Source organism: Benincasa hispida, chromosome 12 (assembly GCF_009727055.1).
Source record: "Benincasa hispida cultivar B227 chromosome 12, ASM972705v1, whole genome shotgun sequence".
Taxonomy (NCBI): domain Eukaryota; kingdom Viridiplantae; phylum Streptophyta; class Magnoliopsida; order Cucurbitales; family Cucurbitaceae; genus Benincasa; species Benincasa hispida.
The window spans coordinates 21,108,315-21,179,375 of NC_052360.1; the positions used below are offsets into that span (position 1 = coordinate 21,108,315).

At 35.2% G+C, this 71,061-nt stretch overlaps 5 protein-coding genes across 14 annotated transcripts in view; 4 read left to right on the plus strand and 1 right to left on the minus strand.

The window, feature by feature from the left end:
- The window catches only part of LOC120068124 (SNARE-interacting protein KEULE-like), a 19,305-nt gene extending 3,589 nt beyond the window's left edge, over nt 1-15,716 (plus strand). For 2 of the 4 annotated variants that reach the window (XM_039019821.1, XM_039019820.1), the window contains 18 exons: nt 1,224-1,302; nt 1,885-1,935; nt 2,040-2,136; nt 2,298-2,330; nt 2,741-2,866; nt 7,071-7,262; nt 7,372-7,455; nt 7,726-7,824; nt 7,896-7,972; nt 11,203-11,299; nt 11,671-11,796; nt 11,879-11,974; nt 12,137-12,256; nt 12,325-12,402; nt 14,528-14,718; nt 14,975-15,065; nt 15,158-15,247; nt 15,347-15,716. In XM_039019821.1, the coding sequence (XP_038875749.1) occupies nt 1,224-1,302; nt 1,885-1,935; nt 2,040-2,136; nt 2,298-2,330; nt 2,741-2,866; nt 7,071-7,262; nt 7,372-7,455; nt 7,726-7,824; nt 7,896-7,972; nt 11,203-11,299; nt 11,671-11,796; nt 11,879-11,974; nt 12,137-12,256; nt 12,325-12,402; nt 14,528-14,718; nt 14,975-15,065; nt 15,158-15,247; nt 15,347-15,400 (1,781 nt within the window). In that variant the 3' untranslated portion in view covers nt 15,401-15,716. The remainder of the gene's footprint in view (nt 1-1,223; nt 1,303-1,884; nt 1,936-2,039; nt 2,137-2,297; nt 2,331-2,740; nt 2,867-7,070; nt 7,263-7,371; nt 7,456-7,725; nt 7,825-7,895; nt 7,973-11,202; nt 11,300-11,670; nt 11,797-11,878; nt 11,975-12,136; nt 12,257-12,324; nt 12,403-14,527; nt 14,719-14,974; nt 15,066-15,157; nt 15,248-15,346) is intronic. The other 2 variants (XM_039019822.1, XM_039019823.1) reach the window with 2 other exon arrangements.
- Nucleotides 15,717-18,249: 2,533 nt separating this feature from the next.
- LOC120067061 lies at nt 18,250-28,130 on the plus strand. The gene is made up of 8 exons (XM_039018441.1): nt 18,250-18,887; nt 24,601-24,740; nt 24,876-24,975; nt 25,106-25,204; nt 25,933-26,280; nt 26,718-26,810; nt 26,899-27,105; nt 27,649-28,130. The coding sequence occupies exons 1-8, from the start codon at nt 18,483-18,485 to the stop codon at nt 27,910-27,912; spliced, it is 1,656 nt and encodes a 551-aa protein (XP_038874369.1). The 5' UTR covers nt 18,250-18,482; the 3' UTR covers nt 27,913-28,130.
- A 3,488-nt stretch (nt 28,131-31,618) lies between these two features.
- LOC120093033 (60S ribosomal protein L13-3-like) lies at nt 31,619-33,612 on the plus strand. Of its 2 annotated transcripts, XM_039051339.1 has the most exons (5): nt 31,619-31,766; nt 32,219-32,331; nt 32,431-32,564; nt 32,947-33,105; nt 33,219-33,612. In XM_039051339.1, exons 2-5 carry the CDS (start codon nt 32,226-32,228, stop codon nt 33,438-33,440), a joined length of 621 nt encoding a protein of 206 aa, XP_038907267.1. In that variant the 5' UTR covers nt 31,619-31,766; nt 32,219-32,225; the 3' UTR covers nt 33,441-33,612. The 2 variants fall into 2 exon arrangements, with proteins under 2 accessions (XP_038907267.1, XP_038907268.1); XM_039051340.1 differs by lacking the exon at nt 31,619-31,766 and having other exon boundaries at nt 32,197-32,331.
- Nucleotides 33,613-33,927: 315 nt separating this feature from the next.
- On the minus strand, nt 33,928-40,522 carry LOC120093031 (SWR1 complex subunit 2). 6 transcript variants are annotated; one of them, XM_039051336.1, is made up of 12 exons: nt 40,175-40,522; nt 39,964-40,033; nt 39,552-39,623; nt 39,424-39,467; nt 39,089-39,344; nt 37,948-38,023; nt 37,722-37,841; nt 37,561-37,629; nt 36,538-36,580; nt 36,129-36,194; nt 34,976-35,171; nt 33,928-34,306 (listed from the first exon to the last, which is right to left on the minus strand). In XM_039051336.1, the coding sequence occupies exons 1-11, from the start codon at nt 40,243-40,245 to the stop codon at nt 34,985-34,987; spliced, it is 1,074 nt and encodes a 357-aa protein (XP_038907264.1). In that variant the 5' UTR covers nt 40,246-40,522; the 3' UTR covers nt 33,928-34,306; nt 34,976-34,984. The 6 variants fall into 6 exon arrangements, with proteins under 6 accessions (XP_038907264.1, XP_038907265.1, XP_038907263.1 ...); XM_039051337.1 differs by having other exon boundaries at nt 33,928-34,372; XM_039051335.1 differs by lacking the exon at nt 33,928-34,306 and adding an exon at nt 34,429-34,879.
- A 15,496-nt stretch (nt 40,523-56,018) lies between these two features.
- Nucleotides 56,019-71,061, plus strand: part of LOC120067037 — a 15,173-nt gene continuing 130 nt past the window's right edge. Inside the window, exons 1-4 of the mRNA XM_039018411.1 lie at nt 56,019-56,510; nt 56,878-56,931; nt 67,810-67,935; nt 70,562-71,061. The exon at nt 70,562-71,061 is cut by the window's right edge and continues 130 nt beyond it. Of these exons, the coding sequence (XP_038874339.1) occupies nt 56,133-56,510; nt 56,878-56,931; nt 67,810-67,935; nt 70,562-70,741 (738 nt within the window). The 5' untranslated portion in view covers nt 56,019-56,132 and the 3' untranslated portion in view covers nt 70,742-71,061. The remainder of the gene's footprint in view (nt 56,511-56,877; nt 56,932-67,809; nt 67,936-70,561) is intronic.

A 71,061-nucleotide genomic window follows, 5' to 3' on the forward strand; every position in this document is an offset into this window, starting at 1 on the left:
ACTGCATTTTGTTTATTTTAAAGGACTCCACACAGAGGTGGTCTGCAACTCTGAAAGTGGAAATTACATATTAATCCCTCATGCACCAATCTCCACTGCATCTATCTCTCTCTCTCTCTCTCTCTCTCTCTCTCTTTTTTTTTTTTTTTTTAATTTCATTGGTTGACTTTGTTTCAATGGGAAATCGAGCTTTCATGGAGAAAATTAAAGAATTTATGAGGGTGTACAAAAGACAACTCCACAAAAGGAGTCTCAAAACTAGTGGAGACAAAAGAATAAGAACTATTGATGATTAAAACAAAGTGAGAACTATTTGATAATTTTAAAAAAGTGGAGTGGCCGACGCCCTGAAGGAGGACATTAAAGCTGAAAAAAATATCTCAGACCTCATTCGGGGACCTTTCTACACTTCTAAATATCCTACTATATCTCTCACTATAACAAAACACACTTACAAACAAACCCCTTCTCACTATAATACAGTGTTTGACGTTGAATCACTATGATTTGAATCCCTAAGGGGACGTTTGGGACAAGGAGTTGGTTATTATAATCCTAGGTTATTATAGTTGGATTATAGTAGTTTGTGTTTGGGATGTAGATTATTTTAGTTTGGGTTATAATAGTATATGTTTGAGGTGTAAATTATTTTAGTTTAAGAAGGAAATAGTAAACACTGTAGCATAAAATAAAAAAATGATGAATGTAAAATAGTAAAAACTGTAGCAAATAATAAATTCTATAGCAAATAGGGGTTTTGAAATAGTGTTAACTGGAGCTAATTAGGGAATACAAAATGGTATTAACTGTAGCAAGAGGTGGTTATTATAGTCTTAGGATAGTTCTTGCCCCAAATACACCCTTAGTAATTATTAAGGTAGTACAATATATTTGTGGTAATGATTTCTATTATTTAGTCGATCCATTCATAACTCAAAGCCATAATTATGTGTTCTTTATTTGAAGCAATGATTTGATCCCTATATAATTATGAGTAAGCAGTACATACATATATATGGGGTAATGATTTCTATCATTTAATTTATCTATCCATAACTTAAAGCTGTATTTATGTGTTCTTTATCTAAAGCAAACACGAAGAAGAATTTAAAACTTTTTCTGAGTGGTTATGATTGTGGTAAATTACTATAGGAATGGTTTTAGAACCTAGATCCATTCTCCATTTGGAATTTGAATGTATTTGGATTGTTTTGGCGTTGCAGTGGTAGAAGACATATACAGACGAAGGCAGCCACTGCCATCTATGGATGCTATCTATTTCATTCAGCCTTCTCGAGAGAAGTAATATATGTATACTTTTATATGATTTATACAATTATACATTTCCATGTGACAGTTTCATTTAGTTGTAAACTTTAAGACCATATTTTGGTTTTACCTTTTACTTTGCCAAGTTGGAACGTAATGTATATTTAAGTTTGATTAGGTTTTTTATTTGGTTTTCTGCATTTAGAGTTTTTCGTCTCTTTTTTTTTTTTTGTTATGACTTGAATGTTTGTCTCATTCTATTTTTGTCTTAATTTGTGCTTATTGCTCTTATATTGCGTAAATTGAAGTAGAAAAGAGAGAGCTTCTATTTCATTTATATATAAATATAATGAAACAAGACATTTTCTTTATTTCCTACTTATAGATCATGAAATAGAACCCCATCAAGCAAAGGAGATTTTTCTAATCTCGTTAGAAGAGCCCCTCTTCCGTTGCTTTTTGTTATGATAATATCTTATATCTCTTATAAAAAAGAAATTATCTTTTGTATAAATAAACACATGAATGGATTAAACTTAGGATTGCTTATTATTTTAGATTGATTGCATAAATTGGAGTTGAATTCTTCATTATCTCCCTCTTTTAAACTTGCAGTGTTATCATGTTCCTTTCAGACATGTCAGGGAGGTCTCCTTTATACCGGAAGTATGTAGGCCCAGTTCCCAATTATGTAATGCTTTTAGTTGAGTTTTTTTTTTTTGGGGGGGGGGTAATAGTTGTTGAATCTATTTTCTCGTGTATCCTTGAAGGGCATTTGTTTTCTTCAGTTCACCTATATCAAAAGAATTAGTCAGTCACATCAAGAGGGATTCAACTGTTTTGCCTCGCATAGCTGCCCTAAAAGAGGTTAGTGATCTCATGCCAATGCTAAAGTTTCTGCTTGATTTTTTTTACATTGCAGTCTGTTGGATTATAATTCAGCGGGTTACTTAAATTTCGTTTTCTTTAATTGTTGGATGCAAATGAATATTTACTTTTTCATCTTTCTTTTAATGTCAAATATACAGATGAATTTGGAGTACTTTGCTATAGACAGCCAGGTACCTGTTAGCCTACTTGTTGATCAATACAGGAGTATGATCAATGGTTATTTATTATCTCTCATATCTTTATTCTTTTTCAGAAGTTTTGTTTTGCAAACTGTGATGATATTTTTATTTGATTTGTTTTGCTGTAAAAAAATATTTTAACTTCTACTCACTAGTCCTTTCTGGAGATTACTTCCTTTTCCAATAGTTGTCCGTACTTAAATATGTATTTTTTTTTTTTAAAAGTCCGGACTGAAATAATAAATTTGTTTTTAGTTGAGAAGGTAATATTTTGAGTTTGTGAACATTTATACCCTGAACTGCATATCATGATTAGTTTCATCCATGCATTAATGTTATCATAAATTTGTGTTCTATAAAATAATTAACTCATATATTAGACAACATTCTTACATTTTCAGGGTTTTACAACCAACAACGAGAAAGCTTTGGAGGAACTTTTTTGTGATGACGAGAGTTCTCAAAAAGGTGTAGCGTGCTTGAATGAGATGGCTATCCGTGTTGGCACAGTTTTTGCATCATTAAGGGTATTGCTTGAGCTTAAAGGAAACAGGCATCCTTGACTATGTCATTGTTTGCATTAGTAGTGGTCGTGGTTTTAGTGCTGGTTTTGGGGCAGGGATGAAACGATAAATGAAATTTACAAAGGCTACCAGATGGTCATGGGTAACCAAAGGAAAAAAAAAAAAAAAAATCAAATAGCCTACAAAAATGACAAAGTCCCAAAGTTCTCCAGGACAGTCTAATTTCTCCATCATACCTTCGCAAAATGGTAAAGATGCCATTAACCCACGGTCCCACAGAGCACCCTTTTTCTTTGGGAAACAAAAAACACTTTTCATTGATGAAATGAAAAGAGACTAATGATCAACTTTCAATGAGACAAAATAATCACAGGAAGATAGGAATCGGAAGGATCAGAAGGCGCACTCGAATATTTCAACTAGGTTGACACACTCATAGCACACTCATCACATCCCAATACAAAATACATCCTTAAAGAAGAGTACAAAACGATATATCAATTTAATTACCGAAATACATAGTTAACTTGGAATAATGAAAGCGTTCCAATTTAAACATATATCCTGAATGGAATAATCGACGAAGTCCTTGGAATGGGAGCACCAAGATCTGCTAAGAGATGAGCTGAACCAAAACGATCCAACCAATCCGTAGGCTTATCATGGAACATCCTCCGATTATGCTTCAACCAAATTTCTGAAACCAAGGCTTTTACTGCATTTGTCCATATTAATTGAGCTTTATAGGACAAATAGGACCAACCATAACTTGAACAATCTTCTCCCGAGCTGTGTTGCCAAACATCCATCGAAGATTAAAGAGAGCAAAGAGTTTCCTCCAACAGTTCTTGAAGAATGAACAATCAAAAAGCAAATGTTGCAAATCCTCACCATTTGCCAAACATAGGGGACAGACTGTTGGGGAGATATAGTGCGATTGGAGCATGTGCTGTAAAGTGGCCGAGCAATTAAGGGGCCCATACATCAAAATCCAAACAAGAATGTTGATTCTTTTAGGACTTCTTGATTTCCATAATGCCTCAAAAAAATCTCCTTCCCTAGATGTGATGAAGCATTCAAATGCTTTGATAAAGACTTAACTGAAAAGTTTCCAGAAGAGTCTAACGACCAGCTTCTAGAATCAGGCAAATGGGATAAATCTTTCTCTATTAAACTGCTCATCAGTTGCTGTAATTCAGAGATTTCCTCTTCTTTTAATTGTCTTCGAAATAAGAAGTTCCACGAACATGTAACAGAGTCCCAATGGTCATGAATAGAGCCATTTGGTAATGAGGCAATACGATAGAGATGAGGAAAACAACCTTGAATGAAGAATTGAGGCACCAAACGTCAAGCCAAAAGTATATACTCCTCCCATCTCCGAGCTTAAAACCTGCAAGAGATTCAAGGTTGCTTCAAAATTTTGAAATATTCATCCAAGGGCTTCACAAACTCGAGCCATATTTTCCGGATGTGTGCCACTGATGGGGAGATAAACCATGTATGCTTTTTACTATTTTGCTCGACAAAGCTTCAGGTTCTTTTCAAAAACTCCAATTCCATTTACACAAGAGGGCTAAATTCCTGTTCTTCAAGTTGCCAACTCCCAGTCCCCCATCTTGTAAAGCCATTGAAGCTAACTCCCATTTCACAAGATGGTTTAATTTGCTTCCCTTTTGTCCTTCCCAAAGGAAGGAACACATAACCCTCTCCAATTTTGAGATCACCGAGCTTGGCATTTGAAACTAAGACATGTAATAGGTTGGCAAATTTGCCAAAACGGAGGTGCAAAGAGTTCATCGGCCCTCTCAGGAAAGATTAGCATTTCCATCTATCGAGCTTCATATGAATTTTATCAAGTATTGGTTGCCAAAAAGAAATTTGTTTTGGGTACCCACCAAGAGGCAAACCCAAACGCATGAGAGGCAAATTTTCAGCTTTGCAATTCAACCTAGAAGCTGTAGAAATCAGAACCTCTTCCTCAATATTAACTCCACAAAGAGCGGATTTTTCCCAATTCACTTTTTGCCTTGATCACCATTCAAAAAACCCAATGGTTTGAATAAGGCTATCTAACATTTTATCATCATGTTTGCAAAATTGAAAGGTGAACTTTATCTTTACCCACCAAAAAAGCTTGAAATATTCCGTTCTCATAGATATGATTGACAAAAGCACTATGACAAAAGCACTAAGGACTTCACTTATAATGTGAAAAGAAAAGGTGATAATGGATCACCTTGATGAATTCCCCTCGAGGCAAGAACACAACCTCTCGGCCTCCCGTTTATGAAAACTGAATATTTTGGATTGCGGATGTAGCCGTTGATCCATTCAATCCACTTCGGATGAAATCCCAAAAAAATGAGCATTCTTTGAAGAAAATTCCAATCTACGCGGTTGAAGACTTTTTCAAGATGTAATTTAAGAATCCACCCCTTCACCTCTCTTTCTTCAACCCTCAGGCCCACTTATAAGTTTGAAAATGAAATCCTTCAATTGATTGGCTCATATAAGCTGAACTGGCGAGGTCAAAGAGCTTCCACCAAAGCCGTTTAGGGAACTGACTCTTAAAAAAATATGGAGGGTCAGTTCTACTTTTCTTCTACATGGGACAAAATAAGTGGGTGAGAGGTGCAAGTAACAACTCTTCCTTTTGACAATGTTAATAGCAAGCATTGAAACCTTAGAAAAGAGCTGACTGCCGGTAACTTTATGCTGCTCTAGGAGCTTAGGCTTCCAAATCATCCAACGTAACTCCTTTGAGATAAAGGTCCCTCCTAGGGAAAATCAAACGAGAAAGAGAATCAATAGAGAAAATTCCTGACTGAGGGAGGCTTCAATGTCTAATCTTTGTCAAGGGAAACATGAATGACATCCAAACTGCTACTAAGGATCACTCACTCCCCTCTTTCCTCATCCAGTATTCCTGTTTCACCCACGCCTTAACTTCTAGCAAAGTTGTTCCATGTCTCAACCTTTTTTTATGTTTTATTATTATTATTATTATATCAAAGCACCCATAGAATCACCCAAACTGTTATGAGTTTAGCAGAAGGTTGTATTATTCCATCATGGATCTTCATTAAACATGACCAGAGCACCATCATTAAGTACAAAAGGGCAAACCCATCAGTTTGCCCCTGGGTCTAGACCTTGGTAGTCTCCAATTTTTCTTGTTGACTATCTTAATAATAGATGGTTATTCACGAGACTATTTGTGGTGCATATTAGCTAGTCCAAGCACCTTCTGTCCTTTAAAAAAAAAAAAAAAAAAAAAGAAAAACAATGGGGACGGGTGTTGTTAAAATGCTTTGTAATGGGCCTAGTATTTGTTATGAGGGTTCCGTTGCATGGTTAAATGTGTTGGTAACTTATCAGTTAATACTCTTTTTAATCCTACTTGAGTTCCGAGACCTTTTTTGGTTGAATGTGTTGGCTCCATTTACTATTCATTGATCTCCCTTTTAAAGCCATTAAAGAACATTTATGGATTTGCATTATATCTGTGGTTTTGTGGAAGACTTGAGATTAAAAAAATGCAAGAATCTTCTAGGAAAAAAGCAAGACTTCAAAGGACATTATTGACTTTGTCGTCTTTAATGCTTTTTTTGGTGTAAAGATATATTGGCTACAAAAATTAATATTAATGAAGAGGCCTGTATCCATTTAAAAAAAAAAAAAGATATATTGGCTACAAAAGTCATAGTTTTTCTTTCCTTATTGCAAATTGAAAACATCACATTTAATGGGTCGTTTTGTATCTATGGATATCTTTGGATATTTTATTCATCAATGAAATTATTTCTTATAAAAAAAGATGAAACAAATTGGATTGGATCAGTCATGGCTCTGTTGGAAGGTATGTCAAGACGGCAATAGGAGAATTTTTGAAGATGAACTTGAGATGATATGAAAATTTCAGATTTGATGCCTTCCAATGAATCTAGTTGGCTTCCTCAGGGATGACCACTTCACATTTTTTTTGGTCTTTGTCTTGGGTTTCCTTTTCCCTTTTTGTTTTTTGATAACTTATGTTTCTTAAAAATGCTAGGGGCATGACACATAAACCTTGAGGCAAAATCTACTACTTTTCATTGAGACTCCTCAAGGCTTAAGCTTGATGTACCTTCTGAGGCCGTAGAATTATTTTATGTTGGGATTACATTGTATTGTTCAAATCTTCCCCAACTTTTTCCTTCTTCAGGAATTTCCTTCTGTTCGGTACCGAGCTGCCAAGTCCTTAGATACAACTACAATGACGACTTTCCGTGACCTCATTCCTACAAAAGTTGCTGCTGGTGTTTATGACTGTATTACGAAATATAAGAAAACGATTCCTGATTTTCCTCAGTCAGAAACATGTGAGCTGTTGATTCTTGATCGATCTATAGATCAGGTATATAATATAAATAGTTTGACTATTTGTAAATTATAAAAAACTTGTAATTTAACCCTTTTTTGTTTGTCTCAAGTGTTGATGTTTTATTTATTTATTTTCTCCCTAGATCGCTCCTGTTATACATGAATGGACATATGATGCAATGTGCCGTGATTTGCTTAGTATGGAGGGGAACAAGTACGTACATGAGGTAAGTCTAGTATGGCATTCTGCAAGGTCTTTATTTGATTTGGAACCATATCACATCCCGGATCGATGAAATAGGATGAATTGAGACGGTATTTTGTAAATACGTAATTATCTTGAATATATTAATTATTCTTTATTTTCCGATCGCTTGGAAGGGACAAAAGAAACATCTTGTTCTTTCTTCAACAATTTTTGATCTCTAGTGGACCTCTCAATAGGATTCAAACCCATACGTGATTATCTTGAACATATTAACATATTTACTTTTCAGGTTCCAAGCAAAGTTGGAGGTCCACCGGAGAAGAAAGAGGTTCTTTTGGAGGATCATGATCCAGTTTGGCACGAACTTCGCCATGCGCACATTGCAGATGTATGCCTTGTCCTGATTGCATTATTTTTAACATTAATCCTCTATTTCTTTCTCATCAGTGGGGTTTTCAGGCAAGTGAGCGATTGCATGAGAAGATGACCAACTTCGTTTCTAAGAATAAGGCTGCACAAATCCATCAAGGTTCAAGGTTAGCTCTGTTGTGTTTGCTTGCTTCTGGGGACACACTTGGTGGTGTTGGTATGAATATGAACTTAGGAACCAGGCTTCTATGTGTCACTCTAATGGATAGTACCAGAAGTGTTTTTTTGTTAAGAAACCTTTTTCATATTTCTACCTAAGGTTTCAAATGGCTCTCAGCCTCATCCATTATAGATTCCTGGGTCAATGTTTTTCTGGAATCTGGTTGTGGCAGGGGGCAAAGTATTTGCAAGGTTGTTTTCTCTTGGTGATGTGGGATGATTTGCTTGAATCATATACTTTCGCAATTGTTTTATTGGAAATTTTATCTTTCCATTCATCATGCTACCATTGATTGGATGCTTAAAATCGTTTCAATTAAATTTGTATATGCACATAATTTGTTGGGATTTCTGGATGCAATTTTTCCTCTTCTATTTGTTGTTTTGAAATAGACTTCCTCATCTTTTAAGTTGATGGTTAGAAAGACATTTTGGGGATGAAGAGGCACACATTGTTGCATGGGAAATTCATTTATCCTGATGGGTCTGTATCTATTTTCTTTAGATCTAACTGAATTTTTTGTGGGAGTGGATGTTCGGAAGGTGCGAGATGTTTTCTTAAAAACAAATCTTGCATGCATTACATTTATGGAAATTACATAATTTTTATTCTCGGGTAAGAATGGTGGGAAAAGATGGGAATTTTCCCCAGACTAGAGTGATGAAGAAAGCTTTTCCCCTTGTTGGCGATAACTTGCACTCTTGTGCCTTTCTATCTGGAATCAACTTCAATTAATCAAGACTTCCTTTCAATGGTGACTGATCGCTTCTTTAAGAGGTGGGTGGTTGGTCGTTTCGGTTTTCAAGTGTGTGACAGGGTTGGGTGGGGTGTCGAGGTAGAAAGTTAGTAGCATTTGGGAGCAAAGAGGTGTTGTTCATGGTTTATGGCGAGGGTTGGTTAGGGAGATGGGGTGGGAGAGAAGGAGCATCATGTAGTGTCTCTTTCCCCCTGAATTATTTTCCTCCAACTTATCAACATTTTCATTAAGATAAGAGTCTTTTAACTTACCTTGTCTGCCCTCTTTAATGTCCTAGCTCTGTGGAAGAGAGAACCTGCTGAATAGACCATTTAGATTGAAAAAATTACCAACAAAAGGTACTATAGCAGAGATGGCCCTTCTTCATCGCAATGGTGGTCTTAAAAAATCATGTGGGTGAACAGAGAAAAGGATGGGATGCGTTTAATTAGGTCATTAGCAGGCAGTCCCATAACCAACCTTGCTCCTAAAGTATGCTACCAACCAAAACTCTCTCACCCAGCCTTTAAAGGATTGACCCACTAATTTTATTCAAATCGATTTGCCTCAACAGTCGACACCAACTCACCTACTACAGACCTCTCGGTGATTGATCCTTCCTAGTGGCCTGCAGGCTGCATCTATTATTGTCACGAGGAAACATTTTCACGACGATTAGTATAATATCACTAGATGCCTCCATTCGCTTCTAAATGACTTTTGCCAGCTAAACCCCATTCGAGTTTGATAATACCCTTGTGCAATCTGGAAGAGAAGTTTTTTACTTATCTCTCTGCTCCACCTCGGATTGACTGGTAGTTGGGCCTTTCTGTCTCAAATTCAAGTGCTAGAGTTCTGAAGCTCAATTGAAGAACAATGTAATTCCATCTTATGGTGGGTGGATCAAAATTAGAAACTTTCCTTTTGACCATTGGGACCATTAGTGGATAGTGTGAAGAAGAGAGAGATGCTCTCCCTTCTCTCCTCTCTCATCTTTTCTCTCTCCTCTTTCCATTGGGACCATTCGGCCAATTAATAGGATGTTGGGGAGATGACACAGCACCTTCATCCTACCCACCCCACCCTCCTTTACCATTGATAGGAAAACCTTTTCAATAGAAGTTGTGCATGGAATTAGGATCACCTAACCTTCTAGGGATAAGTCCTTTACTCTATCTATTAAGAAAGTCCCTCGCATGGTTACACTACTTTTTCTTCCTTGATTGAATCACCTTTGAACCAAAAGTTCTTCAACAAGTCTCGACTGGTTGAAAATGAGATCTATGGGTGGAACCAGAAAGGACATTTTGCAGATATCACCAAGCTTGGAGTAAATAGAGGGTTAAACAAACTTATCTTACTCTGTGGAATCAACAAAAGCGGTTGGAAAGGCTTCTTCTCTCTTCTTAATGTTCCACGCACACGACTCTTCCTCAAACGACAGACCAACTCTTTTTCTGCTTCTTTATCTTACAAGGATGTCCTCCACAAATACAAGGTTTCATATGAACAGAATGTAGCCCCCCCTTGTCCGACAGATAGCACTCTACCCTCATCATCTCCTCCCATTCTAGTGAGCTTGCAGCCTTCTACCCTGATACAGCTATCATCATCATCCGATAGGGGGTGAGCATTGGTCAGGCGGGGTTGGTGCACCGACCGGTCTTTTTCTTCCCCCCCTCCTGGGCCTGGGTTTCAATCTGCAGGGCTTATCTGTGCATTTCAGTCTTTCAGCAGCACTACTCAATTGTAATTCTCCTTATATAATGAAAGATTAGTTTTTTCAATGCAACGATATCCCTCCTCCTCCCTTAAAACCAAAATCCTCGTATAATTAGAGATTAGTTTTTTTCAAAATGGACTCTAATTTTTCAATGCAATTGCTTAATGTTTTGAAAATAACAAAATAAAAAACAATTCTTTCTAAAATAATACAATTAAAGCCACTTGTTGTTTTAATTTCTTCTTTTCCCCCTGTTTCAATAGTTCAAACAAATAATTCATACAAAGTTCCAAATAAATAATCCATCAGTAGTTCTCTCAAATATTAAAAGATCCAAAATCCAATATTCCAACATTTTGACTAATCTATTTTGTAATTTTATTTTGTTTCTGATACAAACTAATTGGAAATATATGGTCCAATTATTGATAATGGGATCACTGCCACATTTGCCTCTTTTGTTATTTATTTTATTTTTTGGGGAAAAAAAACAGTTTTGCTTTGCCCTTTTAGCAATTTCATTTCTCATAGAATGAAAAGGATAATAGGGAATTCGTTTTCCTTATTGAACTCTGGCCTCTGGTTTCTTCTATACTATTGATCGAGCACCGGGTACCCATATCAGCTAATTTTCTTGTGGTTTGTTAGCAGTACTGAAACAAGCGTACTTTACTTTGTTCTCACTTTGCTGACCTAAATATTTTCTGGTGTTCTGTAGAAATAGTAGTGAACTTTCCACACGGGATTTGCAAAAGATGGTTCAAGCATTGCCACAATACAGCGAACAAATTGACAAGCTCTCCCTCCATGTGGAGGTTAGTTTATTGTAAAAGTTCGGTTTTGTATTTACTTTTTGACCTAAATGTTGTATGGTACTTTTCCCCTCCCTAGAGCGAACAATTTAAGCTTATAGATGGAGGATAGAAGAGGATTTTTCTTTCTTTCTTTCTTTTTTTCATTCTTTTCATTCTTTTCTTTCTTTTTTTAAAATTAAATTTAATCAGGTTTGGTTTTGTACTTTTTTCTTTTTAATTAAATTTAAGCAGCCTTAGAAACTGGAAATTGTTCCAGAAAGGAGCAAAAGGAATCTTCATTCCCTCTTGCTCAGCAATATGTTCAATATATGAAAAGTTGGAAACAACTTCTAAAGATTTTTTAGGAACTGACTTTGACTTTATTAATTCAGATTGCAGTAAAACTAAACAAGTTTATCAAGGAACAGGGGCTTAGAGAACTAGGACAAATTGAGCAGGATCTTGTTTTTGGAGATGCAGGAACAAAAGATGTAATAAAATTTTTGACGACTAATGAGGTGATTACTGAAAATATATTAATGTTCTCAAGTACGTGTCATTGGAGAGACAAATATGAACCTACCTTGAACATCTTTGCAGGATGCAAGTCGTGAAAATAAGTTACGGTTGTTGATGATTCTTGCTGCCATTTATCCTGAGAAATTTGAAGGCGAGAAAGGTCAAAATTTAATGAAGGTTAGTAGTTTGCCCCACTCCCGAGAAGGAAAGGACAAACTTTCCAACCAACCATCTATTTAATTAATTAAGTTATTTATCACTTGCAAGATTGCTTAACAAAGAAATTGCTGTTATTTCTTCTTCACATTTCACATCTTGATGACGTTTAATGCTGAACAGTTAGCAAAACTACCACCAGAGGATATGAATGCGGTTACCAACATGAGATTACTTGGTGCTGCACCTGATAGCAAAAAAAGCTCATTAGGGTCATTTTCTTTGAAGTTTGATATTAATAAGGTAAAACTATCCACCTCTTAGCTTCTTTAATCTATTTATTTGATGTCTGACAATACTGTTGTGATCAGAAGAAGCGTGCAGTTAGGAAACAACAAAATGGTGGAGAAGAAACATGGCAGTTATCGCGGTTTTATCCCATGATAGAGGTGAGACCACGGTCAAACTTATTTATTCAATCTAATGCAATTATTAAATGGGGGGTTTTATTGGGTAAGATGTGACTGGATCACCTTGATATTGAAGTAGGCGTGATGTTTTATATTGTTCAGTATGTATTGAATTTTTTTCCCCCGCTCTAATCTATCGGCTTGATGTGGGTGGGTAGGCATTAGTAGTTTTTTATTTTAAATTCGAATTTCGAAAATGTTATTTCATTTTCAGTTGATATTAATCATTGATTGATGCGCTGATCCTTTGTTTTGTTCTATTTTGGTTATTGGTTTGACTCTTTGTAATTTTAGATTTATCTCTTTTAGTATATCAATGAAAAGTTCAAAAGTTCAGTTCTCGTTTAAATAAAATAATCATTGATTGATGGGTGGTCCTTATGCCAGAATCCAATTAGAACATCTTTGTATTATTCTTTTTCTTGATGGACGTGTGTTTTCTATTTTTTTTAAAAAAAATAAAAAATAAACCATAGAAGTTAAAATGTAATTATTAAAGATTCTTCTCTCTCCTCTCCCCTCTCTCTTCCTCATCATCCTTGCTGCTGTACCTCCATTTATAAGTCTTCTCCAATCAGCATACAAGTGCGGGATGAGGTTGTTTTGTTTCCCTCTTGGCAGATATCCCAAAAAGCTTTCTTTTGGCAGCCAATAATCGACAAAATTCAGAGAAAATTGACATATGTAAGAGATTTAATCTTTGAAGAGGAGGTTGTTTGACACTTTGTAACTGGGTTCTCTCTTGCATACCATTATACTATGTCGTTGTTTCCTATGCCTTCCTTGGCGAGTGTTTGCAATTGGAACATTTATTAAGAAATCTTTTCTGGAAAGCAAAATTAGCCACTTGCTTCTTTGGAATTTAGCTTCTCAAGCTTAGAATAACGGAGGTCTGGATATTGGAGCTTTGAAAGATAGGAATTTGACTCTTATCTCTAAATGGGGATGATGGTTCATTCAAGAACCAAATTCCTTTTGGAGACAAGTCATTGTAAGTATTCATGGGGATCAAAAGTTTAATTGGCACACACATGGAAGAGATAGTTTGCGCTTTAGAAGTCCTTGGGTGAGTATTTCTAAAACTTGGGGGAGACCGAACCCTGGGTCAATCATTCTTCTCTCAAGGTGTGCTTCCCTCGTTTATTTGCTCTTTCACCAAAGCAAGAAGGTTTGGTTCTCTTTATAGGAATTTTCTACTTCATCATTGAGTTTTTCGTTTTGACAGTTATTAAAAGATGAAGAAATAGAGGGCTTCCAAAATTTATTAATGACCACCTTTGCGCACAAAGTTTCTTCCAGTGATGATTCTTGTTAATGGTCTCTTGAACCTTCGGGTTTGTTTTTAGTCAAGTCTATGGATAGCTCCCTATTTGCAGCTACGTGGAAGTTAAAAATGTCCTAAGAGGACTATCTGATTTGGATGATGTTTGATTGTAATCTATATTCAGCGGAAATTTTACAACAAAAGTGTCCTAAGCTGGGATGCTTTTATTTTCCCTTTTTAACAAGTCTTATTTGTCTTGGGTTTCTTTCACCTTACTAGTTTTGTTTGGTATTATTTTTCTTGAGGTTTTGATTTTATTTTGCCTTTATTGTGATACAGCATTGGTCTCTTTTCATTTATTGAATAAAAAGTTTCCTATCATTTTCTTTAAAAGAAAAGAAAAAACAAACCCAAGCCCACTTATGAAGGAGGAAAAGTATTCTCCACTTATTTTTTTCCCCAAGACTGTTCGGTTAACTTTTAGGTGTAGTGGCAAGTGTAACACATGCATTTTTAATGTATGACAGAGATCTATCCAGTCAGTTTTCTTTTAAAGCTATTGAGCAGGTGGTGTTTACCATAAACTGGATCTTTTATGCCTTTTCAGTCTGCCATGCTATATTGATGTTGCTACACAATTAAAGGAACATTGCATTTCTTGTTTGTTGGACCGAATATCTTAAATTCAATTTAATCAGGGTGACACTTAGCGTACCCTTAGTGTGGTCATTTTGAACTGGAGATGCTATGTCCTCGAAAGCTAATGGTTTTTAAGGTATTTACCTTTCTTGAAATCTATCCAAAATCACAATGTCATTGTTGATCCAAACTAATTTCCAGGAACTAGTTGAAAAACTTAGCAAAGGGGAATTATCCAAGAATGATTATCCCTGCCTAAATGACCCCAATCCAACTTCCCGTGGACCATCTCATACAGCAGCAGTTCAGCCACCTCCAGCTGCTCATTCAATGAGGTCTAGACGGACTCCAACATGGGCCCGTCCTCGTAATTCCGATGATGGATACTCAAGGTGCTTTATTTATTTATTTTATTTGAAGTTTTTGTTTGTTTGTATGTTCTTTTTTTTTTTTAATTCAAATTTCTGTGGTTCATTCCATACACATATGATGCCATTCTAATTTTCTTATTGATTTGTTGATCCTTCTGGTTTACTTGGAGACTATTAAGATATTAATATCTGAACCTGTAACAATCTAAGAGAGTTTCTACTGGCATATTTCTTTTACGATGCATTGTTGTAGGTTTAACAATTTCTTTTCGGACAGTGATTCAATACTGAGGCATGCATCTAGTGATTTCAAGAAGATGGGCCAGCGTATCTTTGTATTTATTGTAGGTGGAGCAACTAGGTCCGAGGTAAATATTTTCTTACATAATTTGAAACAGGTTGTCATTTATGCTTCCTTTTACTTATCTAGATTCATAAACTATATCTTTTTAACCTACAGCTTAGAGTTTGTCACAAGCTTACAGCGAAGTTGAAGAGAGAAGTAGTTTTAGGTTCAACAAGTATTGATGATCCTCCACAATTTATTACGGTATTTAGCTTCAACCTTCTATACTCTAATTTGGAGTTGTTTTCTGCCATTTATGTGACACCCATCATTTCTCATATATATTGTATTTAACTGATACAGAAGCTTAAGATGTTGACTGCTCAAGAGCTCTCATTGGATGATCTCAATATATGATGATTAGAAGCAACCTCTACTCTGCTCTTCAACACTTTGTAACTAGTCTGTTGGGTCATTTTTTTTTCCCCTTTTTTTTTTTTAACCTCTTTCAGATTAGTCTTATTGTTAGTTTGTCATGATCTTGTGATGAACTTTTAGCGGTAAAAGTTGTGCATATTGCATATTGTAACATGTTTTACATCCATATATTGTAACATTTATTAATAGATAAGATACGATTGAAATTGTACCCGTCATTCATAAGATGGAGGAAAGAACTATAGTTGTATATTTTGGGGAGCAAAGAGAGAATCGACTCGTGTCGTTTAATTGAGTACACATTGCAATTGGATGGTTGTCATTGGCTTGGCACATAAATTGATCTCTCCATCAGCAAAAGGGAAGGTTAAATAAAATCACACAAAGTAGTTTATCAAAGATGAAAACTTTCCAGTCATGTAGATACGGGTTCATGAATTTAGTTTTTGGAGGATTCAAACACAATTGTGGTGACAAATTACAAATTTCAATCTTAGTTATGGAGCTCGAGAGTTCATAGAATTTTAGTCTTCATGCAACTATCGCTACTGAAAAGGCTTCTCATCGCTCTGAACTTCAATAGCGAATTTAGAGGCAACTGACCATTGACTAACAATGGATTTCATTTTTTGACAGTCAACAAAAAATAGTAGGTACTGTTCCAAGTACCATACCCAAAGAAATGGATGTAACCAATTTTCTATCAATGAACAGGATTTTTCTTGAGAATGCAACTGAATGTAACCTAAAAAATAGTTTGAGAGATAATTACAATTATGTTTGAATAAAAGATAACAAAAATAAAGGAGCTTAAATATGTGCATATCCCTCCGATAGAGAATTTCACCTTTTATGCAATTGTAACTTTGACACAAACTTAAACATGATGAACTAGATTTAGCACCTATTCGACCTTCTATGAATTATCTTTCGGAGTCTAAGCCATTAACCTATGTGTTTATGGTTAGTTTTAACTTAGAAATAAGAACACAATCTAAAGTCCTAAGGGGGCGTTTGGCGTGCATGTTTGGAATCAAATATTTGAGTGTTTAATTGAGGGGGCTCTAAAGTTAAGGAATCATAACTGCATGTGTTTGGAGTGTAAGGTTTGGAATTTGGATTTCTCAATCCTATGTTTGGGGTGCAGGTTACTTATGTCTAAATTTGGCTAGTATATATTTTTTTTTCTTTTTTTTAGTGGTTGTTTTGTGAATTGTATAACCTCTAATGTACCATGTGTTGAATGATACATTTTAGACCAACCACAAGTACACATGTCATTTCTAAAATTATTGATGAAATTACAAATTTATCAAACTTGGGACAAATCACAAGATGTCATGTGTCCCAAGTTGAAATAGGAGATGAGAGCTAGCAATCTTGATGATGCCACATGTTGTCATCAAATCCTTGAATTTAATATACTAATTTGGTCAAATACTTAAGTTCATGTTTGATTAAGCCTAAAAATAACTTAATTTGGTCCAAAGGTCAACGGGAGCTTACAGAGAATTCTCCTAACAACTAGAAACCTCGACTCTTGAAGCTAAATTACACTAAAGACGAGTTTTTAGAAGATACAAACATTCTTCAAAGACTTCAACTTCAAGAACATTAATGTGTTTTGCTTCCTCAAATCAAGCATAGAGAAAATTAGAGGACCAAGTGCTGGAGATCGAACAACTTGCACACAAATCAACACATGGAGAAATCCACAAAACACATATCTCCGAAAAATCTCGTGCAAATAAATTGGCATGCCTAGTGGGACATCTCTACCTCTTATCATTCAAGTCAAGCAATGGCATCAAAGAAAGGCACATCCAAAACCTATGCTACAAGTGACTCCTACATAAGACCCATCACCTTGTAGTAGTTCGAAAGAAATCTTGCAAGAACAATAACAATAACAAGGTTCTGTCCTCGTGTAGAAAATCTGGAAACAAATTACGTAATCTCCCAAAGGTGGGATTGTTATAAAGGAAAATCCTTTATCCGATTACTTTGCCTTTGCTTCTGGGTAGTCAACGAGAGGATCACATCCTGATATAATGTTTATCATGACGGGCAATGTAACAAATGAGGAAGTCATGGTGGAGATGGAGAGAAAAATAAATTTCCTGGTGAAAGCCGATGAAGAGCGAGATCATGAAATAAAATAAATTTTCAGAGTTGTCATCGAAGGTGGTTGTCGGAGCCTAGAGTTGATAGTACGAAGGTGGTTGTTGGAGATGATCGCTCAAGTGTGACAATGGTATTCGTCGATAGTGGCCGATGGGTGGAGCCATTGAGAAAACATTGGAGGGAGAGAGAGTTGCAGTAAGTTGGTAAAAAAATCCCTCAACAATGATCTTTTTTACCTACATTTTCATCTACGACTCAATGAAATTGAAATTGAAATTGCAACAGGTTGATGGATGTGAATATTTAAAATGCAAGGATTGAAATATCAATCCGCTGATATCGTATTTAGATTTTACGAATATATGGATAGATATATTAATATCAATGAATACTACTTTAAATAAAAAATGAAAAATGTTTAAATTAATAATTATGTTATTTTTAATTTTAAATTAAAATATAGTACCCCTATATTAAAATTTATATATGTAAAGAGTTGATCGAACTTATATATATAAATAAATATTTTGATATATTAGAGTGAGTTTAGCATGTCATACTCTTCAAGTTAATTTGTTTTTCTTTGATCAATTTTGTACAATAAATTATTCTGTTATAAATTACTTATGTTCAGTTCAACGGAACGGCGTCACGGAACTCGTAAAACGTGCCGATGTGAAAAGGCTAATAGATAGAATATAACCCCGTTTAAGTCCTCTCTCTCTCTAAGCCTTTTCCCTCAACTGCCAAACGGAGCTTTCTTCTTCTTCTTCTTCTTCTTCTTCTTCTTCTTCTTCCTCCTAAAGCAAAAATGGCTCAGTTTTCGCCATTTTCACTCTGCTCTCTCTCATCTTCCCTCTCCTCCAACTTCAATCTCTCTTAATTCCTTCTTCTCTCTTCCTCAGATGCCACCATTTCCCTTTCTCCACATCGCAAAATGTCATCCTCTTCTTCTTCTTCTTCTTCTTCCTCCTCCTCTTCCTCTTTCCCCCCTTTGTCCTCATCTCCATCGCCGTCTCTACAGAGGAGCATCAGCAGCATCCAGAATTCGGAGGCTGAGCGGCGTCTTCGTGAGGCGGAGGACCGGCTCCGGGAAGCTATTGAGGAGCTTCAGCGGCGACAGCGGAAAGTAGCGGCGTGTGGATCTCATCATCATCAGACTCGGGAACAGCCCCCGCCGTGTGATCATGCTGCTTATGAGTCCTCCTGTGTGGCTAATGCCATTGGTAACCTCTGCCAGACCTTCCTTCTCTCTTATGGTGTTAGAGTTGGCATTGGTATACTTCTCCGCGCTTTCAAGCTCGCGCGGAGACAGTCCTATTCATCTATTCTTGATCTCAAGGTTTGTTTTGTTTGATGTCATTCGTTTTTTTAAATTGTTGATCCTGGTATTCCTTGTTGTTGTATGAGATCGAGGATTGAAGTTTTGAATTAGGGTTGGAAAAGATTGTTCGAATTTATTTCACCATTTAGTTTTCTTCTTTTATTATTGATGTTCTTATCACTAAAGTCGTCTCTTGTTGCTGCTATGTGACTGTTTCGTTAGGTCAAAGCATTTGATGTTGATTAATATTATTATTTTTGGTTGAATTGTATTCTTCACCATACATATTGGTGAGTTTGTATTGGAGGTGAGTCAAATTGAATTGGAGGTGAGTCAAATTGAAATGGGATGAATTTTTCAGGAATTAAAAGAGTATTTGCAATTGGCACAATAAAGATCGAGTAAAGGGGGGTTATCATTTATTTACCTACATTTTTCCGTATTAGGATTACTTTTCTTTTAAAAAAATCTTACGTGGAGTTTATGTTTCACTGCATATTTATATATTTGTATTGGTTTTTTTCCCTAAAGTGAAAGAATGTCTTTCGATAATGGTTCTCTCTCTTCAATGAATTCTCCGGCTTGTTTCTTTTTCTTTTTTCTAACAACACCCTGTATAATCGAGCTCGACTTTTTGAGTATGAAAGAGAATAAGTTTTCATTCTCTTTGCAATTTGTTGCATTGTTGGTGACAACTTTATAAGTTTGCTTGAGCTATAGAGAAGTGCAAAACTCCTTTTTTTGTGATAAGAAACAAAGATGGGACAATTATATTTGCTGGATAGATAAATAAAACAAGAGAAAAGTGGAGGTGAAAGTTTCTAAAGTTGATGGAAGTTGAAAGAAAAATAGCCCTTGCATACTAGAGGGACAAAATTTGGAAGGTTAAGCTATTGCTAAAACGATTGAGCTGAAATTTCATGGGTGATTTTCATCTCACATGGCTCTTCCTTTATGTAATGTGCATAATGAGATTGGAAAAGTTTCTTAGGTTTGGCTGATGGTTTCCTCGTATGGACTTTAATTCCTTGTGTTCAGTTTCTACTTTGGAAAATTTAACAGAACTAATTCCATGTGTGGCTAAATTGTTATGGTTGATACGGGTGATTTGCGTCTCACACGGCTCCCCCTTTATGTGATGTGCAAAATGAGATTGGAGAAGCTTCTTGGGTGTGGTTGGGTTCGAGATACTTTCTTGCGTTTGCTTGATGGTTTACTTTCATGATCTTTAATTACACAAAAGCTTTCTACTTGGAAAGTTTTACAGAATTGTTTCCATGTGATGGCTAAAAGGTTGTAGGGGTGATAAGGAGGTTATTTAGGTTCCCTTAAGAAAGGGCAAGTAAAGGCCAAAGACAGCCATCCTACCTGATAGGCCAACAAGCGGAATGAGGAGAGGGCCCAACAATCATAGCATCCCTTAAATGGTCTTACTAAAGGTAAAATGGAGGTTGAAGAAATCTATCATGTATGAATTAATGGTTGTAGTATTTTTAACTCTATTAACTCCGGTGGTGGCAATATTTATTGTAACATAACTGTGTTTTTGGGTAGGAAGTTTTCACCAAAACTAGATTAAAATCCTCAAAGCCTTTGCTGGAGAACTACTCTGCCATGTGTGTCATTGATCTCTTTCTCACAATAAGCTTTATTAATATGTTAGGATAGGGATCAATCCATTTTGTTGTGTCAAAAAAGGTGGTTTAACAGTGGAAAATAAGGATTTAGACTTGAAACTTGGGATGAATCTTTACATGGTAAAGTAGTCGTTAAATATCTTTTGGAGGGTGGAAAAAGACATGAACTTACCTTTGAAATGTCAGATGGTGGAGTAAGGAGACTATGGAGTTCAATGGAAACAATTGCAGAGGTTTTATAGCATGCGATTGCAGCTGCTAACTCTCTTATGGAGAGTGCTTCAAAATATAAACATAACTTTGAAACCGTGGAAAAATGAGACTTGTGGAGGTCTCATTACTTATGATAGAAGCTGTTTGGAGGGAGGATCAAAACATGAACTTACCTTTGAGTCTGGAATAGGGAGACTTTGGAGTTCATTGAAAATTGGAATGCTTGCTGAGGTTTTATTGCTTGTGTGAGGAAAACCCTTAAGTTTGGAGGATCTCATGTAAGCTTGAATCTAGACTGAGAATACTATATTGACCTCATCCTTTTATAATGGTGACTGTATTTAAGAGCAAATATTAATTTATTAAATGCAAAATAGCTGATAGCGTGAATTACATATATTTCCAGCTCTTTTTTCTATAAAATAAGCTGGGGAGTTCTATGGCCAAGTTGAAAAGAACAACTAAGAAATTAAGCTAGAAATGAAATTCTTTTTGCACTGAGCTGGAAATGCTGGTCGGTTTCTATACAGATTTGACAACGAGTCCTTTTAAAGTTCCTCAACTGTGCAAGGATAATTTTCGCCAATTTTCTCTTCCAGGTATGCTCCCCAAAAACAACTAAGTTGTAGCCTTGAGACACCCGTCTTGATGCTATGAATGGAAAATCACATCTTCGTGTTTCCAAGCATTGAGGGGGGTTGAGCTGATCTGTGGTGTCGATCAACACGTGACTCTTCCAAGTCACAGAGTTGAGAAGCTGCAATCAATGTTGAGATGTTAGACAAGTTTTGGCTTCGCCACAGGATCTCTATTTTTGCTCATTTTCTTCTTTTCTTTTCAATTTCTCCTCTTTTACTTTGGGCTCTTCAATTCTTGTCCAAATGGTCTGATTTTCTTGATAATTCTTCTGGAAATCGGTTTAGTTTCACATGCTTGAAATCTACAAAATAGCCAAATATATATGTGAAAGTACCAAAATATATCTCAAAACTAGCGTAAATAAGTCCTAAAATAACACATTATATGTGCTATCAAAATTCTAAGAACATTGAATGTTGTTTTCCTTGTACAACTTTCCGTGGAGGATTGGAAAGTAAAGATATAAAGGAATCCTGCACGTGGCTATATTTTTCTTTGCAAGAATCAGATGGAGAAGCTGGCTGCATATTCTTCTTTTCCTAGGTTTCTAGTTCCTTAAGATGGATTGAAGAAACAAAAAGTTTGTTGATAGAATGAATTTACAAAAGGGAAGGAAAAGGCCTTCTAAACCAGCAAGACAAATTACAAAAAACTTATCCACTGCACAATCAAATTTGTAACACTGTAATTGCTTAAAGATATGTATTTTTGGGAAGATTATTGGGGGATAGTCCCCTTTCTTCTATTTTTCCACATCTCTATCCTTTGACTTCCTTAAAAAATCTTCCGGTTTCGGATTTCTTGGTTTTGTCTGGAAACTCTGTCTTTTTCTTTCGGGTTCTGTCATCATTTGTTCAATAGGGAAACGACGGAGGTTGCTTCTCTTATTTCTTTATTGGATGAGTGCAATTTTAAGGCTGGGAGGAGGGATGTTCGAGCTTGGAGTCCAAATCCTAGTGAAGGATTTTTTTGTAAATCCTTCTTTAGACAGAGAGTCAGTTTTTTATGTGGTTAAGATACCTTTTCTTAGGTTCTTTGTCTACTGCTTTTACTTGGTGTAAACTAAAACACCCTTTCACTCATTTTAGCTTATCTTTTTTAGTCAGTAATTGGCTATCCCTATTGTAGTTTCATTCATCGGGGTCTTCCCCTTATACATATCAATAAACAGTTTCTTTTACCAACAAAAAAAAAAAAAAAAAAAAAAAGAAAAGAAAAGAAAAGAAAATTAGGTTCTTTACTTGGCAAGTTCTGCTTGTTGGGTGGACACTTTAGATACGTTGGCTAGGAAGATGACCTCATTATTGGGGCCTTTCTGTTTTATTCTCTGTCGGAAGGCGGAGAAAGACTTAGATCATTTCCTCTAGGACTGGCAGTATGCGTGGGCTATGTGGAGTTGCTTCCTGCAGGAGTTTGATGTCCGGAAAGCTGGCCAAAGGGACGTTCATGTGGTGATCGGGAGTTTCTCCTCCATCTACCTTTCAGAGAGAAAGGTCATTTTTTGTGATTAGTTGAGGTGTGTGCGGTGTTATGGGATATTGGGGGGAGAGGAACCATAGAGTGTTTAGAGGTAGAGATAGAAACTCTGGTGAGGTTTGGTCCTTAGTGAGGTTTCATGTGTCCCTTTGGGTGTCGGATTCGAAGCTTTTTTGTAACTATTCACTTGATAACATTTTTGTAGCTTGTTTTTTTGTCGCCCTTTTATTCTTTCATTTTTTTTTTTCTCATGAAAGTAGTTGATTCGTCAAGGGAAAAAAAAATGTACGAACTCCTTGAGAGAGTAAAAATAGAATAAGACTCACAAAAAAACCACTATAAAGAACCAAAAAATAACAAAATACAGAAAAGAATGCCCACACTAGAAATCCAAATGAATTGAACAAAAAGAAACTGGCAAAGAAAGAGCTTGAAAGACCACACTATGGAAACCTAACCAAAGATTACTCCTTAGAACTAAAAGCTGGAAAAAGAAACTCAAAAGATCTGAGCCCCAACCAAAAAGAACCACGGCAGAAGTGCGTCTCAAAACATAGCACTAAAACCGAACATTAAGGAGAACTAAATCTGTAAAATTTTGAAAGGATATGTCTTTTTCCTAAAGAAGTCCATTGGTCCATTTTTTCCAAAGAATTCAATAGAAGGTTGTGATATGTAGAGACATAGGGTTTTATTCTCGTTTGAATGGGTAATCCAGGTAAATATCTTAGCCTTAAGAACAGGAATTAAATTAAGTTGGGTTAGAATCCATTACAAAAGGTAAACAAAAAGTTGGGGGGAGCCATAAATGAGTATAGCAAAGGACATTCAGTTAGGCCTCCAATCACTCACAGCAAGGAGGGGGCAGAAGGGGGCAGAAGGGTGATTTCACATAATATAGTTGGTTAGAGTGGGAGTGCGCATTGTTCGTAAGGGATAAGGGAGGGAGGAGCATTGAGAAGGGGTTTATGTAGGGGTTTGGGATTGTGAAGTCATTTTAGGAAAATAATAGTTGATGGGAAGCTTGTGGAGGAGGGCATCTGTTCTCTTGAATCAACAGGTTGATATCGTTCCTTTCCTTTTGTTATTTCCTTTGTAATTATTGATCTGCTGAGTTGAACTTTGATAGTATATCGTCCCCTTGAGGTTTCTTCGTTATTTTGCTCCTATTTCTAGTGATTATCTGTAGATACCTTACAAATTCTCCACCATTGCAAAAAAACAAATCAATCTATGAGAATGTTTTAATTTGGTTGCAAGCTCATTGATTGAGAATCATTTCTCATGCTAGCAATACTTGAGTACATCCCAGAATACATCCATCTTTGTGTACTCCACTCCCATCACATACAAAACAAAAATACAAAATTATTTTAAGAAAAGAAGTAAGAAGAGTTTGTCACGTAGTAAACTATAATTACACAATTGAGTGACAAAGATGGTGTAGCCTAGATGCACCTAAATATTCTTCTTCTTAATTTAGCAAACAATAGAATTGAGAATAATGAAGAATCACCCTTGTTTGTCATGCTTGTTTCTAATAGACATGGGTTATTGCAAGTAATCGATATGGTTTTGTAAACAAGTAAAACAACCTTAAGTATTGTTGTGTTGACAAGTGACACTGTGCTCATTTTGTGTTGTATCATAATTTTCTGTTGCTTTTCATGTTTTTTTAATGATTGAACTTGTTGAGGAGGGAATGTTCTTTCCATTTGTTTCATGTGCTTGATTAGTTATTTCCTTCCAAACACATTTTTTTGTAGCAACTTGTCTCAGAGAAAGACTTGATAGTGAGGGAAGAGGCATGTCGTATTGGTTTGCTTTTTGGTGGATTTACTGGGTCATATCATGCCCTTAGATGCTTGCTTAGAAAGTGGAGAAAGAGAGAGACACCTTTTAATGTGTAAGTCTGCGATCCATAGTAGCATCAATTTTCACGTCTTCGTAGTTCAGTTGGTGTTTCATTTTCTTTTTAATGCAATAGATCGGGAATAAGCACTTTCCATATTTGTGACATTGTTTAAGGGATGATGAGCAGAATTTTAGCAGGTTCAGTGGCTGGTCTGTCTGTTTTAGCATTAGATGACTCAAACCGGAGGCGTACTCTTGCTTTATATCTTATGGCTAGACTTGCTCAGGTACAAAGCACACAAGGTGGTTAAGATGCAGTTTTCTTTCTCCTGTTTCTCTGTATCCTTATCTGTATCTTTATATGAATTCTATCTAATTGGGTATATCTTATTTCTTGCTTTATTTTTGTCAAATTAGTGTGCCTATAATTCTGCAAAATCCAAGAACAAGTTCCACCTCTGGGGAAGTCACTGGAGACATGGTGATTCTCTGCTTTTTGCCATGGCATGTGCACAGGTACTTCAATAAAAAAGAATGAATAAGAAACAAAAAGTCTAGATTATTATAAAGAGGAAGCAGGAAACAAGTAACATCAAAGTAAAAACTAGAAACGAACACATTATCAAACAGACCCTTGACTATCAAACAAAGGAGAGACATGTTAGTTTCTTCTCTCTCTTTAGAACAGAAACTTGGAGACTTGACGTATAGTTTCTTCATAAAATGAAATTATTCTTATCAAAAGCATAGAAAGATGAAAGTTGGAGATGGCAAACAGTCTACATTATAGATCTTTTAATTGCCAGACAAAGCAGAAACGTTGGAGACCTTGTATTGTTTCTTTGTAGAAATGAAATTATTCTTATCAGAAGGATAGAGTTATTGAAAAATAAAGTCAGCAATAGTTTTCATAAAACATATTGGAACAAATCCATCAATTTCTTCTCCCTAGTTAAATTTAAGAATCGTAAATGGTAATGCGATTCTATGGATCTGAGAAGTTATTTCATTTTTCAAGAATTTGGTGTGTTTCCATTCTTTTAAGACAATATGGGATTTTTTTTTCTTTGATTAGAAGAACTGATCGAGCCTGATTATCCCTAAACCCAATGTGAGTTTTTCTAATTGCACACATGAAATATAGCCCAAAAAGTTAAGAGAGGGATTCCTCTTTATGATGTTTCTACGTTGAATTTCTCTAATTGTAATACCCTGTCATATTCATGATTAATTATTTGTTCCAGGTTATGTATTCCTTTGTAATGCGTCCTGAGAGCTTGCCAAAATCATATCGGGACTTCATTCAAAAGACAGGCCCAGTTGCCGAACCTGTCTACAAGGCTGTACGAGATAGTTGTAGGGGCTATCCCGTGGATGTTGCTTCACTTTCTTCTTACTTGTCACGCAGGCAAAACACTGGCTACGAAAATCTAGAGGAATTTCCTTCCATTATTCCTTGTAATATAATCCATCCAGACACGAATTCGTGCCTGGCTCACAATGGGAAGGCAGCATCAGCCACATTCAAGAAGACATTTCCTCTTTACTTTTCTTTGACATTTGTTCCATTCGTTGTTCTGCACCTGCAGAAAGTAAGTTCTCCCTAAAATTTTATTCTTTACTATTATCCACTATCACGGTTGTCCCACTAAAATTGCGTTCCTTGGTTAGAGTAGAGCCCAAGTTTTCTTTTTTCTTTTCTTTTCTTTTTTTTTTTTTCCCTTTCTTTTTCCCTTCACTAGGAAACACAGATTTTCCATTAAAACTAGAAGTACATGAGAAGGATGTACAAAAACGAAGGTATTACAAAGAAGCTCCCAATCGGTCAAAAAAATTGCACGAGTAGTTACACAGAGCCTCTTGTCATTTGATGTATATATACTTTTTAATTTTAAATTTTTAAGAAGATTCACATCTTTTTCTAAAATGTGCTGATGGTGTTATCCCCTATATTTGTTGCAGAGATTTTTTTTTTTTTTTTTTATCATTAAGTTCTCGTGGCTAGTTATTATAATTCATGCTTTTGCAGTTCATGGATGCTCCCGGCCGTACCTGTTGGCTTGCTGTGAAAGGTGCAGTTCGGTCAACAAGTTTTTTGTCTGCCTTTGTTGGCATTTTTCAGGTCATTTTTCTGAACTTCATTGTTTATTCACGTTAATATCAGTTGAAATTTGCAAGATAATGTTCTAAAGTATTTGGGATGATGCTAGGTGGTCATTTGTTTGCATAGGAAAGTTGCAACCAAGGACCACAAACTCGTATATTGGGTTGCCGGTGGAATATCTGCCCTCTCAGTTCTTTTAGAGAAGAAGGGGAGACGATCTGAACTAGCTCTTTATGTTCTTCCGCGTGCAGTTGATTCTTGGTGGTATATTTTGGTCAACCGCCACCTGCTTCCAAACATAAAAAATGCTGAGGTATTTGATTATATCAAAATCAAATCTGATTGCTGAAGATTAGAAGTTAATGCTTTGGAATGGAAATCAGTTGTTCACATCTATTTTGGTTCTTATTCCTGGGAAACAGTTATGTCGGTTAAATCTCCGATTGACTCAAAAACTTAAGCACAGACGAATGAAGACAAATTTAATATTATATCAGCACTTAACACTTTCCCTAACTTGTGGGCTTAGAAATTTGTAGAAAACCTAATAAGTGGAAATCAATATTAATTACGACAGCGATTCTCTTACTCTAATGCCATGTTATTTTTAGAGAATAACTATTTTTTCTCTTATTTTTAGAAAGATTGAGTAAATATAATACCAGATAAATTCTAAAGAATTAATTATAAAAAGAAAGGACATCTAAATGATAATTAAAAGATATAATTGACTAATTTAAATGTCATTATACTATACAGAAATCTACCATTAGATTCTAGGTAAACTTGATATCTTCCGATGTTCTGTTAAATTTCATAATCAAACTTTCCTTCTTTGTTTTGATAATATGAGCAGGTCTTCCTATTCTCAATTTGTATGGGAGGAATCATGTATTACTTGGAATATGAGCCAGATACTATGGCTCCGTTCCTCCGAGGTTTGATTCGTCGCTTCCTCGCAAGCAGAATTAGCAATTCTAGCACAACTTCCAGTCGAGATGTTTCGCACTCTTATTTGAACACACTCGATGCCATGAAGAAACCAAATTTGGAAGATAACCGGGAAGTCGAAGCTGCACGGTCCGAGAAATACAACCTTGAATCAATTCCAGGTTTGTAGAATCGGAGCTACGAAATGCAAGGTCATGAAATACATGCCTTCACTTTATTTTAGATGAAATTCCATTGAATTGGTTGATTGAACTATTAGGCAACAATCAATTTTCTTCATATATAAAATAGTGACATTGAATTTTGTTCTATATTGTCAATTGGCATACTGTCTATTAGTGCTGGATCCTCCCAGAACAATAAGATAATAGGAAAAGATTGTGCACAGGAAACTTAGCAGATGAGAAACTTTTTTTTTGCCTTTTTTTTTTTCTTTTTTTTTTTCTTCTTTTTTTTTTTTTTTTTGACATCTATCACTTATCAATTGTTTTTATGTCAACTTTCATGTAAATTATAGCCTATTAAGTTGTGTATTAGTGATGACTTTTTATAACTAAGTTATTTTTGTCTATTGGCAAACATTTTTCACATGTTTGGTAGATTATTTTTATGTGTATCACTACTAGATTACATTTTCATATTTATAATTGTTAGATCATTTTCACATCTGTCAATGATAGATATATATTTATAGTTTAGATGCGTATGTGGTATATGAGTGATATATTACTATTAGTAATTTTAATATTTTTTTTTATTAATATTAAATTATCATTGATTACTATTTTTTAATATTTTAATAGTACATCAACAATAGATCAAATGAACTTGCAAAATAATCATTAAAAGAAAGAAAGAAAAAATATCAAATATCATTGATATACCTTCTTTAATCTCTATTATATCAGTATATCACTGGTAGGATTAATAATAAACAAAATAGGCATATAAATTACCATAAATTCAAAATGAAAGCTAAATATTGTCAATATACCGTTTCTCCATATTAATAAGGTATATTGGTAATATATTTAATAAAAAATAAGCATACAAACAATAATGGGTGGAAAACTATGCGAAATTTACTTATAAATATTTTTTTATTTAATTGAGAGTTATTAACGATATATGAAATAGTGAAGGAACATGAAAACAATTGTTGATAAATAACAAATATAATTATTGTTACAGACTTTTTTTTTATTTATTGGTATGATATGTCAACGATAGACCTAATACAAATGGATATGCAAATGATTACAAATAAGAAAATAAAATATAAATATCACAAATTTTTCTTTTCTAATTTATTGATATGATATATCAATGATAGGCCTCTTAGCACAAGAGCATCAAACTATCAAAGATAGAAAGAAATAAATAAATCTTACTGATATCCATTTATAGTTCTATCACAAAGCATATAAAACGGTGTATCAGTGATGTATTTATTAACAACAAATGAACGTGCAAATAATCACAAGTAGAAAAAACAAAATGTTAAATATCTTCGATATAGTATTTTTATTTTAAGGATAATGAATGTCCATTATGTTTCTAGAAGATAATGAACATGTAAAAAGATATCGTTCAACAGACACAGGCTTTAATGTTGTCGATAGAAGACGTATTCATCGTAAATGTCAATGATAGTAGATCAAAAATATTCTAGAGCAACACGTTGACCTAGAAACTCATGTAGCTAATGATTCGATTTCAACTTCTCTTGGACACTTACTAGGAGTTCAAGGAGACAATGCATCAAGTTCTAGTCATCAACATGAGTATTATGCACCATATGAATTTCCGTCTTTTGTCAACCGACAAGATATTGATGTTGTAATTCATCATCAACAACATTTTGAAGTTCTTATACCTCGTTGTGGCACGCGTGCGAGAAGATAACCACTAGCACATGAGTTTTTGTTGACTTGTAATTGATAGTTTTGAATTTTGATGTATTTTTTTAATATAATTTGATCAATCATTTTTTTAGTATGTGTCAAGCTACATGCTTTTTAATGTTTTATAAACATAAACAAACAAACTAAACTCCATAAGCAACATTTAACTTTAATTTAAATTGAAGAAAAAAAAACTACTTAATCGTGGATCGGTCCACAAGTAATGTGTTGTGACAAATGACATGGATGATCACATGGACGATGAGTTTGACTAAATTTGACCCTAAATGAGACATTTATTTCCACTACTACAGGAAAAAAAATCACATGACCTTATTTTTGTCATTTAAAAAAAAACTATATTATTTGTGAAATTAACCTTAGAAAATAAAATAAAATAATATAAATCTTAGATATTATATTTATATTCTATTGATATGATATACTAACAACAAATATAATAGCAAACAACCATTGATGATAAAAATGCAATAAAGATCCAAAAAACTAAAATCCATCCCTCAATAGAAATTAAAATTTTTCCAGCTTGACAAATAGTTTTAGAGTGTGCTAAATTTACTATTCTTCTGTGTTAGAATGCAACATCTGCAATAGCCCCTAAAATTAAAGGGCTTCATTTTTTAGTGTGTTCCAAAGGTCTACCACAAGTTTCATCAAAATAGCTTAATTTTTAAATAACCTTATAAAGTGTTTACACAGAGATCAATTTGCCTATTGGAGTATTAAAACTCAAACATACTTTATATTTGTATTTAGGTTATAAGCATGGTTAGAATGAACACAAAAAAATGTATAAAATAGACTAATCATTCAATTAAAATAGAGTTGTAACAAGAGAGATGACCAAAACAAAATTCCACGCATATAGTTCGCATAGTACGTACACTTTTGTTTTGGTCATATTCCCTTAATTTTGTTTTAGCTAAATGATCACTCAATCTCTTACGGTTTTTCGTGTTCTATCCAACTATACGTATATATTGAAGAAAATATTAAAGCTTTGTGACGAAAGCCCTTGAAGGAAAAGTAGAAGAAGACAAAGTGTATAAAGAGAAGAAGAAGATAGAAATGAGAGGGAAAAAATGTTTGAATCAAAGTTGAATAGAAAAGGTTTGAATAAGAGAGGAGAGGGAGAAGAATAGATAAAAGAAGACAGAGATGAGAGGGTAAGGAGAAAATTTTTGGTATTGTTGTTTTTGTAATCTAAGGGTAATTGGATAATTTTACTCATTTTTTAAGGCGTTTGAGACAAGAATTATCCAAATACTATAATAACCAACTCTTGCTATAGTTAGTATTATTTTGTAGTCCCAATTAGTTATAGTTAATATTATTTTAAAATCTCAATTTGCTACATTTTTACTATTTTACATTCACAATTTTTTTTTATTCTTTGCTACAGTGTTTACTATTTCCTTATCAAATTAAAACAGTTTACACCTCAAACATATACTATTTTAACCCAAGCTAAAATAATCTACACCCCAAACACAAACTATTATAATCTAATTAGAATAACCTAGAACTATAATAACCAACACCTTGTCCCAAATGTTCCTAGAAAGATAATTTAAAAAAAAAACAAAATAAACTACCTAAATCATGTCAATTTTTATAAAACAAAACAAACTCCGTTCTAAATCATGTCATTTTTCATAAAGTTAGTTCTGAAGTTAGCTTTAAAATATCTCTCCAAACTTACGAACCAAACGACCGCCAATTAACAATATAGCAATAATATAATTTAGGAGTTGAAGCATTAATTCATTCTCTTGTTACCTTGAGGTCGATAGTCCAAATCTCCGCCCGTTCATTTGTTTTTTTTTTTTTTTTTTTTTAAATCTTGTTTTTCTTTGATCTTTCAACATTTTTGTAATTATCTCCATGTTAAGGCCTACATTTAAAAACACAAGAAGAAACCGGCCCAACAAATCTGAAAATTTGTATGAAGAAATAACAACCCGGTCCAACAGAACCGGAAGGAGAATCCCTAGGGTTTCGTCAATGGCCGCTATATATCAAATTTTAGTGGCCAACTGAACACGGAAGGAACGAAGAGATTGGGAATTGCAGAAGGGGCGTAGAGAGAAAAACAAAGGTTCGTTTTTCATTTCAGTTTCGATTTCCTCTGTGTTACATTCCTTTGCTGACATCAATTTGATTTTCGTTTACAATGTTAGATTAGGGTTTTCAGTTCCCTATATGTCAGTCCTACTCAAGCTGTTTAGAAGGATTGTAGGGTTTTCTTTTTTGCTTTCTGCATTTTCTTGGGGGTCCTAAGAATTTTGTCCACATCGTTGCCGCTTGTGGTATTTTACTTTTTCTTTTCCCTATCGTTTTTGTTTTGGGTTTTATTTCCAATTATTTTGGCAGTGTTGTGTTCATATTAACCTTGTCTTAGGAAAAGAAAATGGTTAAATGATGTATTTGTATGTCAGTGTGTTAGCTGAATTTATCTGGATTGAAGTTACACATCTACAAATTTCTGTGATATTCAGGACATAAAATGAAGTTTCTTTGGTTGGAATATTAACTCAACTTATTGAGCAGGTAAGCCATGAAGCATAACAATGTTATCCCTAGTGGACACTTTAGGAAGCACTGGCAAAATTATGTTAGAACTTGGTTCAACCAACCTGCTCGGAAAACAAGGAGAAGGAACGGTGAGTGCCTGGGATTTCTGCTAGTTCATCCAATGCTTAAATGTTGTATTGTTTTGTTATAACAGGGTTTGTTTTTTTTCTTGTGTAAATGGTCACTAGCTCGTCAAGAAAAGGCTGTGAAAGCTTTCCCTCGGCCTACTGCTGGACCACTTCGACCTATTGTTCATGGACAGACGTTGAAGTATAATATGAAAGTGAGGGCTGGTAGGGGCTTCTCTTTGGAAGAGTTGAAGGTGGGATTGTTTTTTGTTTTTGAAGTTTTTTTTTGTATGATGTGCATATATAATTCAGTTCATATTTATTTTGTTCTATATTTGGACAAATGTATTGATAACCATCTTCATTTTTTAAAAATATAAATGACCTCAGCTTTGTTTATACAACTTTTTTTTTTCCTTTCTATGATGTGTGCTTTAGTTCTGTACTTAGGTAAAGTTGTCTCTTTTGGAAGTCTTGTGAGCATGGTTGTGAATGTCTATGAATGTATATCCTTTTTAGGGTGTAGGGTTGAGTAATGAATTCTAGGACACGTTTGCATATCTAATGATTGTTTGGATTATCATTCCTTGGTTGATACTCTTCACAAGATGATTGACAATTTTTTCATAAAACCAGGCAGCTGGCATTCCAAAGAAATATGCACGAACAATTGGCATTGCAGTTGATCATCGCCGTAGAAACCGTTCCTTGGAGAGTCTTCAAGCTAATGTACAGAGGTTGAAGACTTACAAGGCCAAGGTGGTCGTCTTCCCACGGCGTGCACGCAAGTTCAAGGTAACTCTTCCAAGTTCATACTCCCAGTTCAATACAATTGATTAATTACACCATCTTTTGTAATTTTTGGGACTGTCTTGATCTCTGATCATTTACATTTCCTGTTGATGTAGGCTGGCGATTCTACTCCTGAGGAACTAGCAACTGCCACCCAAGTCCAGGGCTCTTACATGCCTATTGGGTTAGAGAAGCCATCAGTGGAGCTTGTGAAGGTCACAGAAGACATGAAGGCTTTCAAGGCTTATGACAAGCTTCGTGTTGAGCGAACAAATGCCCGCCATGTTGGTGCTCGGTTGAAGAAGGCTGCTGAGGCAGAGAAGGAAGAGAAGAAGTAAATGATTCCAAGTTTTTAACCGTGCGCCCATATGTTTTGAGTGAAAATTTGTTTGGCCTTTAAATTTAGTTATCCTTTTTCCCTTAATATGTGCAAACCTTAGTTATGAGTTCAATTTTGAAATGATTAGAGATTTGTTTTTATGCATATCAAACATACGCAGATTTCATATATGTTGCCTCTTTTGTTTTCTGCAGATTTCATATATTTCGCCTCTTTTTTTTTCTTACTCGTGCATTTTTGAGATGATTATCTTGTGGCAAGAAAAAAAACATGCCCTATGATTAACAACTAAACTTTTGAAAGTCAGATCGGGCAGGATTGAGGCATGAGTTTATGATTAACGTTAAGTCACACATTTAAAATATGAAAATGTGTGATATCCTAGTGTTAATCCGCAGAAGGCAACCTAAATCGAAGACACGATAAGGCCACATTTCATTTTTAAAAAAATTGATACATTTATATACTTCAAAGTTAGTTTAATATATCTCTCAATCATTATCGTCGTTTCAATTTACTTGACAAATATTCTATACATGTCTAACACATCTATTGTGCTAACAAGTGTCAAGTGTCAAGTGTTCAAGAATTTGATACGTATCAAACACATACATCCTATTCAAATTCCGTTCTTAAGTTCTTACTTGAAAGCATCACTACAGTAATCATGAATTCAAGGACCAAAAGCATCAACAATAGTAAAATAAAGGGAAAATGCAATCCCCTTGTTTAGCATCCTTTCAGTTTCAGCGTAAATCTTTCCTCTCAGATTTTTCACCAAGCAATATCGGGAAGCGGTATATGCCATGCAACCCAATCTCCCCTTTTCGCCAGATACCTTAGTGAGAACACGTTTTTGATAGTCTGAAACAATTGGAACACGTTTTTTATGGAAGTCTCCATGAAGAAACAATGTCTTTGAGAATCATCCTAATTTCACTTTCAAATATATTAGACTCCATTTGACAAATAACATCTTAAAGAGATTACAGAGAATCGAATACATAATCCAAACAAAACCCAAATACAGTATTATAAGAACAATCTTTGACAATGTCACTCCTCAAGAATGTTTCTGACAATTTGACTCGAAATTACGACTCAAGAACATATCTGAAACTCTGCCAATAACATATCGTCCAAGATATGGCAGAGTATGTAAAATAGGAACCTGTCTAGCAATGGTAGCACTAGCAGAACATGGGTCGACAACTAAATTAGACGAAGAGAGAAGGTGAATTGTTGTAAGAACTGCTAATACCACAAACCGCACCCCCCAAAAAGACCCCTAAAAACTGAGGCATTAGGTTCTGAAATTCTCTTGACATGAAACCTATGGGGTAAGAAAATTCGGTTCTATATTCCAGTTTCTAAGGTAACCAAAGCCAATGTCTTCAAGTTACTGTATCCTCTCCCTTCTCGTACCATCCCAAACAACTGTGGTTCTTCAAAAGATAATAATAACAGTTCATGAACATGGAATGGCAGAATATGCATTCAAAAGTTCAGATGTACAGGAATTTATTATAGCACCTTGAAAAACTAATCAGAAAGATCAGAATCAAATGCTGGAATTTGGCGAAAACGAGAAAAGTGGCGCAAGTAGGACATTTCTTTTTTATTTTGAGGTGTTGATCTCTTCCGCCTTGCTGAGAACCCATTACCAGAAAGTGAAGCAAATAAATATCCCATGTCCATTTCCTTGGCTACCATACTATCATCCGCAAAACTGCATCACATAAGCAATTGGTGATATACTGGACTCATGGAAGGATAAAATAAAATGATTAATTTGGGGTAATCAAGTAAAGCAGGAACCTTAAAGAACATCTTCCTTACAATTCAGTGCAAATAATTGAAAGAGTGGAGCTACTCTTTCAGCTTTATTCATACTATTAAGTATTAACCTTTAAAACTCAATGATCACAGAGACACCTTGAGATTACCATCTATATTAAAACAGTTTCTGTGCTCTTAAAATAAGAGAATGATTGGGCCAATTTGGATACTCAAAAGAGTGGAACTTAATGTTTCTGTCATCGAACTAATTCGAATATCACAAATGTCCATATTGTTTTTAACTTTCGGCACTTATTACCCTCTTGATGAGCCTGATTGGAAACTCAAGTTTTCTTATGAGGAAGAGAGTTGATGTAGGCTCATTAATAGTACTGTTATAAACTACATGTAATTTTGTTTGATCTGTCAGTCAAATTGGTTTTATCAGTTAGTTTCATAGTTAGTGAGCTGCCGGTTTATATATTTGAGTTATCTTTGTAATCTAGCCTTATTCTCAAAGCCAAAGCCTCCTTGTAATCTAGCCTTATTCTCAAAGCCAAAGCCTCCCCTAATGAAGCCTAGGCTCATGGACCCTGGATGTACATAAACTTTGGGAAATCAATTAAATTGTTTGACCATTCCAGTGACATCAGAAGATATAGAATGAAAGTTAAAATGTCGTAGGCAATTTTTTATTTTTCTCTGAATCTTTGGTCATCAGTTACCCCTCCACCCAACATTTTCATGTCTCGTTTATACACAATATTGACATATAATACCGTGAAGAATTTATTTTAGAGCAGAAATAAAGAAACTTAATGAAAAAGAAGTGAAGTGAGAAGTATACGAACTCGGCTATAATATAATGAATAAATCAAAACCCAAAAATAAGCAAGAAGAACTATACCGTTCACGGATTGTCTTGAAAGCTTCTTTAGTTGCATAAGGCAACCCTGTTTTTGGGTCACGATACCTTCAGCAAAAAAAAATATTAATTACGCTGCAGAATTGTTTAGTTTTTGATATCCCACGTAATTACTGTTCTGAGGAGCAATATCTTACAGAATTAAAAGCTTCTTTAGTCACATAAGGAAGCCCTTTTTCTACCCTGTGTTTAAAGCTCTAAGGATTGCACCTTTTCATGCACTTTACTATTTAAAATAACATTGATAAACCTCTTGTAATCTATCTGGAACCAAAGGATCTATTAACGGTTTCCATCATAAAGTAAATTTCAAGAAATTGGACCATGTCAATTGTAAACAATTTAACAAGGCTGACAAACTATGAAGAAACAAGTGGCAATGAGACCTTACCTTGCAGGCAAACCTGTAATCACACATACAGCTTTCTCTGGATCTACAAAGAAAAAGGTAAGAGAAATATATTTAGGTTCTAAACTTCAAAAATGAAAACTTATAATGCAAAATAGTATACAAGATTGTTTCCATGTTTTTCATTTTCTTTTCCTGGGATAAGAAATGAATAATTGTATTCAAAACAGAATATAGAACAAGGTAAGATCAGAACCTACATATTCTTCAAATACAGAGGAAGAGGAAGAGAAAAACTAAAAACTTAATGGAATGAATTTGATACCTTATAGGCACATTCCAAGGGATATTGGCTCTCAGAACTAAATCTGATCCATTTGTTTTTAACTCGTCATATTTAGATTTTAGAAAATGGGTAAGAACAATGCTTCTCAAAAGAAGTCCTACTCTTATTGAAAATTCGAGAAGATACCGAGTGAGAAACCAAAGGAGCTGATGAGAAGGCACTCGAATTTAGGGGACAAGCTTCTGGTCAGAACAAGATCCATATTCTTTTTCTTTTTGACAGAACAAGTTTGATAGAATGAAAAAGACAATGTAAACACAAGGAAGCAGGACGCAGGTCAAATATTGCTGAGCAAACAATGCTTGAGAATTCATTGTAACTAAAACATGCAGTGAAGGGTATTACCTACAAAATTTGTAGCAAAAAGGTTTTGAAATCTTTTAGAAGCATTTGTACGATCTTTTCAAGATGGCTAGATGTAAAGATTCTTTATGGTGTTCCCTTTCTGAATCATTCTTTCACTTCTCTTTTGCACGAAATTAGTATGAATTAGGAAGTCTTTATATTTCATTAATTATTGCCTTTTATTTCCCTTTTATCTTCCATTTAATCATGCCTTTTATTTCCCTTTTATCTTCCATTTAATCATGCCTTTCATCATCCTTTCATCTCCCTTTTGGAGTTTGTGTCTTTGAACATCGGCCTTCTTTATTAATTCAATGAAAATTTCGTACTCAAAATAATATTGGGTGGACGATTATATATAAGTAATTAATTACATGGAACTGATGTGGTTGAAAGCTCTGCCTGAAATGATGACCCTTTACTAAACTCTAGATATGAACAACCTGCAACAAAATACACCAATATAACTTAATTCCGAACATGGACAAGTTCTTTTCGGAAAGAACACAATTTTGAATCACACTTCAGATGGTACCATTTCTTGACAAGTATCGTATCCGTGGACCATTGTACACAGCTTTATGCACAATTGCTCTCTTTTTTACTTCTTCTTCCCTTGCCAAAACACGCTCCAAATTCCTCAAGTTCATGATTTCTTAGATATGGAAGGTTGAAATAATTCAAGAGAAAATGAGAAGATTCCTTCAAGTATCCACCTAGTGTTGCAACTTACAACAGCATACATTAACCATCAGTTTCACCTGTTTGAGCAGCTTCAAGAAGCATTTCTTCCTGACTCATCTTCTTCTCCTCACCTGGATTTTTCCTCTTGATTGGCTGGTGGACAAGAAAGGATACAGTCTCGCTCATATCTAATACTAAAAAAACAATCATTTTGAGGAAATTATTTGATGGAAAACACAATAATAATATTGAGCATGCAGAAAAAGAAGCAGGAAAGGAACTTTTTGAGAAAGCCGGAAAAAATGTGCAATTATTGATTGGAACCGCATATATTGGACATGAATTCATTTGATATGGATGTTAAGGCTTGCATATAGAAGATTTGGAATAGAGGAAAGCAAAACATCTCCAAGGAAAAAAAAACAAACAATTAGAAGACATCTGAAAGTTAGCTAGATGCTAGATTTCTCACTTCTACATGGTGCACACCCTTTAATACTATCGAATCATGTAGTTCTTTTATTAGCAAAATTGGAGGCCCTTCTGTAAGCTCTTAGGGTGGACGTATTATCAATGGCACTGATTTCTTACTCTCCTGAAAACAGCGTCAGATGTCTTATCTCTAAGAAAAATATTCCCTTGGCAAGAAGGGCATCGGTTCTACACCTTAGGTAGGACCTGATGTGCATACATCGAAATGGTAAAGAGTAAACTAGTCTAATAACTTAGAACAATGCATTATTTAACCCAAAAACAAAAAAGTTCTCTTTTTATATACTCATAAAACCAAACAAATGGAGAACCAATTTTGGGTGCCATAAAATTTAAAGTTATTCCAAAACAAACTAATTAGAACTCAGAAGATTTTGTTTTATATTTTTTGTTTTCTTTCTCTTTCTGCAGGCTTTTTTTTTTTTCTTTTTTCTTTTTTTTTTTTCTTTTTCCATTTCATCTCATCCCTTAAACACGTGATGGATCTATAGATTGAAACAAATGTTCTGATGTGGCACAATAGATGAGTAAAAAGCTCATAGGAGGATGACAACATTTTTTCAACTAGTTGAAGGATATATGAACCAAAACAGAAGTTTGCACTTCATCATAGCATCACCCTATTCAATCAAGAAACTGCCTTCAAGAAAAACTCAAACTACTCTAACAAACAATGGTTTTATCTTCGTCCTACAAAATCAAATGTCTCAAGTATTCAGGACTCACCTTCATTGTGGCTTGCAAAGCTGCACGAATAGCATCCCTCTCAGCTTGCCTAACAATAACTGATGTTCTAGTGGATTTCCTCACCGTTCTCTCCACTTCAGTATCATCCGGTGTATCATGATGTTCAGGAGGTGTAGAGTGATCAGTTGATGCTTCATCTTTGGAAGGTTTCTCAACTTTGGAAACAACTCTCTTTTTATTCTTGTTCTTAGAAGAAGTCTTTCCAGGAAATATTAATCGCTTCTTCGTTTGTGTTCTGGAAGAAAACTCAATTTCAAAACAGAAAATTGAAAGATATCTAATCCAACATCCAAGCACTTCAGAGAAGAGAAAACCTCTCATCTGCTTCATTCTCAGCTTCTTCCTCTGGTTCAGACTCCTGTCCATAAAAAGTAGTTATATTATGAAAAACATTTATGGTTGACCAGAATAAGTCGTGAAAAGGAACTGAAACAGAACTCACATCTTCATTGAAATCACTATCAAATTCATCAGCAACCTCAGGTTCTTCTTCATATTCGTCATCAACCTCATCCTGCAACGTATTTTTCAAGATGGACAAGTTGAGAAACGATATTTGATTCAGACAAAACTCAAGCCCCATAATTGAGCGGACACAGTCCAACGGAGACCATCAGACAAAACCAACTGTGTAACTAAATCTAAGTGGATGTGAACACGATCGACTTCAGTGAAATCTTCAAAATTGAACATTAATCGCGTGTATACAAAATGGGGGAGAAACAGGAAAAATACATTACATTATTGTAATCACAATTTTACTTTAACAACCAAAGAGCAAAGAGAGTGATTATAACTTCATATTGTTCTTAGAGAGAGAGAGAGAGAGAGGGTTTAAATTTCTTTAAATAAACCTCTTTGAGAGCATCCTGATTCCAAAACAACTCGTCTTCTTCAACTTCCTCATCAAGCAACTTGGTCATCCTATAACATATAAAAATACCCCAATTCATGATTACATACAATTTGAAACATATTGCATCAGTTCATTACCAATTTACAATCAAATCCATCCCCAAGAAAAGAAAGGAAAGGAAAATTCAAGCAAGACAAGTAGTCCGGTACCTCTTCCCTCTAGTCAACCGAGAAGAACGATCAAGAAAAACGGGAGCATCTTCTTCCTTGGAGGAATCCATGACTGAAAGAAAAGGAAACCCAAAAAAGAATGCTGGAAAATGAAGTTCAAGACTTCAGAGAAATCACGACCGGCCACGGATGGCCGAAATGCGAGAGCGGATTTCGAGAAATCTCTGGTGACTGGAACTGGAATCGGATAGTGACGATAACTTAAATTGATCTGTTGTAAGGTAACGTGACGATGGAAGGCGGGAAATTTTGCTCGATCGGAATCCAGAGCGCACCACCCTAACCCCCGTATTCCCCTCAGGTTTTTGCACAAACCACGCGCTTTTATACACATCCACGAACATAACGAAAAAACCCAATACATCTGAGGAAAAGGGCATAGTTGGCAAAAAAAAAAAAAAAAAACAACAACAACAAATGAAAAAGGGTACTTTTCAAAACAAATGAATCTTGGCCTTATGTCATCTTTGTGTAATTATCGCTTTAACCCTATATGCATTTATCTTCTATGTTTTTCGGTGCTTTTTCTTTTTTAGTTTCTTTTTCTTCTTTTTTCTTTTTTTCTACATTTCTTCTTCCTTTTTTTTGACTTTTATTCTTTTTTCTACCTTTCTTTTTGCATTTTTTTTTCATTTCTTTGCATCTATCAAGAGTGTAGGATATTAGAACATCGAGCTTCAAGTGAACTTTTGAATAGAGCATAGAACATACAACATAGAGCATAAAGTATTAAGGATCGATGATCGAGTAGCATGTAGTTAGCATATAGTATAGAGCATACAATATAAAGCATAGAACGTAAGGCATTGAGTATCAAGTATTAAGGATTGATGATCGAGTAGCATGCAAATAGTACATAACATAGAACAAATAACATAGATCATAGAGCATCAAACATCGAACATCATGTATCAAGGATCGAGTATCGAGTATCAAGTACACTTATGAATTACAGTGCGTGGATAGTTTTAAGGGTTGAATGGGTAAACTCCTAGGGTACTGACGCAAGCAAAAGACCACTCTTCATTCAATTTTAAAAAGTACCTATATTTCATTTGGTCCCCCAAAAAGGGGTCATCCGTAACACCAATACATCTGGTCTCAGCTCCACCTATTTCTATACGTCTTATTAATTATTAAATCATACTTTGTCATCAATTTTTTTGTTACTTTTTTTTTATGCACAATGGGATTGAAAGGTATAAAAATAAATTCTTAAGATGCATGGAGATATTGCTCTATTGTTAAGGAAAATTTGTATAAATGACCCAATTTTTTGGTCCAAAATGTCAAATGACCAATTTTTAAAAAATAATGTCAATTGACCCTCTGCTTACGTCATCACATGATGAGATTACAAAAATGCCCCTCTAGTCTATACGAGTGCGCTCAAACTCAACGGTCGTCCCACTCCGCTCAAAATTATCGTGCAAGTATCGTTCAACCTCGCTCTACAAAACCTCGTCCATCTACTATCGTAATTAAAGTTCTCTACTACCATAATCGAAGTTCTCTACTGGGTTAGTGAATTTAATTTTTGTCTTCCATGTTGTGTGCGTCTGTTTAGGTTGGTTTCGTTTGATCGGTCGTCACGTTCATAATTAGTTTCGGGATTTAATCGGTCGTGTCTGTTTTTTATTTTGGGTTTCGATGTGTTCTGCATTGGTTGAGGACGAAGAAGATATAATTAGAGTCAGACAAGGGAGTGGACGAGTTTTGCGAGAGTGAGATGGGATAGAGCGATTCGAGCGAAAGCGAGATAGGCTAGAGCGAGATGAGAGAAAGCGAGATGGGCGAGAGTGAGATTAGCGAGATTTTAACAGTATGTTTTGTTAATGATTTTTTAGTACGAACCTGTTAACTGATAAAATTGAATGTTCATACAATGCAGAAGTAATTTATGATGTCAAAATCTTTGAAAATTCGTGAAGTTGATAGGTTTCCCGGGCAAGTAACTTGCTGGCCCACGTTGCCAATGCCAACAAGATTGTAAAGCAGAAGCTTACTGGAAGGCAGTTAGAGATGTTCAAGAAAACAGATTTTGGTTGCTTTCTAGACATTAAACTTGTATTCAATAGCCCACTAATCCACCATATATTATTGAGGGAAGTGAAGAAGTCAGGAATGGACTTAATTAGTTTCTTTGTCAGAGGAAAGGTTGTCACATTTTCGAAGGACGACTTTTAATTAATCACTGGTTTGTGGCGATCTCCTATGCGAGTTAGACGGAGTGAGGAGTCCTCATAAGAACTTTTTACGAGGTACTTTGGTAGTCGGTCGACCTCAGACGCATTCCACTTGAATTTGCTTGAAGAAGAATACAAAAAATTGGTATTTGAAAATGACGATGATGCTATGAAAATTACCCTAGTATATTACACAAAGGTTGCAATGATGGGTCAAAACAAGCAAAAGAATGTTGTAGATCATACTCTATTTGACAATGTTGAAGGCATAGACTACTACAACAATCTTGATTGGGGTACAATTATTTAGCAGATGACACTTGACGCCCTGAAGACCGCACTTAACGACAAGGTTGGTTTATACAAGGAGAGGGTGAGGAGAGATAAAAATTATGTTGTGAAGTACTCGCTTTGTGGATTTTCCCAAGCATTCTAGGTAGATGTTCCTTAATTTAACTATATCTTTGGTTTAACATTAACATAGTTATAAATTTGAGTTGTTTGGATTTAGGTATGGACGTACGAGATCCTTTCGTCAATAGCAGGGAACGTTGCCACTCGAAAGAGCAAGGTAGCCATTCCTCTATATTACGGTGGTCATGTTCCCACTCGATGTCATTTAAAGCACTCGAAAGAGACATTTTTTAGTCTCAAAATGTAAGTGTAATCTATGTAGCCACAGTATGTTTATTTGGTAGTTAAATATACACTAACTATCTTACTGGGTTCCTTAATGCAGACAAAAGTCAAATAGGGTCTTGTCATGTTCGATGCTAAGAAGAAGTTTCGAGACACCCCAATTGATAGACGAGTCGTAAGACAAGCACACTCCTACACCGAGAGTTCAGGGAGCTCTAGTAGTTTAAATAGTGGCAGTAGTTTAGAAAATAGTTCAGAAGGTGAATAGTAGGGTAATTCAGAAAGTGGAGTGAGGGATGACGAATCTGATGGGGACTAAAACATCCACCAGCCTACTTGCACCCCTAGCGAGGATATGTTTCATGATGTGCTAGTGGGTGATGTATGTCCTGAGAATAAGGAGGAGTGTTCTGTCCCAGAGGTTTCGGGCCACAGGGAGGGAGACAATGTTGATCTTGGTGTATATGCGTACCTGCAGAGCATTGATAGCTCAATATCGAACTTGGATGCCCTGTATCAAACCTAGAGACGGACACGAGAGTCATAAAAGCACAATTGTCAACTATTTTGTCTCTATTACAGTCTATGAAGGGTTCCACGGTGTTTGAGGCGACGAGGTCTCCCACTCCACAGATAGGCCATGATGCCACTATGTCCCTCATCTTGAATGTACGTAGGTCACCTACCCCACCTCCACCTAAGTCACCTACACCACCTCCACCTAAGTCACCTACCCCACCTCCACCTAAGTCACCGATCCCACCTCCACCTCTCAATTCATCTGTACAGCTTGATATCACGACCTCCTCTAACACCTTACATCTCGATTCACAGGTATGATCATTATGTGATTCAAAAATTTCTTTCTTCATATTTGTTAATCAACATGTTCAGTGTTTTGTTATATTTTTGTAGGTTATGGTTGAGAGTAGAAAAACAACACGTAAGAGTAAAGTCGTTGATAAGTACACACCTTCCGTTAAACCAAAAAAGAAAATAACAAAAGATAAGGAAATTAAGGTTCAACTTCCTTTGGACCGTCCAAATATTAAGTACCCTCTCCCTAGGGTACCTAGATACATTTTAAAGCGACGATCCAATACTTCTTGGAGCATGAGGTTCTAGCGACTATATTGAAGGAAATGGTGAACTGGATTGCCGATAAGAATACGGACAATGAGGTTCGAGAAAATGCAGTTCGACCATTATCCAAAACCTTTTTCCAAGAGTTGACTGAACCAAGTTCATGGGTTAAATGTGACGTAAGTTTACAATCCTTGTCCTTTTTACCAAGTACATACAGTTATAAACCCTCTCCTAACGTATATCTTGTTCTGGATGCAGACCCTAAATATCCTATTTGAGTTCATGAAAGATAAATTCTATAGGCGACTAGACATGTGTATGGCTCGCTTCACCATCCTACCAATTGGAATAACGGTAACCATTTACTGCACTTTTGAATAGGAATACATTGGTTGACTATTATGTGTTTTAATGTTCTTTTTGCTGTATAGAGTCACCTAAATTCTTGAGATGAGGTCTACAAACATATTAAGAACAAGTCGACCTTGGATGCTACTATAGCATGGCAGATGAGGTATTATCGGATTATGTCATGGGTAAATTTGATGTCAAGTGGTCAGATGTGGACTTCATATACACGACAACAAACATTGATCAGCATTGGATGTTGATAGCATTCGATCTAAATAGAGGCCGGTTGTTCATATTTGATTCATTACCGTCCATAACATCGAAGAAGAAGCTGGAGTCTTTCCTTGAACCGTTGACTTACACCCTACCATCGCATCTTCACTACTGTGACTTGAAACATTGGAAGTCGGACATCGAAACATCTCATTGGAAGATATCCCGACCTACCTCTACGAATACACAACACGGGTCGTTAGATTGTGGAATATTTGTTGTAAAATTCTTAGAACATTTAGTGACTGGTAGTGCCTCATCTGTAATAACTCAGGATAAGATGACTGACTATATGATGCAATTGACATGTCAATTATGGACGAACATTCCATATTATTGACGTATATGTATATTATGTATATTATTGATGTAATTTTACTAACATGTTATTTAAATTGTTAGTGTAGAACTACCATGAATATAAAAGATTCATTCATGAATAGCCAACAAGTTAAATTAAACTTATAAAAGGGAGAGCGAGATAAGCGAGACATCTGAAGGGATTCATGAATAGACAAACTAGATGATTATTTATAGTCTTTACACGTTCGCTTAGTAACACTAAACGATCGTCCACAAACACCCCGCGATCGTTTACAAGATACTACACAATCTCTTACTAACTACTACACGATCGCTTACCAAATTTTATACGACCGCTTAACTCTGCTACACAATCGCTTAATAGAAGTAGACGATGAGGGCACACTACACGATCGTTTATCAAATGCTAAACGATCGTTTATAAGTTCTACACGATCACTAACAAATACTAGACGTTAGCTTACAAAATACTTCGCGATCACTTACAAACTTCTACACGATCGCTTATAATTTATTACATGATCGCTTACAGATTACAACACAATCGCTTATAGATTACAACAGATCCCTTGCAGATTACAACACAATCGCTTTCCAACTACTACATGATCATAGGGCTCCGCTACATGATCGCTTAGAAGAAGTAAAAGATAATCATTAATTACACTTATAAAAGAGAGACTGAGATACGTGAGAGCGAGATACGCGAGATGGGCTTACAAAATACTCCATGATCGCTTACAAACCCCTACACCATCGCTTATAATTTATTACACGATCGCTTACAGATTACAACACGATCGCTTACCAACTACTACACGATCACTTAGAAGAAGTAAACGATAATCATTAATTACACTTATAAAAGGGAGAGCGAGATACGCGATAGCGAGATATGCGAGATGAGCTTACAAATTACTCCGCGATCGCTTACAAACTCCTACACGATCGCTTACAGATTACAATACGATCGTCTACCAACTATTACATGATCACAGGGCTCCATTACACGATCACTTAGAAAAAGTAAACGATAATCATTAATTATACTTATAAAAGGGAGAGCGAGATACACGAGATGAGCTTTTTTATCCAAATAAAAATGCTAATTTTATTTTAAAAAGGATTACAAGTGATAGCGAGATTAGCGAGATTAGCGAGAGTGAGATTCGCGAGAGTGAGACGTTTCCTGAATGGTTTATGAATAGCCAACAATTTAATTAACATTTGAAGAGATTTGTGAATAGACAAGTGACACATAGAAAATTACAGTTTTGAGGATTAAAGTGGCATATAGAATGTTACAGTTTTGAGGATTCGTGAATAGACAAGTGTCACATAGACAATTACATAGACAGGTGGCACATAAACAATTACAAAGACAAGTGACACATAGACAATTACAATCGACCGACATTTGAATCATTTGTATTAAAATCAGTAAGTCGCCCGAACTTCAGCAGTTCATTGCAGTTTTGCCGATTATGCCCATAGTTCCCACATCTACCACATTTTATTTGTCTGTGTTGTTTTTCTTTTGATGGTATTCTTTGTACTCTTCGTCGCCCGACCTGTACCACTCTTTTAGGAGGTCAATATGCTTTTCCACATATTCCGGAGGTCTCTTCCATTCAGATATGTGAGCAAGTGGATTTACAGGCTCTGCATAAGCAGCCATGAGGGAGTCAACGCTATAAAATGGACTGCACAAACCATTGATGGGGATGTTTCGTTCTCGCGCAACCACAATCGCATGCAAACATGGGATACCAAGTGAGTCAAATTTCTTACATGTGCATTCCTTCGTATGGAGGTTCATAATGTCGTCCAATCAATTGTCCCGCACATGGATCCTATAACAATCAATCAGCTCAACTCGATATCGTCTACCCTTGTCACACTCAGTTGCTAATCGATTTTCACAGTAGTCCGAGTGTGACGTCGTTCGAGATGCCCAATAATTGCATGCGAACATGGGATACCGAGTGAGTCAAATTCCTTGCATGTGCATTCCTTCGTATGGAGGTTCACAATATCGTCCAATCAATTGTCCCGCACATGGATCCTATAACAATCAATCAGCTCAACTCGATATCATCTACCTTTGTCACACTCAGTTGCTAATCGATTTTCACAGTAGTCCGAGTGTGACGTCGTTCGAGATGCCCAATAATTTCTCCGTTCATAAAACCATGACTGGATGAGGCCTCGAACATGTTCCAACAAGCACATTATGGGTAGCTGTCGATATTCTTTGGTCAATGAATTGAAAACTCTGTACTATTGAACGTCATGTTATCGTATCTTCATTCTGTTTGGTAAACACGCGCCCACCTTTCAAGACCAATATCCTCCAAATATTTCGATATTGCAACATTTTAAAAGTACGTAGTTGGTTCCAGTGTGCTTGGAACTCTTACATGCGAAATGCCCTAATTGCATCATTTCTCAACAAATCGTGTTGTCCTTAAAGTTGGAAAGAAAATTATTTTCTAGGTGGTAGGTGAACAATCCATGAAATACTGTGGGAAAAACTGTACGAATGGCATTGCTAATAGATACCGCTCGATCGGACATAAACACCAAGTTAGGGGGTTCTCCAATGGCACACTTCAAGTTCGACATAAACCACTTCCAAGCTCGATCAGTTTCATTGTCCACTATGGCATATGCTAGTGGGTAAACTTGGTTGTTGCCATCCATGGAGATGCCGACCAACATGGTCCCTTTGTATTTTCCTTTCAGATGCGATCCATCAACAATTATCACAGGCCGACAACTTGAAAAAACCTCTAATACAAGGTCCTAATGCCGTAAACATGTACTTGAAATGGACATCATTTTTAATTTCGATTCAAACCTTGTACCTGGATTTTCCATCTTTAACGCTTTACTAAATGCATGTAAAAAAGCGTACGACTCCTCTAGAGTACCCCTGGCGAGAGCATTAGCGGTTTTCCTTGCACGCCATGTTTTATCGTAACTTATGTTTACGCCATACTCTTTCCTCATATCCTCGACGATGGGACGAGGTTTGTAAACACGTCCTATGCCTGTAAACTTGTCTTTGATTAGTTCACCAACACAGTCGTTGCTTGTCTATGGTTATGATTTAAAATTACAATATAATATGTGTCTGATTGCATGTACTTTGTGATCTTAAATATGTCACACCCTGGAATTTTAACTGCATGGAGGTTCTACTTACAATTATCCTCTATACATTTAACAGTAAACAAAGACTTAGTTGATTTCCTTACCTTATATTCAAAATTATTGTTTATGCACAGAATAGATAATCTCATTTTTAAATCACTCTTACTCAAAAAAAATTGACCAACTTCAACATCTGTCTCAGATGAAGAGGTGTCAGGCATAATCAATTCCCCTCTACAACATGAAGACATGGAATTCAATCCTGCCAATCTCTCAGTAACAGCCACTACAGGTCTATGCACATCTGAAGGACCACAGTTCATAGAAGTTAATCCTACCGATCTTTCATTATCGACCACGAAAGGATCACGCTCTTCTGAAGGACTACAATCCACAAAATTCAAGTCTGCTGATCTCTCATTACCAGGCACAGGTCTGTTACATTGAGTTTATTTTTCCAAGTCCACTGCACGTCATTGTCTATTGATAATGTTGATGGTTGAATGTTCATAGACAATAGAATATCATCCTCTTCTCGATTAAGCTCATATGACGCCTCGTATTTTCTGTCTACACCTATACCATCATCACTCATATTCATATTTTCATCGTGGTATGATTTTAGTGTTACATATAGCTGAACTATATAAAGATCGTCACGACAAAGAAGGAAGTAAACATCACCGTCATTCCGTATGTACTGTGGAGGGGCATCAAAGTCAAGCTTATATTTAACTCTCATAACAACATCAAACTCTGAGCAACTTACATTTGCAATCCTGTAAATATGAGCTTTAAATTCTTCATACTTCAAGGTAATAAGCACAACGATTCCTATTAGCTCGCCTCTAACATACAAATTTTGGTTCTTATCCCAATGACCTCCGTATCGAATTAGTACACACTTTTGTGACATCCTACGAAGCAAGAGAACATTTTTTTTATTAAGAAGATAGTAATACACATGGATCTCTCTTGTTGTCGCTCCCATGTACTCTCGCGGCTCTCGCTCCCAATTTCTCTTGCTCTCGCGCCTCTCGCTGTCGCTCAATCTCACTCTCTCGCTGTTGCTCAATGTCGCTCTTTCCACCTTCCACCTTTCACTTTGTCCTTCTTTCTCACACCCCTTTCGTTATGCTATTTTATAATATCTATTTACATACTTATTTTGAGACCATGTTTCTACAAACACCAATGAGACCAAGTTCAAGAAAAATCTATTCCGTTCTAAAAAACCCGTCTGAAAACTCCGTTTGGTTCCAAAAAACTCCGCTTTGGAAAACCTCGTTCAATAAATCTCTGTTCAACAAAATGACAGTTCAAATGAAGTTTAGATTTTAAAGAATACACCATTTTGCTGTGTGTTAACGATTTTAAGTTGTAGACATATTTCGTGAAAATTGTCAAATCAATCGTACAGTGACAAACAATCACATCACAATAGAAGATGAACGACAGCGAGAACGAGATTAGCGAAGCGAGAGCGAGACGGTTATTAGGAAAATTTTTTGTAATCTCATCCCATGATGACGTAAGCAGAGGGTCAATTGACATTATTTTTTAAAAATGGGTCATTTGATATTTTGGATCCAAAAATTGGGTCATCAGTACAAATTTCTCCTATTGTTAATCCTTCTATTTGTATCTAATGTAATATAAATCTATTAATTTTTTAAAATTTTATCAACGACATGTAAACCTAAGATTTAGGGGTGGGTTGGGTAGGAAGTAGACTAGTAGAATTTGGAAAGTTGTAGAGTCTTACTCCTCATCAGTGTAAGAAGTTAATAAAGTAATAAAATTAAGGAAAAATTGCACAAACCACCCTAAACTTTGGGGTTTGTTACAATAACACCCTTGAACTTTCAATTTGCTCAATTATTCCCTTTACTTTTTAATTGATTGCAATCAGACTCTTTTGTTAAATCAATTTTTATTTATATGTAACTAACTTGGATAAAAAAGACAAACGTATCATATTAAAAATAATAATAATCTTGCAAAGGAAGATTTACCTCGGAGGTTGGGATTTTATATTTAGAAAATTATGGTGAATCTCACGTTCATGGGCATACGAAGCGACCAATTCTGGAAAAAAAAAATCCTCTTACCTTCAACTACAAACAATATATGCACCTTGAGATGAAGGGATTGTGATCAATTTTTGGTATGGAGTGAAGAAGATTATGAAATTCTAAAAGCACTTGCAACAAAGCTTCAACAAGTGAAGTATGTGATATCTGCACTTTGTTTTGATTTTTTTTTTTTTTTTTAAAAAACAAGGGTCTATCTCTGTGAGGTGCTTTCAAGTTTTTTTTTTTTTTTTTCTGCAAGTAGTTGTTTGGTTACGGTCGGTACGAAATTGATAAATTTTGAGTTTGAATAAGATTCTTGATATTTTCAATATCAATGAATAGAGTTTCTTATACTTTTAATCTTTATTTTTTTAAAAAAAAAAATTATATTTCATGCATTTCACAGATATGAATTATGGGAGTCGGTTTGTTTTACATGGTAATGACAAAACATCATATATGGGGGACAAATACACAAAATTGATAATTGTGGTTTTGACATGATGTCCATATCTAAAATTACGATGAAGGTAGGTGTATTAGAATGGACAAAAATTGATTATCTAGTTCCAGAGATGGATTTTGAAGGAGGGTTAAGACTTTTGTGAATGATAAAAGATATCCAAGAGATGTTAAGGGCTTTTAAACATGTGAATTTGATTCATAGGTAAAATCCACTTTAGAAGTTCCATTGCAAGAGAATGCACGTGGTAAAGAGATTGAGAAGTGTGATCCTAGTGATAAAAGTGCAACCTTAGTGAATTTTGTGGATAGTGACTATGGAGTTATAGAGGATGATGCTTTGTTTGAAGCAAGAATAGTTTACGTTGAAGGTGAGGAAGATTGTGATAACAATAATAAGAGTGCTGACATTGATGAGGAAGATTGTGAGTCTCAAAATGTGGAGGAGTTTATTAATGAGTTGAACCTTGTTAATGGAGTCTTGGGAGAATCTGATCGTGGGTCTTTTAGTCACTTGAGCTCACCAGTTCAATCTGATGAAGTCGGTGTACAATAAAAAAAAAATATCTAAATTAACTTTTCGATGTTAAAGGAAGAGAAATTTATCTTTAACGATGACGTTCGGTACATTGGGTGAGTTAAGAGCAACTTTAACAGAATACTCGATAAGGAATGGTCATGAGTTGATATATGTTAAAAACGAGCAAGCACGAGTGACAGTAAGATGTTAAGAGGATTGTGCTTGGCAATTACATGCCTTTAAAAGGCAAGATGAGAGTACTTACCAAATAAAGTCACTACAAAATACTCATTCTTGCTTTAGAAAAACTAACAATAAGCATGTACCTGTCAAATGGATTGCTAATTATTATATCGATATGTTTAAGTTAAATCTGGAGTGGGACTCGAAATCTGTTGTTGACATTGTGAGAAAAGACTTCAATATTAACATTTCAAGGCATCAAGCTTATAGTAGTAAGATGTAATATGCCATGCTTTGGGACTATTGTGAGGAGATAAGAAGATCTAATCCAGGATCCACTTGTTTGATAACTGTTTTTAGACCTCAATTATATATGCAACTTGTGTTTAGAAAAATGTATGTTTGTTTTCAAGGTTCCAAATAAGGTTTTCTTGAGGAATGTAGACCTATAATAGGTGTTGATGGTTGCCATTTGAAAACTCATTATCAAGGACAAATTTTGGTTGCGTAGATGTTGAGTCGAAGGATTTTTGGATGTGGTTTTTGGAGAACTTGCTAAATGATATTAGGAATGAAAATAGGAGTAAATGGGTGTTTATTACTGATCAACAAAAGTATTTATTATTAACATTTGAGTTTTTTTTTTGTTTTATATGTTATTTGTTATTAAAATTTGAGTTTTTTTTTTTTTTGGTTAGGATCTAGTTCTAGCTATTGAACAAATAGCACGTGAAGTCGAACATTGCTTTTGTATACGACATTTATATGCCAATTTCAAAAAATGTTTCAAAGGTATGTAACTATTATGTTGTGGATAATTAATATGAATTAAATATGATGGAAATGAGATTAATAGCTTGTCTTTATCAATGTTTGCATCTTTTTATATGTAAATTGAGGTCAAGTTTACAAGGATGCATTGTGGAATGTAGCGATTGCCACAACTAAGTTTGATTTTGAAAAACACTTGAAAAAGCTGGCTCAATTAGACAAACAAGTCCATGATTGGTAATTACAATACCAACAAAATATTGATCAAGACGTACATTTAGTGCACATTCAAAGTGTGAAATGTTGCTTAACAATATTAGCAAGTCATTGCCAACAAGAGCATAGTTCAATTGGCACAGTGTTCATACTATTAACTTCATGGTCTGAGGTTCAATTTCCCACCCTACACTTTAATTACAATACCTTTCAATATATATATATATATATATAAACGAGTCATTTAACTCTTACATCATGGAAGCTAGGTTTTCCTAGAGTATCTGGGTATGAAAAATTAATACATAATGGACTTAAAAAGGCATACATGTAATTGCTGTAAATGGGATTTGACTGAAATTCCTTGTCCCCATTCTATACAATGCACATTTGCTTCATGAGGAAAAATCCTGAAGACTATGTGCATAAGTTTTACCATATTCCTACATTTGAGACCGCTTATTGACATTACCTCCAACCAATCAATGGGAAAAATTTATGGCCTAGAGTTGGTATAAAATCCATACTTCCACCTTTATCAAGAGACCACTTGGGAGGTCAAAGAGATTACAAAAAAGAGATGTTGATGAGCCGTCGACTTCTAAAATCATTAGAAGATTAGTTCTAATTCAATGTAGCGAGTGTGGTACAGACGCCACAATATACCTTCTTGTAAGGAGAAAAGGGGAGAGGATTTATACCCAAGTTATGGCTAATGTGTTTTATAAATGAAGATTCTTTTGATGTCCTACTCTTTTTACATTTTTTCCTCAATGTCTGCTTCTAAAACATTCAATCTGAACTTGAAAAACTAATTGATTTTAGAGTTTGATCTGGCTTTTCTTGCCACTTGATCATCTAAGGTATTAAAGATCTAATAACATAACAGTTATTTAGGTACAAAGTTATTAATTTCTTAGGATCCTATAATTTAAAAAGCACATCTCTGCTACATGATATTGATTATGAAGGTGGAAAGTACTTTTTTAACCAGAGTTCAATTTAAACTGAAAAACTAAAGAAGATAATTTATAATTCAATCTGAATATATTAGTTTAAAGTAGAGAAAACTAGTGCTTAATATAACATAAAATAACACTCCTAATTTAAGCATCTAAACATGTAGTAATGAACTTTGAATACTTAGCTTCAACAGATTCACAATTTGTTTAATGGTATACTTTTGTCTCCTTAAGCAACTAAGTAGATTAACAATAGCTAATAAAACTTTTGCATCATTTACTTAGATACTTCTCATTAGAAAGGTAATGTTTCTTTCTTTTCATGGAACCAATTGCTGAATTTTCATTTGCACAAAAGATTTAGTCAAGGTCTACGAAATATAATTTGAGCAGAAAATAATCTTCCTCTACAAGATTATTTTTTTAATATGACAAATTTGCCATTTTTTATCAACGCAACTTATATATAAATAAAAATTGATTTAATAAAAGGGTTTGATTTGAACTAATTAAAAACTAGAGGGGGATAATTGAGCAAATTGAAAGTTTAAGGGTGCTATTGTAACCAACCCCATAATTCAGGGGTGATTTGTGCAATTTTTCCTAAAACTAGTATTTTTTAGTTGTGAGCCCACAAATTCCTTAAAAGGTTAAACAAAGAGTCAAATTCATAACTCTAACCCCCAATCCATCTAGATGTTAGTGGTTCAAATTTTCCACCTTCATTTATACTTAAAAAAACTCCAAAAGTACCTAGATTAAACTTTAAAGTTAAATTAACTTATATAATTACAAGTTCTAATAAAAATAAATTACAAGTTTCCTCATAAAACTTTTTTCTTCAAGTAGGATGACCTAAAATTTGTGTTGAAATGAGCGTTAGATTGGGACTTTATTGTTGAACTAATTTAAGTCTCTGTTTGAGATTGTTGTAAAACTTTTAGTAGAATGAAGTAAAATAATGTTTGTTAAATTTAATTTTAAATTAGAAAAACTAGTTACAATGTTTGATAAATTAATATTAAATTGGTGTAATTTAGTTATATGACCCAAATTAGGCTTATTATTTCAAATATTTTTTATGGATAAATAATTTATAATTTATTGAAAATTGTATATGATTTAAGTTTAAATTATTTGATAAAAGTTCTAAAAAATAATCCTTATAAAAAAACAATCAAAGGACAAAATATATTAGTATGAAATAATATTATTATAATATATTTATTTAAATGGTTAAAATGTTAGTAAAATTAGGGAAGCTAAATCTAAAAGTTGTATCAATTGGCTTCTACACGTTAGCTAAAATTAAAAAGTTATTATGATTTAATAAAATTTTGTTTTGGTAATCATTTCATTTTTTATCTTTTGTCTTTGAAAACTAAACCTATTTTCTAACATTTTCTTACACGATTTTGAACCAAATTTCAAATTCCAAAAACTACTTCTTAAAATTATATATATATTTTTTTACTTTTCAAATTTTGGCTTGGTTTTTAAAACATGGTTAAAAAGTAGGCAACAAAGTAAGAAATCTACAGGTGGTAGAGGTGTTTGTAGGTTTAATTTTTAAAAACTAAGAACCAAAAACCAAATGGTTAGGCCCAGTTTGATAACCATTTCGTTTTTTTTTTGTGTGTTTGAAAATTTAGTCTATTTACTCACTTTTTAAAAAAAATTATTTGAAAATTTGTTAAGTACCATGGTTGAATTCTTAGCCACGTTTCAAAAACAAAAACAAGTTTTTAAAAGATGCTTTTTTAGTTTTCAAAATTTAGCTTGGTTTTTTAAACAATTGGTAAAAAGTAAATAACAAAATAAATTTGGAGGTGGAAGTAATGTTTTTAGGCTTAATTTTTTTTAAAAAAAGCTCTATTTGATTACAATTTGATTTTTGGTTTTTTGTTTTTGAAAATTAAGTCTATAGACACTACTTCTACCTACAAATTTCTTCGTTTGTGTATCTACTTTTTACCTATGGTTTAAAAAACAAACCAAAATTTGAAAACTAAAAAAAGTAGTTTTTAGAATTTTGTTTTCGTTTTTGAAATTTAGCTAAGAATCCAACCATTGTGCTTAAAAAATATGCAATTATTATAAGAAAGGAGGAGTGAGTAGACTTTCATTTCAAAAATAAAAAACGAAAGAGTTACCAAATGAGGTATAAATAATTCATTTTACCAAACAAGTAGATAGTTAAGCTACTTTTGGTAATAATTTGGTTTTTGAAAATTAAGTTTATTTCATCACCATTTCTTACAATGATTTACATCTGGTTGAGTTCTCAACCAAATTCAAAAAACAAAAAAACTTGTTAAAAACTACTTTTTTTAGTTCTCAAAATTTAGCTTGTTTTTTTAAACTATTGATAAAAAGTAGATAAGAAAAGAAGAAATTTGGAGGTGAAAATAGTATTAATAAACTTTATTTTAAAAAACAAAATGGTTACCAAACACAGCCTAAAATTTTTCTATAATCACTTTCTAAGATTGCAAATAGCCTAATACCAATTTTATTGTTAAAAAAAAACCAGTTTTCAAAACAAAAACTAAAAGTTTAATAAATAAAACCAAAATATATGAATAATTGATTTAAGTTTTATATTTAATCAAAAAACATTCTGGCCGCAGACGCGAGCCTGCCTGGCTGAACGGTAGAGACCTTCCAGCAAAAGCTATAACTTGCAGTAGAAGAAGAGAAAAAAAATCCAACCAACGGTAAATACAACTTGTGATGATAGCTTCAACACCTCTGCCGCCATGGCAGCCACCGGTTCAAGCTCCGTTGAGATTGAGGAGGAGTAGGTCCTTAATGATCCCTTACCGGAGAACTATTGGCTTCGTTCAGGCATACCGTCGCGGCGGCGGCAACAGCGACGGTTTTGGCGAGGCATGGAACAAAGTGTGGCGAGGTGCCAACGATGGCTTCGAGAAATTCGTATTCGAGGCGAGGAAAACTGCGGAGCGTCTTGATAGGCGCTACTCTGTATCGCGCCGTGTTAGTTCTGTTGCACAATCGGCGGCCGACCGGGCGCGCGAGATTGATAGGGAGTTTGGAATTGGATTGCGTTGGCGTAATTTTACATTGGATTTTAGCAGAAATTGGCCAAGGGTTTGTACTGCGGATTGATTGGTATTCGTGCTTGTGAAATGAATTTGTGTAGATAGGGCCTGCTTAGTTAATATCGATTTTGGAAGTGAAGTTTGAAATTATCTGAAGGATCGTTCTTAATTAGTCCTCTTCAAGATCAGCAGTCACTCCGAGTGTCAAAGCTTGATGCCTTTTATCCAAGATATTTATAATTGACTAGTTTTCACTGAAGTAGAATGAAAATCATAGTTTATCTTTTTCTTGGTTGTCTGCAATATTGGCTGTTCTCTTATCTTTGAAATGTCTATTAAATTTTGTTGTTTTCTCAATTGTTTTGTTCTCTAATGTCAGCGCCGTCACTCACTCTTATTTCCCTTGGTCTGTGCAGTATAGGAGGCAACTCAATGAGTTTATGGACACGCCATTAGGAAAAAGTTTTGTGGTACGTGGTATAGTCTTTTATTTTTGTCAATTTCCCCTGTGTTTAGCGTGTTCTTAGAATGGTAGTGATATGAGATCGTATCACTTTACTTTTAAGACGTGAACCATGGCCTCGAGGCATTTTCTGGAAGATCAACTAGAGAAATAAATTGAAAGTCCTAGTTTATTTATGATGCCCATACAAGAAGATGCAAAACTCTCCTATTAAAAATGTTTTTACTATCCTACATACAACTAAAAGTTCTTTTGTTTTCTTAGTCATTAGTCCCAAAAAATGCTAGAAGAGATCAAATCTGAATCCAGCGACACATATTTTAAGTTACAGTAGCTAAATGGTGGACCTATCCTATTTCTTAGGTCTAGAATATTTCAAGCTGTATTGTGTATGTGTTTTTTTTACTCAAAATCTACTCTAATCCATACTATATATGCAGTATATTAACATAGAAAGATGTACAAAGGAGGATCCAGTATCCACCAAAAGAGAAATTGAGGAGATTACAAAATGTTCCCTAATTGATTAAGTAATTTCAAAGATCTAGAATTAGCCATGCAAGGAAATGCAGTAGCAAATAAGATTCTTCACAGAAAAAAAAAAAAAAAGGATTCTTCATATCCTTACCTTTTTTGCCATTGCTATCATCAAACATTTACAGGGTTCCATAAATTTCAAGTCTTCCCAATAAGGGGCTTTAAGATGATTGATAATCTCTGCTTAGTAAGAATCAAGGTTATCTGTGGTATGAATGCTCAAGTCTGTTTGGGTCAAGGTAGAGGTTCAAGGCTATGATTAAGGAGGTGGTCCTTAATTTCCTGTTTTGAGATAAGGGGAGTTTTGTGGTAGACTTGTTTTTCTTGCTATGTTATGGGGAATTTGGCTTGAGAGCAATAGTAGAATTTTTAGGGATGTGGAAAGATCGTGGAGCAGGTCCAGGAGGTTGCTAGGTTTAATACATCATAGATAGTGGGTGTATGTTACCAGCCTTTTTTGTTATTATGAACTTTGTTTGATTCTCTTGAATTAGAGTCATTTTCTGTAGTTAGTAGGTGGACTGTTTTTTGTATGTCCTCGTACATTCTTCCATTCTTCCTCAATGGTCCGGTTTTCTAACCCCCCCCCCCCCCAAAAAAAAAAAAAAAGAAGAAAGAAAGAAAGACAGATTAAAGAATTTGGAAGTTGGAGCATTGGAGATAGTTTTTTTTTTGTGGCTCTCTCTTCAAATTTCTAGTCAAGATTCAACTTTTTTGTTTTTGAGTTTGTGGACACATGGTTCTGTAGTTATTAAAAGGTAAATACATTTAATATAATCTAATCAAATTAAAAAAAGGTAGGCCTCCTCTCTTTTTTGAATGAACTTATATCTTATGAGTGCCATGGACTACGAGCTGTAAAAATAAGTCTTTTTGTATTAGTTGAGTTGATATTTCTTGAGGTCTCTTGATAAGGTTCTTTTCTACACCAGATTTTATTTGGAGAACTTTCTGTGGTTGGAACAATTACAGTTAGAACTTCTTCAATGTCCATCGAACAATTAGTTCTTCAAGAAAATTCCGTTGAAGGATCGATTTAGGTGAAAACTCTCTCATATCACAATGGAGTACATGGAGATCACCACTTTTTCAGTTGGCGTGTCAGGAGATATATTTGGTTCCAGCAGGGGTTGACAATGGTCCTTGATATTTTTTGGGAATTGTTGGGTGACTTCATAAAGATGTTGTTAGATGGGAAGGATCTGGGTAGTTTTTTGTCGGGTGCAAGGGGGGAAATGAGGAGAATTCCCTTGCACAATTATTAATTGGTTATAAGCTCAAAGCTAATACCAGGATAAGGTTAATTTCAGTCGAGGAAAGGAAGAAATCCAAGGATAAGGTTAATACCAGGATAAGGTGTTGTTAGATGGGGGATCTGGGTAGTTTTTTCTCAGGTGCAAGGGGGAGAATGGGGAGAATTCTCTTGCACAATTATTAATTGGTTATAAGCTCAAAGCTAATACCAGGATAAGGTTAATTTCAGTTGGGGAAAGGAAGAACTCCAAGGATAAGGTTAATACCAGGATAAGGTGTTGTTAGATGGGAAGGATCTGGGTAGGTTTTTCTCGGGTGTAAGGGGGAAAATGAGGAGAATTCTCTTGCACAATTATTAATTGGTTATAAGCTCAAAGCTAATACCAGGATAAGGTTAATTTCAGTTGGGGAAAGGAAGAAATCCAAGGGAAGAATGAATTTGAAGGGGGGATAATTTCATTTGGGAGGGAGAAAAACTCAATGGAGAAAGGAGGAATACAAAGTAGAGGACGGAGGAATAGGCTGACTGGCTGAGTTTATAAGGCAATATGTCGGTTAGTTGGAGAAAAAATAATTTAAGTTTTTTCAAATTGTTTGTGAATATACCATAGTTGTGGCTAGCATGAGAAGCTCAACTGACGTAAAGCAAGTGAAATCAATCAAGAGCGTTAGAGGTTCGAATCTCCCACCTTGCATATTGTTGATTTCAAGGGAAAAGAAAAACTATAGTTGTGATAAGATTTCATTTACACTATGACTGGTTTGCCTTGTTTGAAGCTTTGAAGAAAATAATTCTTGAAGTTCCCATGATTTTTAAATATTTTACTTAAAGGGATCGTCAAGGAGTTAGAGGAACTTAAGGAAGGATGAAACTTTGTGGATGGTTTCATTCGTAAGTTTGAAAGATGGAAATCCAAGTGGTGGGGCTGGATAAAGCTATGTGAATGTGAATTACCTTTAATGTTACGAAGAGAGGAGAGTTTGGGAGCAAGAGGGGAAAACTGTGGGGGTGTTCAGTGTTTTTTAAGGCTCAAGGTACAATAAAGTGTGATAGTCTTCTAGGGCTTAAATACAATAAAAAAAGCGTGTTTTTTTTTGCAAGGCACATTATATATATAAGTACTACGCAAAGAAGAGAAAGCATAGTTGAAGTGGAAATATGAAAAAAAGACCCCTAAACACAAGAATTTTTGTATTTAGGCTTAGGAAATTTGATTTTTTTAGTTAATAAAGAAGGAAAACCTTAATTATTACTATTTTTAAAAAATAATGAACAAGCTCTACAGCCTAGGGCTTTTAAGCCTTGGGGCTTCACAAAAAGCGCATGCTTAAGGTGTGCTTTATTTTGTGAGTCTTACCTTGAAAAGGCAAGACACTAGACCTACGCCTTGAGCCTAGGTGCGCCCTTGGGGGGCTTTTTAAAACACTGTAGTGTCATTCAATGGGCTAAAAGAATTGTGAATTTATTTGATTTTTTTGAAGTCTTACAAACAAATTAGTGAAAACATTTGTGGATTTATATTGGCTAGAGTTTAGATTGTTCGTCCAAGAGTAAGTATTTAAACGGTTGAAATAGTCAGATGTTACTCTTCAAGCAGTGTTTTTTGAAGTTCAAGACGTAATAAAGCGCAATAGTCCTTTGGGACTTAGGTGCAAGCTGCAACAAAATGTGCGGTTTTTTGTGTTGTATATGTTTTGGTATTTACCTTGTTAGTTGTAATCTATTTTTATCAATGCCATATTATATAGTATAATTTAGAAAGATGAAACCATTATGGATTGACCTAGTGGTAAACAAGGCTCATGAGTTTAACAAAGAACATAAAGGGAATGAGTTCAATTCATGGTAACCAACTATCTAGGATTTAATATCCTACAAGTTTCTTTAGCACTTAAATACTATAAGGTCAAGTAGATTATCTCGTGAGTGTAGTTGATATGTGCGTAAGCCGGTCTTGACATTCACGAATATTAAAAAAGAATAAAACTTAGTAAGATGTCCTATGTACAAGGGAGGGAAGAGTAAGAATCTGTCCATAGAACAATTGAGGAAGGTACAAAAAGCTCTCTAATTGACTATTGTAAAACTCTTAGGTTTGAGAGAATCAGAATACCCCATTCCATTTATCAAAGATATGAATATATACAAGTGTACAAGAGTGACCAAAGAAAGAAAGCATAGAAAAGAAAAATATAACAAAATATTTACAATAATGAAAAACCCTAACAATAGAACTATAACACTCCCCCTCAAGTTGGAGCATATATGTTAATCATGCCCAACCTTTACATAGATAATCTATACGTGTTCCATTCAATGCTTTCGTGAAGATATCTCCTAATTGTTCTCCGATCTTCACATATCTTGTAGATACCAAACCTTGTTGAATTTTCTCACGTACAAAATGGCAATCAACTTCAATATGGTTAGTCTTTTCATGAAATACTGGATTAGGCACGATATGAAGTGCTGCTTGATTATCACACCACAACTTTGTTGGTGTAGTGATTTCAAATCCCAACTGTAACGACCCGAGTTCAGGAGGGGTACATGAATGAACCGATATCACATCCGAATGAGAGGAATTCTGGACATGAAAGCATGGTTAAGAAAGGCTTAAAAGAACTGAAGGTTACTACCTATACCAATAAGGTGCACCTTCCTTTTCGGTGGTTTAATCATAAGAACTCCAAAATTAAGTGTGCTTAGCCTGGAGCAATCCTATGTTGGGTGACCCCCTCAGAATTTTTCTAGGACTCATATGAGTGAGGACAAAGTATGTTGAAAGGACCCGTGTTGGTTTGTGGGGACAATTTTCACTTCTAGAAGCATTCATGGCATGTAAAGACGACATAGCCAGGTCGCAGGGGAATGTCGGGGCCATCAGGTGCCAAATCTGGATTCTGAATCTTGGTTCGAATCCTGGGCCTGAGGCGTTACAGATGGTATCAAAGCAGAACCTCTCCCAGTAAGATGTGGTCCGGGGAAGAACCAAGCGGAAGCTGGTGGGTATGTAACGACCCGAGTTCAGGAGGGGTACATGAATGAACCGATATCACATCTGAATGAGAGGGATCCTGAGGACATGAAAGTATGGTTAAGAAAGACTTAAAAGAATTGAAAGTTACTATCTATACCAACAAGGTGCATCCTCCTTTTCGGTGGCTTAATCATAAGAACTCCAAATTTAAGCATGCTTAGCTTGGAGCAATCCTATGTTGGGTGACCTCCTCGAAATTTTCCTAGGACTTATGTGAGTGAGGACAAAGCATGTTGGAAGAATCCGTGTTGGTTTGTGGGGTCAACTTTCACTTCTAGAAGCATTCAAGGCACGTAAGGACGACATAGCTAGGTTGCAGGAGACGTAGGGGAATGCCAGGGCCATCAGGTGCCGAATCCGAATTTGGAATCTTGGTCCGAATCCTGGGCCTGGGGCGTTACACCAACTCAACAAGAAGTTGATATATCCAAATCAATTCACACACAGATTGTGCCATTGCTCTATATTCTGATTCCACACTTGAACGGACACCACATTTTGCTTCTTACTCTTCCAAGAAATCAAATTACCACCAACAAGAACACAATATCCTAACATTAATCTTCCGTCTTCTTTAGATCCTGTCCAATCGGCGTCTGAGAAACATTCAGTATTAGTATGACCATAATCCTTATATAATAAACCACGCTCGGGAGCAACCTTCAGATAACACAAAATCTGTTCCAATGCAGCCCAATGATCAATTGTAGGGCTTGACATGTACTGACTCACAATACTCATTGAATAGGCTATGTCGGGTTGAGTCACTGTAAGGTAATTAAGTTTTCCCACTAACCTCCTATATCTTTCAGGATCTTTTAGCAATTCTCCATCTTTTATTAGCGGTAAGTTGGGCATCATTGGGGTACTACATGGTTTAGCCCCTAGGAAATTTTAGTTCAAATCCTTCGCTCCTGGGTGAAAGATGCCTCTTCTTTTCATTTATTACGGTTCTTTTTTCACGAGTATTGTAATTTGAGTAGTCTTAGTACTTCAAAAAAATTGATTTCTTTTTTTTCAAAAAGAAATCGAAGATTAGTCTTGTTCCTATACAATTCTTATGTATGTGAATACGAATCCATTTTCCTTTTTCTACGTAATCAATCTTCTCATATACGATTAACTTCTTATAGGGACCTTTTTGAGCGAATATATTTCTATTGAAAAATAGAACATCTTGTCAAAGTGTTTGCTAATTATTTTTTCAGTTAACAAGTGAAGTGCATATTTTCTCTGTGATAGTATTCCTTTCTTGCTTCTTATTTCCTCAATTCCTAAGAAGTATTTCAACATGCCTAAATCTTTTGTATGGAATTGACTATGAAGAAAGGTTTTTAGGGACTGGATACCTAAAGCATCATCACTTGTAATCACAAAATCATCAACATAAATGACTAACAAGATGACATCACTCTTAGATCTCTTAAAAAAGACTGAATGATCTAACGTGCCCGTCCGCATTCCAAAACTTTTAATCACCTGACTAAATTTACCAAACCAAGCCCGTTGACTCTACTTTAATCCATAAAAAAATTTACGAAGGCAACACACCGTTCCATTCTTCCCCTGAGCAACAAACCCTGGTGGTTCCTCCATATACACCTCTTTTTGAAGATCACCATGAAGAAATGCATTTTTAATATTAAGCTGATGTAAAGGCCAATGATTGATTGAAGCTAATGAAATAACAGTTACCATTTTTGCTATTGGAGAAAAAGTATCAGCATAGTCAACGCCATAAGTTTGTGCATAGCCTTTCACTACAAGGCGTGCTTTTAATCGAGCAACAGAATCATCAGGATTGACTTTAACCACAAATACCCATTTGCAACTGATAGCCTTCTTTCCTGCAAGGAGAGAAACTACTTAAGTACAATTATCATCTGAGGTAGTCATCTTCTCCACCATTGCAGCATACCAACCAGGATGAGATAAAGCTTCATGAACAGTTTTAAGGATGGATACAGACTCTATGGATGCAATTAATGAACATGTGGAAGACGACAAATGGTTATATGAAACAAAAAGGAAATCGGGTAAGCACACTTAGGTTTACCTTTACGAAGAGCAATAGGAAGATCATCACTCTTTTCTGGATCCAATGTCGAAGAAGACTCTGGTACATGACATGGAACTGAAGGAGATAGAGAAGCCTCTGGTAAAAGGCATGGAACTGAAGGAGACGAAGAAGCCTTTGGTATAGGGCATGGAACTGAAGGAGGTTGTCGTTGAGTATAGACCTTAACGATGGGTGGAAGAATAGAGGTGGCCACAGGTGGAGATGAATCAGGAAGAGGATTGGAAGGGAAACAATTGTGTAGACAAGGAAATCATCCTTTAGTTTCTTATGCTCCCACCGACTCTTATTTGAAGAGAAAGACGACGATGAAAAGAATGAGAATGTTAAAAAAAGTGACATCAGGAGAGACAAGATATTTACTTAGACGAGGACAATAACACTGATACCCTTTTGAACATGGGAATAATCAAGGAAAATACATTTTAAGGACTTTGGATCCAACTTGGTATGTTGAAGCTGAACATACCAAACAAAGCAGGTATAACCAAATATTTTGGGTAGACTGGGAAACAAATGTTGTTTGGGACATGAAGTATGAAAAGGCATCTCACCCATAAGAATGGAAGAAGGCATGCAATTTATTAAGAAACAAGCTGTGGAAACATCATCAGCCTAAAAGGATTTTGGAACATGCATCTGGAACAACAAAGCTCTGGCTGTCTCAAGGAGATGACGATTCTTTCGTTTTGCAATCTCATTTTGAGATGGAGTATTGATACAAAAAGATTGATGAAGAATGCCATGGGCATCTAAATAAGACTTGAGTGCATGAGAGAAATATTCTTTAGCATTATCGCACCGTAAGATTTTAAGAGCACCACTAATCTGAGTTCGAATTTTAGCATGGAAGTTACGAAAATAAGAAAGTAACTTAGAATGATTTTTCATTAAATATAACCATGTAACACGAGAATAGTTATCGACAAATGTAACAAAATACCGAAACCCTCCTTTGGACTCAATAAGACATGGACCCCAACCATTATAGTGGACTAATTCAAAAGGCGCACTAGCTCGTTTATTGACTTGAGGATACAAACTTGAACGATGAAATTTAGTAAACTGACATGACTCACAATCTAAAGAAGACAAATGTTGAAGCTGTGGACAAAGACTCTTCAACACAAAGATAGACGGATGACCCAAACGACGATGTTCTTCAAAGGGAGATGACATGCTAGAGCATGTGATGGTTGTAGGTATTTGTGATAAAAGATGTAAAGACCTCCAAATTCACGCCCTTTACCAATAGTCTGCTTTGTCATAAGATCTTGAAATAAGCAATAACCAAGAAAAAAGGAGACACAACAATGAAGATCACGAGTGAGTTTACTGGCCGAAATCAAATTAAAAGAGAAATGTGGTAAATTTAAAATTGATGACAAAAAAATTGATTCAGTAAAATGGACGGTTCCTGATCCTAAAACAGGAGTGGTGGTTTCATAAGCTATAGTGACATTAGGTGAAGAGGTAGATGTACAAAGGTAAAAGAATAAACCGGGGTTACTCGTCATATGGTCTGTAGCGCCAAAGTCAACGACCCATTTCAACGTGGAGGAAAGAAGACATTTAGAGATGTTACCTATCTCCGTGATGGCCGTAATGACAGTAGAAGATGATGCCTTCAATGACTCTTGATACTGTTGAAATTTAGTAACCTCCTTTGCAGAAATCGTAATTGATTTGTCAAGATTATTAGGAGTAGAAGCGACATGTGTAGATGGCACCCTCTAACCCTTATTCATCAATCTTTTACATTCACGTTTCGTATGGCTAGATTTACGACAGTAATAGCAAACAACACCTACTAAATTTGATCTTTGATTATTGGGAGGACCTTTGGAGCAATTTGATTCAACCCTCGTCCAATTAAAGCACTGCTAGAATCAGATGACATAGCTGCTTGTGGCTTCTCTGTACGAAGTATTCGAGTATAAGCTTTTTCCAACAATGAGATGTTTGAGCTTGACAACACTTGATCTTTGGCCATCTCATATTTAGGTGCAAGACCAACTAAAAAACTCATGATAAACAACTTTTCACGTTGAGCCATTCGAACTTTTGGATCCATGCTAAGTGGCATCAAGACATTGAATTCCGCACATGTATTTTTTGACCTCCATATAGTAGCTTGTAAGAGATTTTTCTCCTTGATCAGGTTGATATAGAGTCTTACAAACATCAAACACTCTATTAATGGTCTCTTTCCCAAAATAATGAAAATCCAAATATTCCAATAGTTCTTTGATTGATTTGCAGTGATTTACTAATTCAATGATTTCACAGTCAATAGAATTCTTGATTTGTAGAAGCATTCTTGAATCGTCCCGCCACCAAATCTTTTTAGTAGCATCAATCGATGGCTCTTCCATGATGTGATCATCCATCTCAATGCTCCTAATAAAGTGGCGAACATTTGATCTCCATGAATAGTAATTGGATCCATTCAATTTGTGTTTAGTTACTTTCGACACCATAGGAACTATCTCAGATTGGTTTTTTATCGGCCATTACCTCAAAAAAAAAAAAAAAAAAAAAAAACTACGAAGAAAAGAGAAGCAAACCCTAATTTACTGAAAAGATATTTTTTTTCCTTCCATGAACCACAACAGTGAGTATATAGTCCAAGCAAACACACCACCAAGGAGAGTCAACAAAGCCGAGGAAACCCACAGAAGACGAACTGGAACCAGCGGCGAATGCGCCTCGCGTGGATCGGCGGCAGAAGGAAAAAGGCGGTGCGTGAACCTCACGTGCTGGTCAGATGGATGCCGGACTTTGGGTTTCTGTCGATCGGCGGTTGGCTCCTCGATGGGTTGGGCAGTGTTGAAAAATATCGAAGAAAAACGACCCTCCCTTTTTCCGACGGCAATGACTGACGGCGGCTAATGGCGGCAAACAAACCAAAGACGGCGGCAGTGAGCAAAAGTATAAAATCATCCCTCCACATAACCCTAGATGTAACACAAATGGGTTCTAAATTCTCAAACCCTAAGGTTCACAAAACCCTAATATTTTTTTAGAGTGCTCTGATACCATGTAAAACTCTTAGGTTTGAGAGAATCAGAATACTCTATTCCATTCACTAAAAGAGTGACCAAAGAAAGAAAACATAGAAAAGGAAAATATTACCAGATATTATAATGGAAAACCTTAATAATAGAACTATAACAACTATAATAAAGAAGAATAGGATAACTTACAAAAAATTTAGACTTAGCTAGCAAGGAAATGCTCTATATCAAGACTAAAGAATTTGGAATTTGAAGCATTTGAGATACTTCTCTCGTGGTTTTCAAACTTCAAATCAAGGTTGAATTTCAAACTTGTTTATGAGTTTGCAGAATCATAAAACCTTAGGGTCCGTTTGGATTGACTTGAGAAAAAAGTGACTTTTGACAAAAATAGTAGAAAATACACTTCAAAAGCTATTTTAAATAGTTTCCGAACACTCTAATATTTTTTAAAATGAATTATTTTTTAAATTAAACACTTGAAAATGCATTCCAAACCGCCCTTAATCTATCTGCCGATGCCTATATTCTAAATTTTGGTAAATAGGTTGAGAAAAGTCCTCCTAGTACCCTAGTACGGTTTCTAACTCATAAGGAGCCTTCATGGGAGGTAGACAAATTTTGGACCAAGTGCTCTTTGCTAAAGAGGAAACAAGAAGATGTGATCTTTAAGATAGTTTTTGAGCAATCATGTTGATTAGATTTTGAAAAAGCCTACATGATTTGTGTTTCCTGGATCAGATCCTTTGGAAGAAGGGCTTTGCGTTTAAATAAAGATCTTGGATTTGGAGTTATATTAGGACCATTTAACTTTTGTATAATCGTCAATGGGAGACATAGTGCGTAATTTTAACTTACAGAGGTCTTAGACTATGAATATAGACACTAAAAGAATTTTCTCAACCTAATTTATTCTTCTTTCTTTTTCTCATGTATCACCTCTTTTCATTTCCTTGTAGACAATATTCTTCCTTTGGTTTGCTTTGTCTGGATGGCTTTTCCGGTTCTTGATATTTGCAACGTGGATACTACCATTTGCTGGTCCGCTACTCATTGGGTCTTTTGCCAATAGCCTTGTAATAAAGGTATGCGCCTTGCTCATCCTTTGCTGTTGTATAAGTGATATTGTGCATTTGTATAATTACTGATATCTTATCAGCTTTGTGTGATGATTATGCTAGTCATAGTTCAGAATGGTGCAGACACTTAAAATTAATCTTGTTAAAAAAAAAAAAAAAAAAGAAGAAGAAGAAGAAAGAAGCCACCTATCATACCTTTTAATGATTACTAAAGTTAATGATATCTTAGTGAAGAGTTGTGTACAAACAATGAAGAAGAAAATTACATTAATTTTTTATTCTGGGAAGACCCATGAAGAGCAGCTAATAATGCCTTTTATACCTTTATTTTGTTATATTTTTTAATTAGGGACCAGCTTTCAAGTAATAGGAGTCAGGAGAGTATCTAAATCATCAATTTCAATAGTTTTAGGTGGCCGAATAAAATTAAGATTCCTTCCTGTCGGGAAAATCTGCCACTCTCCCATTCTTTATGGAAGATATCTGGTGCGATCTGGATTTGAGGAATAATTGTGGAGTTTCTTGTTCTTCCCAACTCATATAGTCATATCCTAGAGTTCCACCACCAGTTTTTATAATCAAATGTTCATCACAACTTTCGTTGCATTTTTGCATTTCACCACGGGAAATCTTACTCCCCTCTGCATTTGCCATTGCCTAATCGTAAGGCTATTTCTGTAACTGCTGCTACAATTTCTTGGTTGAGCAGTCCCTACGCTCGAGAAGAAATTTTTAGATTCATAGAATTTGGAGTCAATTTCTCTTTTTCCCTTTCCAGCAATGTTTCAGCTTTTGTTAGCGAGTCTACAATTCCTGTTTATTTTGGGTGCCTCTTATTAAAAAAAAAATCCTGTTTATTTTGGGACTTATAATTCTGGAGAAGTTTTTGTGATGATGAACTAGTTGAATGGGAAGACTCTTTTGGAAGCGCTTTCCTTCGTGCCCGATGAATGTGCAAACAAATGGATATGGCCCAAATGTCGATCAAAATATTTCTTCGTCATCTCACTCAACAAAGACTTATTCAAGAGGCAATACCAATTTGAGTAACCGATATACACTGATATTTGGTGAGGTAAATATCTTAAAAGAGTTCAATTTCTGTCAATGGGAGCTAAGACACGCTAGCATCAAACCAAAAGAAAAGATCCAAAAACGCTCCTTAGGCTAGCTCTTTCTTCAACCATCATGGATTGGCCTAGTGGTAAATAAGGGACATGACCGTGATAAAGGGCCTAGGTTATGAGTTCAATCCATAGTAGTCACCTATTTAGGATTTAATATCTTACGGCTTACCAATTTCCTTAACACCCAAATGTCGTTAAGTGGGTTGTCCCATGAAATTAGTTGAGGTGCGCGTAAATTGGTCCGCACTATACACATATATAAAAGCGAGCTCTTTCTTCAATATTGGTGTTTCATGTGCAAGAAAAGTTTGGAGACCCAATCCCCTGTGGGTTAGATGTGCCCCATGCCACAAAATACTGGAATTACATGCTATCCATTTCCAACATGGGAAGTGGCTCTTCCTAACAATATAAATCTTCTTCTTTCCATGATATTGAACGTCACTGATATGCAAGGACAGAAGCCCTTATTCTCTAGGTTCCAAACTACTGTACTTTTCTAGTCCAGCCTAGTAGGATTAAGTAAAGTTTCAAGAAAAACCTGAAGACAACACTCTACCATGTTCAGTTATTCAACTTTGTTAGAGTTACAGATACACGTGAGCATTGGAGATTCTTTATACCACGGAACTTGGAATGTCATCAACCAATTTGCTTAACATTGGTTAGGATGATTCTGATTATGAAGATATTATATTTATAGGGTAAAATGCATCTTTGGTTACGGAGATTTGAGTTTGATGTCTATTTGGTCTTTGAAAGTTCTAAAAGTGATATTCATAAGTTGGTGTTAAATAACTCAACTCCACCAATGTCAACAATGTTCACTATTGAAGTTTGCACATTTATCGAAGAACTCCATGTTCTCCTCTTTCTCTCTCCCTCTTTCACATGTTTCCAAACTCCAGACTAAATAACTCGCATCCTAAACACGGACTTCCTAACTTTAACATATTAATTCCAAACTTCAAAACTCAACTTAACGCTCCAAACACATATTTAAGGTTTGAAAAGTAGTTTGAAATGGTTTTCAGGTTAAATTTGACCCTCATTTGACTACGAATTATGATGTTGGCATTGGTGAAGTGGTAATGTTTGAATGATGTCTAATAGGTCTTAACTTTCAGTTTTGTGTCTAATAGGCTTATAATATATTTGGTATATCAAAAAACTAAAGGATCTTTTAGACGTTAAGTTGAATTTTATGCCTAATTAAATTCTAAACTTTCAATTTCTTTTCCTAATAGATGAGTGAATTTTATAAAATGTCATATAGGTCAAAGATCTATTAGATATAAAATTAAAAAATTATAGAGATATTAGACATAAAATTGAAAATTCAAGTACTTTGGTAGTTCAAGACCTATTAAACACTTCTTAGAGTTCAAAGTCTTTAGACATAGACTTAAACGTTTAGGGACAAACCTTGCCATCTATGTTTTCTTTTATCATTTTTATTTTTTGTATAAAGATTTTTCCTAAACGACACTTAAATAATTGTACAGGGTACTTGTCCAGCCTGTAATAGGGAATTTGCTGGGTACAAGAACCAAATTATTTCTTGCACAGGCTGTGGAAACATAGTGTGGCAGCCTAAAGGCCAAGGGGAATACAATTCAAGAAAAGGTAGTTCTGGTTCCAAATCACAACCTAATGTCATTGATGTGGAGTTCGAGGAGAAATGATAAGGGCAGAAGGGATGGCTATTCGCTGGACCTTTTTCGAGAGAACAGAAGACCACAATGAAGAAAGAGTTACCAAGGACCATAGATTGGATTCATCGTGGTTCTGTGTTAAATTACGATACTGTTTGTGTTCTCTTCTCCCTTGGATAGTCACTAATGTAGTTTGGCAGCATTTGTTTGTAGTATCAATACAGATATGGTGCATAAATGAGAATTCCTTAGGTGTTGGATTGTTAAGGTACTCAATATATAGTCCTCACTTATTTTCTGCCCATAGAAATCAAATGGTCTTTTCTTTGGAATCTTTTTATTTCAATCTT

Bases quoted from the DNA above. Each gene is read 5' to 3' on its own strand.
- LOC120067061 (XM_039018441.1), top strand. From the start codon at position 18,483: ATGTCATCCTCTTCTTCTTCTTCTTCTTCTTCCTCCTCCTCTTCCTCT. The intron at 25,205-25,932 runs GTACTTCAATAA...TATTTGTTCCAG, and splicing joins TTGCCATGGCATGTGCACAG to GTTATGTATTCCTTTGTAAT. The intron at 27,106-27,648 runs GTATTTGATTAT...TAATATGAGCAG, and splicing joins CAAACATAAAAAATGCTGAG to GTCTTCCTATTCTCAATTTG.
- LOC120093031 (XM_039051336.1), bottom strand. From the start codon at position 40,245: ATGGATTCCTCCAAGGAAGAAGATGCTCCCGTTTTTCTTGATCGTTCT. The intron at 39,345-39,423 runs GTTTTCTCTTCT...GTTTTCTTCCAG, and splicing joins GAGAATGAAGCAGATGAGAG to AACACAAACGAAGAAGCGAT. The intron at 37,630-37,721 runs GTACCATCTGAA...ATTTTGTTGCAG, and splicing joins ACGATACTTGTCAAGAAATG to GTTGTTCATATCTAGAGTTT.
- LOC120093033 (XM_039051339.1), top strand. From the start codon at position 32,226: ATGAAGCATAACAATGTTATCCCTAGTGGACACTTTAGGAAGCACTGG. The intron at 32,565-32,946 runs GTGGGATTGTTT...TCATAAAACCAG, and splicing joins TCTCTTTGGAAGAGTTGAAG to GCAGCTGGCATTCCAAAGAA. The intron at 33,106-33,218 runs GTAACTCTTCCA...CTGTTGATGTAG, and splicing joins GGCGTGCACGCAAGTTCAAG to GCTGGCGATTCTACTCCTGA.